Source organism: Taudactylus pleione, unplaced genomic scaffold, assembly GCF_031769625.1.
Source record: "Taudactylus pleione unplaced genomic scaffold, aTauple2 ptg000671l, whole genome shotgun sequence".
Lineage (NCBI taxonomy): Eukaryota > Metazoa > Chordata > Amphibia > Anura > Myobatrachidae > Taudactylus > Taudactylus pleione.
Genome location: NW_028285073.1, coordinates 6,508,199 through 6,580,287, shown reverse-complemented (window position 1 = coordinate 6,580,287; position 72,089 = coordinate 6,508,199). Strand labels below are relative to the sequence as shown.

Below are 72,089 nucleotides of genomic sequence, written 5' to 3'. Positions count from 1 at the left end.
CTGACTCGGATCTGAAATCGAGGCAAAACGTCATCATCCCACCTTCCGAGTCTCGCGGGTTTTGGATCCTATATAAGGTACCCGCGTCGGCGCCATTTTCTCACTCGGCTGTGGACAGTGAAGAGGGAGGGTGGGGTTAGGGCTGGCTGGGCTGTGTAGTGTAGTGTAGTGTAGTGCTGCTGTTGTCCACTACTTCAAAGTCCATAGGGGCTGGCTGTGTTGTGCTGTGCTGCTGTTGTTAATAGGGGCTGTGTCCACTACTTCAAAGGCCATAGGGGCTGGCTGGACTGTGTTGTGCAGTCAGTTCTCCATAGGGGCTGTGTCCACTCCAAAGTCCTGTGCAGTGTCCCAGTCCTAAAGGGGTGCTGTAGTGTTGTCCAGGGGGTGCTCTGTCCATCAGGGGTGCTCCCCCCAAGTGCTAAAAAAATAATATATTTTCTGTGTTTGTGAATTGTGTGCACAGTAGCCGCACGTGCATCAACAAAGTAGTGCCAAGCGTGCGCCTGTGTCATAAGTAAAGGGCCGGCTGGCTTGACCGTTAAAGGGTGCTGTAACCCCCAAAGTACACTCCAGTCCAAACCAAAAAAAAAATTATTTTCTGTGTTTGTGAATTGTGTGCGCAGTAGCCGCACGTGCATCAACAAAGTAGTGCCAAGCGTGCGCCTGTGTCATAAATAAAGGGCCGGCTGGCTTGACCGTTAAAGGGTGCTGTAACCCCCAAAGTACACTTCAGTCCAAACCAAAAAAAAAATTATTTTCTGTGTTTGTGAATTGTGTGCGCAGTAACCGCACGTGCATCAACAAAGTAGTGCCAAGCGTGCGCCTGTGTCATAAGTAAAGGGCCGGCTGGCTTGACCGTTAAAGGGTGCTGTAACCCCCAAAGTACACTCCAGTCCAAACAAAAAAAAAAAATTATTTTCTGTGTTTGTGAATTGTGTGCGCAGTAACCGCACGTGCATCAACAAAGTAGTGCCAAGAATGCGCCTGTGTCATAAGTAAAGGGCCGGCTGGCTTGACCATTAAAGGGTGCTGTAACCCCCAAAGTACACTCCAGTCCAAACCAAAAAAAAAATTATTTTCTGTGTTTGTGAATTGTGTGCGCAGTAGCCGCACATGCATCAACAAAGTAGTGCCAAGCGTGCGCCTGTGTCATAAGTAAAGGGCCGGCTGGCTTGACCGTTAAAGGGTGCTGTAACCCCCAAAGTACACTCTAGTCCAAACCAAAAAAATAATTATTTTCTGTGTTTGTGAATTGTGTGTGCAGTAGCCGCACGTGCATCAACAAAGTAGTGCCAAGCGTGCGCCTGTGTCATAAGTAAAGGGCCAGCTGGCTTGACCGCTAAATAGTGCTGTAACCCCCAAAGTACACTCCAGTCCAAACCAAAAAAAAAATTATTTTCTGTGTTTGTGAATTGTGTGCGCAGTAGCCGCACGTGCATCAACAAAGTAGTGCCAAGCGTGCGCCTGTGTCATAAGTAAAGGGCCGGCTGGCTTGACCGTTAAAGGGTGCTGTAACCCCCAAAGTACACTCCAGTCCAAACCAAAAAAAAAATTATTTTCTGTGTTTGTGAATTGTGTGCGCAGTAGCCGCACGTGCATCAACAAAGTAGTGCCAAGCGTGCGCCTGTGTCATAAGTAAAGGGCCGGCTGGCTTGACCATTAAAGGGTGCTGTAACCCCCAAAGTACACTCCAGTCCAAACCAAAAAAAAAATTATTTTCTGTGTTTGTGAATTGTGTGCGCAGTAGCCGCACATGCATCAACAAAGTAGTGCCAAGCGTGCGCCTGTGTCATAAGTAAAGGGCCGGCTGGCTTGACCGCTAAAGGGTGCTGTAACCCCCAAAGTACACTCCAGTCCAAACCAAAAAAAAAATTATTTTCTGTGTTTGTGATTTGTGTGCGCAGTAGCCGCACGTGCATCAACAAAGGAGCAGCGCCAAGCGTGCGCCTGTGTCCCATAAGTAAAGGGCCGGCTGGCTCATTTCTTAAAGGCTGGTGTAACCCACAAAGTGCACTACTCTCCAGCAAAAATAAAAAAATATTTTCTGTGTTTAGCCGCACGTATATATCAAATCGATATTACATAAATGGAGGACCATACTTTCTCCGATAAAAATAAATTAGAGAAAGATCAAGAACCACTTCCTCCTAGTGCTGAAGCTGCTGCCACTAGTCATGACATAGACGATAACATGCCATCAACGTCGTCTGCCAAGGCCAATGCCCAATGTCATAATAGAGGGCACATACAATCCCAAATGACAAAGTTCAGGAAAATGACCTTGAAAAAAACATTTAAATCAGCTGAAGAGAAACGTAAACTTGCCAATATGCCATTTACGACACGGAGTGGCAAGGAACGGCTAAGGTCGATCCCTAGTATGTTCATGACTAGTGGTTCAGCTTCACATGACGATGGAAGCCCTCCTCCCACTAAAAAAATCAAAAGAGTTAAGCTGGCAAAAGCACAGCGAAGAACTGTGCTTTCTAAGAAGATATCACAAATCCCCAAGGAGAGTCCAAGTGTGGTGGTGGTTGGCTCTTTCCACCATTTGCACGCCCCCTGCAAGTGCTGAAAGGAGCACCCACAGTCCACTTGCTGATATGCCAATTGAAGATGTCACTGTTGAAGTACAACAGGATGAGGATACTGGTGTAGCTGGCGCTGAGGAGGAAGTTGGCGAGGAGGATTCTGATGGTGATGTGGTTTGTTTAAATCAGGCTCCGGGGGAGACAGTTGTTGTCCGTGGGATGAAAAAGCCCATCACGGTCATGCCTGGGCAGAAGACCAAACATTCCACCTCTTTGGTCTGGCAATATTTCTATCCAAATCCGGACAACAACTGTCTTGCCATATGTATCATATGTAAAGGTGAAATAAGTAGGGGTAGGGACGTCAACCACCTAGGAACATCCTCCCTTATACGGCAGCTGCAGCGCGTTCATAAAAAGTTACTGTCAAGTTCAGAAACTTTGGCTAAGACCGTAAGCAGTCCAGGGACACCTAAATCCCGTTGTCCTGTTGTATCCAAGCGCCTGCAAACCACACCGTCAACTCCCTCCTCGTCAAATTCCTCCTTAGTCAGGATCGGAAGTAGTCCTGCAGGCCATGTCACTGGCATGACTGACTCTCCTATCCGGGATTCCTCTGGAGGATCCTGCATTGCTACGCCTACTGCTGCCGCTGCTGCTGTTGCTGCTGCTGGGAGTCGTTCATCATCCCAGAGAGGAAGTAGGAACACCACTACTTTTACTAAACAATTGACCCTCCAACAGTCCTTAGCGAGGAGGATGAAGTACGACAGCAGTCATCCTGAAGCAAAACGTATAACTGAGGCCTTGACTGCTATGTTGGTGTTAGATGTGCTTCCGGTATCCGCCATTAATGCAGTGGGATTTAGACAATTGATGGAGGTAGTGTGTCCCCGGTTCCAAATCCCGTCTAGATTCCACTTCACTAGGCAGGCAATACCGAGACTGTACAGAAACGTCAGAAAAAGTGTCCTCAGTGTCCTGAAAAATGCCGTTGTACACAATGTCCACTTAACCACGGACATGTGGACAAGTGGAACAGGGCAGACTAAGGACTATATGACTGTGACAGCCCACTGGGTAGATGTATCACCTTACGCAGCAACAGCAGCAGCGTCACCAGTAGCAGCATCTCAGAAACGCCAGCTCGTTCCAAGGCAGGCTACGCTGTGTATCACCAGTTTCAGTAAGAGGCACACTGCCGACAACCTCTTAGAGAAACTGAGGGAAATCATCGCCCAGTGGCTTACCCCACTTAGACTCTCCTGGGGATTTGTGATATCTGACAACGCCACCAATATTGTGCGGGCATTACATCTGGGCAAATTCCAGCACGTCCCATGTTTTGCTCACACAATAAACTTGGTGGTGCAGAATTTTCTGAAAAGTGACAGGGGCGTGCAGGAGACGCTTTGGGTGGCCCGAAAAATTTCTGGCCACTTTCGCCATTCAGCGACTGCGTGCCGAAGACTGGAGCGCCAGCAAACACTCTTGAACCTGCCCCGCCATCACCTGAAGCAAGAGGTTGTGACGCGGTGGAACTCAACCCTCTATATGCTTCAGAGGATGGAGGAGCAGCAAAAGGCCATACAAGCCTATACATCCACCTATGACATAGGCAAAGGAGGGGGTATGCACCTGACTCAAGAGCAGTGGAGAATGATTTCCGTGTTGTGCAAGGTTCTCCAGCCCTTCGAACTTGCCACACGTGAAGTCAGTTCAGACACTGCCAGCTTGAGTCAGGTCATTCCCCTCATCAGGCTTTTGCAGAAGCAGCTGGAGAAAGTGAAGGAGAAGCTAAGACGGAGCGATTCCACTCGGCATGTGGGACTTGTGGATGAAGCCCTTCATTCGCTTTGCCAGGATTCCAGGGTGGTCAATCTGTTGAAATCAGACCACTACATTTTGGCCACCGTGCTCAATCCTAGGTTTAAAGCCTATGTGGTGTCTCTCTTTCCGGCCGACACAAGCCTGCAGAGGTGCAAAGACCTGCTGGTGAACACACTGTCAGCTGAAGCGGAACGTGACACGTCAACAGCTCCTTCTTCATTTTCTCCCGCAACTGGGGCTGCCAGGAAAAAACTTAGGTATCCTAAGCAACCCGCTGGCAGTGATGCAGGGCAGGCAGGACCAAGTTTGGACATCTGGTCCGGACTGAAGGACCTGGCAACAATTTCTGACATGTCTACTGTCACTGCATATGATACTGTCACCATTGACAGAATGGTGGAGGATTACATCGGTGACAGCATCCAAGTAGGCATGTCAGACAGTCCATACCTGTACTGGCAGGAAAAAGAGGCAATTTGGAGGCCCCTGTACAAACTGGCTCTATTTTACCTGAGTTGCCCCCCCTCCAGTGTGTACTCGGAAAGAGTGTTTAGTGCAGCCGGGAACCTTGTCAGCGAAAGGCGTAGGAGGCTGCTTCCACAGAATGTGGAGAAGATGATGTTCATCAAAATGAATTATCAGCTCTTCCAGGGAGACCAGCCTCCAGAACGTACAGAGGGACCTGTGGTGGTTGATTCAACTGGGGACGAGTTAATACTCTGTGAGGATGAGGATGTACACACTGAAGAGGGTGAGGAATCGGTGGATAAGGAGGATGAGGATGACATCTTGCCTCCGTAGAGCCAGTTTGTGCAGGGACAGATTAATTGGCAGCTTGTTTTGTGGGGGCCCAAACGAACCAATCATTTCAGCCACAGTTGTGTGGCAGACCCTGGTGCTGAAATGATTGGTTTGTTAAAGTGTGCATGTCCTGTTTATACAACATAAGGGTGGGTGGGAGGGCCCAAGGACAGTTCCATCTTGCACCTCTTTTTTTTCTTTGCATTATGTACAGTTTGGGGCCTAGTTTTTCAAACTGCCATCCTGTCTGCCATTGCAGTATCACGCCTAGATGGGTCACGTGTTTGTGCCGCCCACTCGTGTCGCTTAGCATAGTCATCCAGCTACCTCGGTGCAACCTTTTGGACATAAAAACACTATTGTGAGGTGTGAGGTGTTCAGAATAGACTGGAAATGAGTGGAAATTAAGGTTATTGAGGTTAATAATAGCATAGGAGGAGAAAAACCAACAAATTCTGTGATTTTAGCTGTTTTTATGCTTTTTAAAAAAAAAATACAGATCCAAAACACAAAACCCAGAACCCAAAACACGGAAGGGTGGTTTTGGCAAAACCAATCCAGATCCAAAACACGAAGAAAGATCCAGATCCAAAACCAAAACACAAAACACGAAAAGTGGCCGGTGCACACCCCTAATATATATATATATATACAGTCAGGTCCATAAATATTGGGACATTGACAGAATTGTCAGATTTTGGCCTCTATTCACCACCACAATGGTTTTGAAATGAAACAAACAAGATGTGATTTAACTGCAGACTTTCAGATTTAATTTGAGGGTAATTACATCCAAATCGTGTGAACGGTGTAGGAATTACAACAGTTTCAATATGTGCCTCCCTCTTTTTAAGGGGCCAAAAGTAATGGGACAAACTAAAGAATCCTAAATCTAACTTTCACTTTTTAATACTTTGTTGCAAATCCTTTGCAGGCAATTACAGCCTGAAGTCTGGAATGCATAGACATCACCAGACGCTGGGTTTCATCTTTGGTGATGCTCTGCCAGGCCTCTACTGCAAATGTCTTCAGTTCCTGCTTGTTCTTGGGGCATTTTCCCTTCAGTTTTGTCTTCATCAAGTGAAATGCATGCTCAATCGGATTCAGGTCAGGGGATTGGCTTGGCCATTGCATAACATTCCACTTTTAGCCTTAAAAAACTCTTTGGTTGCTTTTGCAGTATGCTTCGGGTCATTGTCCATCTGCACTGTAAAGCGCTGTCCAATGAGTTCTGAAGCATTTGACTGAATATGAGCATATAATATTGCCTGAAACACTTCAGAATTCATTCTGCTGCTTTTGTCAGCAGTCACATCATCAATAAATACAAGGGAACCAGTTCCATTGGCAGCCATACATGCCCACGCCATGACACTACCACCACCATGCTTCACTGATGAGGTGGTATGTTTTGGATCATGAGCAGTTCCTTTCCTTCTCTTCTCTTCGCATCACTCTGGTACAAGTTGATCTTTGTCTCATCTGTCAATAGGATGTTGTTCCAGAACTGTAATGGCTTTTTTAGATGTTGTTTGGCAAACTCTAATCTGGTCTTCCTGTTTTTGTGGCTCACCAATGGTTTGCATCTTGTGGTGAACCCTCTATATTCACTCTTGTGAAGTCTTCTCTTGATTGTTGACTTTGACACATATACATCTACCTCCTGGAGAGTGTTCTTGATTTGGCCAACTGTTGTGAAGGGGTTTTTCTTCACCAGGGAAATAATTATTTTGTCATCCACCACAGTTGTTTTCTGTGGTCTTCCGGGTCTTTTGGTGTTGCTGAGCTCTCCGGTGCGTTCTTTCTTTTTAAGAATGTTCCAAACAGTTGATTTGGCCACACCTAATGTTTTTGCAATCTTTCTGATGGGTTTGTTTTCATTTTTCAGCCTAATGATGGCTTGCTTCACTGATAGTGACAGCTCTTTGGATCTCATATTGAGAGTTGACAGCAACTGATTCCAAATGCAAATGTCACACCTAGAATCAACTCCAGACCTTTTACCTGCTTAATTGATAATGAAATAACGAGGGAATAGCCCACACCTGTCCATGAAATAGCTTTTGAGTTGATAGTCCCATTACTTTTGGCCCCTTAAAAAGTGGGAGGCACATATTGAAACTGTTGTAATTCCTACACTGTTCTCCCGATTTGGATGAAATTACCCTCAAATTAAATCTGAAAGTCTGCAGTTAAAGCACATCTTGTTTGTTTCATTTCAAAACCATTGTGGTGGTGAATAGAGGACAAAATCTGAAAATTCTGTCAATGTCCCAATATTTATGGACCTGACTGTATATATATAGGGAATTCTCCAATTGATACCATCATGGTTTGGTTTATATTTAGCTATGTAAGTTGGTACACCTTGGCATACATACATACATAGGTGTACACATATGTGTATATGTGTTACATTAACTCTGTGCATGATATGTTTTGTTTCATCCCATTTTTGTGATGTATAGGGAGCGCCTACGATTAGTCCATATCCCTGCTTATAGACACAGGAAAAATCACCAATTTTATGGATACATAGCAATTTTGAGAGCCCCTATCACAGTTATTTTAATTACTGCGTGCATATATACTGTAGTTTTGTAGAGGATTATTACTAATATGTATCTAGGAGGATAAACTGAAAAGGGAAAACTACACATGTGTATATACTAGGGGTGAGTGGGTTCGGATTTCTGAAATCCGAACCCCCCCGAGCCCCCCCGATCCGAGGCCGATCCGAGTCAGGCTCGACTTTTCCCGCCTGACTCGGATCTGAAATCGAGGCAAAACGTCATCATCCCGCCTTCCGGGTCTCGCGGGTTTTGGATTCTATATAAGGTACCCGCGTCGGCGCCATTTTCTCACTCGGCTGTGGACAGTGAAGAGGGAGGGTGGGGGTTAGGGCTGGCTGGGCTGTGTAGTGTAGTGTAGTGCAGTGTAGTGTTGTGCTGTGCTGCGCTGTGCTGCTGTTGTCCATAGGGGCTGTGTCCACTCCTCCAAAGTCCATTGGGGCTGGCTGTGTTGTGCTGTGCTGCTATTGTCCATAGGGGCTGTGTCCACTCCTCCAAAGTACATAGGGGCTGGCTGGTCTGTGTTGTACAGTCAGTTGTCCATAGGGGCTGTGTCCACTCCAAAGTCCTGTGCAGTGTCCCAGTCCTAAAGGGGTGCTGTAGTGTTGTCCATGGGGTGCTCTGTCCATCAGGAGTGCAAAAAAAAATTATATTTTTTCTCTGTTTGTGAATTGTGTGCGCAGTAGCCGCATGTGCATCAACAAAGTAACGCCAAGCGTGCGCCTGTGTCATAAGTAAAGGGCCGGCTGGCTTGACCGTTAAAGGGTGCTGTAACTCCCAAAGTGCACTCCAAACCAAATAAAAAAATATTTTCTGTGTTTGTGAATTGAGTGCACTGTGGCTGCACGTACATCAACAAAGGAGCAGCGCCAAGCGTGCTTGTGTCCCATAAGTAAAGGTCTGGCTGGCTGGCTGGCTTGTCCGTTAAAGGGTGCTGTAACCCCCAAAGTGCACTCCAAAAAAACCTAAAAAATATATATTTTTGTGTTTGTGAATTGTGTGGGCAGTAGCCGCATGTGCATCAACAAAGTAGCACCAAGCGTGCGCCTGTGTCATAAGTAAAGGACGGCGGGCTTGTCCGTTAAAGGGTGCTGTAACCCCCAAAGTGCACCCCACAAAAAATAAAAAAATCTTTTTTTTCTGTCTTTGTGAAATGTGTGGACTGTAGCCGCACCTGCATCCTCAAAGCAGCAGCGACAAGCGTGCGTCTGTCTGTTAAAGAATTATATCGGTGACAGCATCCAAGTAGGCATGTCAGATAGTCCGTACCTGTACTGGCAGGAAAAAGAGGCAATTTGGAGGCCCCTGTACAAACTGGCTCTATTTTACCTGAGTTGCCCCCCCTCCAGTGTGTACTCCAAAAGAGTGTTTAGTGCAGCCGGGAACCTTGTCAGCGAAAGGCGTAGGAGGTTGCTTCCACAAAATGTGGAGAAGATGATGTTCATAAAAATGAATTATCAACTCTTCAAGGGAGACCAGCCTCCAGAACGTACAGAGGGACCTGTGGTGGTGGATTCCAGCGGGGATGAATTAATACTCTGTGAGGATGAGGATGTACACAACACTGAAGAGGGTGAGGAATCGGTGAATGAGGAGAATGAGGATGACATCTTGCCTCCGTAGAGCCAGTTTGTGCAGGGACAGATTAATTGCCAGCTTGTTTTGTGGGGGCCCAAACGAACCAATCATTTCAGCCACAGTCGTGTGGCAGACCCTGGCGCTGAAATGATTGGTTAAAATGTGCATGTCCTGTTTATACAACATAAGGGTGGATGGGAGGGCCCAAGGACAATTCCATCTTGCACCTCTTTTTTTTCTTTGCATTATGTACTGTTTGGGGCCTAGTTTTTCAAACTGCCATCCTGTCTGCCACTGCAGTGTCACTCCTAGATGGGCCACGTGTTTGTGCCGCCCACTCGTGTCGCTTAGCATAGTCATCCAGCTACCTCGGTGCAACCTTTTGGACATAAAAACACTATTGTGAGGTGTGAGTTGTTCAGAATAGACTGGAAATGAGTGGAAATTAAGGTTATTGACGTTAATAATAGCATAGGAGCAGAAAAACCAACACATTCTGTGATTTTAGCTGTTTTTATGCTTTTTTAAAAAAAATACAGATCCAAAACACAAAACCCAGAACCCAAAACACGGAAGGGTGGTTTTGGCAAAACCAATTCAGATCCAAAACATGAAGAAAGATCCAGATCCAAAACCAAAACACGAAAAGTGGCCGGTGCGCACCCCTAGTATATACACTTATCTTGCTGTTTGCACTCCTTTTTATTAGGTGACCCATATATATTGTTTTTGATGGAATTTGGGTGTATCCAAAATATCCAGATGAGCTATCTCTATCTGTATATACACTAGTCAAAAGTGCAAACAATCAGCGATAATTATCTTTAGTTATGTATACTATGAGCTTGAAATAGAGAATATTATTCACTAATGTTCATTGAATATGATATACATGCTAGATTCATGATCTTCTGATATGGTATCTGCATATGTTATTTAGATAATTTTTTCAGATTATTGGGAAACCTATAGAATGCTATATAATTGTCAGTTTGTTTAAAGATTATAGGTGCGTACACACAACAATTTTTGGAACTATTTAACTATAACAACGTCGTTATCGTTCAATCATTCAAAAAATCGTTCAGTGTAAAACGATAAACGATGAACGATTATTGTTCATGCGTATTTACGTTTGTCGATTGTAGTTTGTAGTTCAGTCAGACTGGCCAACTGAACGATTATCAATAGAAGTTGCGACATTTTTCTTTCAACACACAGAAAATCGTTTATTATGTAAAGTAAAACCAACTACTTTGTAAAACGATTTTCGTTCACTTTTTCAAGGGAAAAACTAAACGAAAATCGTTCAACGAAAATCGTATGCACCTTAAATATTTAGCTTGCTAATTTTCATCTGTATAGATACAACAATAAGCTGCACCTGTTTAACTTTGTTTCTAAAGCTGGCCACACACTAGACCAACTTACATCCAACCAGCCAACTAGTTGATTGGTTGGAATGGAAATCTGGTAATGGAAATCTAGAATGGAAACCGGTCGTCATTTACCGGTTCCGGCAGCACTGGCTTCCTGATGGACAGCGGGTGGGGAGATCACCGCGCCCGCTTCCGCTGACATCCTTCCTGGCTGCTGTCAGGTTCTCCGGTGAGCAGCAAGCAGGGAGATCCTGGCGTCCGCTGCCGCTGGCTCCTACTGTGGAATGTGTGCAGATGGCCGTGGCTCCCCTAGGGGCGCGCGTGCTGTACTGCAAGTAGAGTTAAAGGGACAGGTAGGATTAGGGAGTTGCTGATTGGGGCTGGGTTGAACCCTGACCTATATAAGGAAGTTCCTGGGAGCACTTCAGTGCCAGAGTATAGGCTCCATTACCATACTCCAGCGTTCCTCTGTATATCCTGATTATTGGTTCTGACCTTGGCTTGTTCCCTGTGACCCGTTTACGCCTGCTCCCTGGTACTGTCTCGTCTGTTTGGTTCTGACCCGACTTGTCGACTACACTAAAGTTCTTTGCACTTCAACTAGTACACCACACCTGTATAGGGGAACCTAACCTGAGGGCCATGACCTGTGTGTCGGACGCAGCAAAGTGCATACCTTCTTGCGAGGGTCCCTGGTGAATACCGCCGGCAATTAGACTCTGCGCCTCAGGAAAAGGTCTAGTCTATTCCCTGAATATGGGTTGCGTCCACTATCCGTCTGAAAGTTTGTGACATTTAATGATTAGATATTGCCCCTTTCGGTGATTAGATATTGCCAATTTCAGTGGTTAGACATTGCCTCTTTCAGTGATTAGACATTGCCCCTTTCAGTGATTAGACATTGCCACTTTCTGTGAATAGACATTGCCTCTTTCAGTGATTAGATATTACCCCTTTCAGTGACTAGACATTGCCACTTTCTGTGAATAGACATTGCCTCTTTCAGTGATTAGATATTACCCCTTTCAGTGACTAGACATTGCCTCTTTCAGTGATTAGACACTGCCACTTTCTGTGAATAGAGATTGCCTCTTTTAGTGATTAGATATTGCCCCTTTCAGTGATTAGACATTGCCTCTTTCAGTGATTAGACATTGCCCCTTTCAGTGATTACACATTGCCTCTTTCAGTGATTAGACATTGCCCCTTTCAGTGATTAGATATTGCCTCTTTCAGTGATTAGACATTGCCACTTTCTGTGATTAGATATTGCCCCTTTCAGTGATTAGACATTGCCTCCTTCAGTGAATAGAGACGGCCTCTTTCTGTGAATAGACATTGCCTCTTTTAGTGATTAGATATTGCCCCTTTCAGTGATTAGACATTGCCTCTTTCAGTGATTAGACATTGCCCCTTTCAGTGATTACACATTGCCTCTTTCAGTGATTAGACATTGCCCCTTTCAGTGATTACACATTGCCTCTTTCAGTGATTAGACATTGCCCCTTTCAGTGATTAGATATTGCCTCTTTCAGTGATTAGACATTGCCACTTTCTGTGATTAGATATTGCCCCTTTCAGTGATTAGACATTGCCTCCTTCAGTGAATAGAGACGGCCTCTTTCTGTGAATAGAGATTGCCTCTTTTAGTGATTAGATATTGCCCCTTTCAGTGATTAGACATTGCCTCTTTCAGTGATTAGACATTGCCCCTTTCAGTGATTACACATTGCCTCTTTCAGTGATTAGACATTGCCCCTTTCAGTGATTACACATTGCCTCTTTCAGTGATTAGACATTGCCACTTTCTGTGATTAGATATTGCCCCTTTCAGTGATTAGACATTGCCTCTTTTAGTGATTAGACATTGCCACTTTCTGTGAATAGACATTTCCTCTTTCACTGATTAGACATTGCCTCTTTCAGTGATTAGACATTGCCCCTTTCAGTGATTAGACATTGCCCCTTTCAGTGATTAGACATTGCCTCTTTCAGTGATTAGATATTGCCCCTTTCAGTGATTAGACATTGCCACTTTCTGTGAATAGAGATTGCCTCTTTTAGTGATTAGACATTGCCTCTTTCAGTTATTAGACATTGCCACTTTCTGTGATTAGATATTGCCCCTTTCAGTGATTAGACATTGCCTCCTTTAGTGATTAGACACTGCCTCTTTCAGTGATTAGACATTGCCACTTTCTGTGATTAGATATTGCCCCTTTCAGTGATTAGACATTGCCTCTTCCAGTGATTAGACATTGCCACTTTCTGTGATTAGATATTGCCCCTTTCAGTGATTAGACATTGCCTCTTTCAGTGATTAGACATTGCCCCTTTCAGTGATTAGACATTGCCCCTTTCAGTGATTAGACATTGCCTCTTTCAGTGATTAGACATTGCCACTTTCTGTGATTAGATATTGCCCCTTTCAGTGATTAGACATTGCCTCCTTCAGTGATTAGACACTGCCTCTTTCAATGATTAGACATTGCCTCTTTCAGTGATTAGACATTGCCTCTTTCAGTGATTAGACATTGCCCCTTTCAGTGATTAGACATTGCCCCTTTCAGTGATTAGACATTGCCTCTTTCAGTGATTAGACATTGCCCCTTTCAGTGATTAGACATTGCCTCTTTCAGTGATTAGACATTGCCCCTTTCAGTGATTAGACATTGCCCCTTTCAGTGATTAGACATTGCCACTTTCAGTGATTAGACATTGCCTCTTTCAGTGATTAGACATTGCCTCTTTCAGTGATTAGACATTGCCACTTTCTGTGATTAGATATTGCCCCTTTCAGTGATTAGACATTGCTCCATTCTATGAATAAAGATTGACCCTTTTAGTGATTAGACATTGCCCCTTTCAGTGATTAAACCAAGGGTTCCCAACCACGGTCCTCATGGCACACTAACAGTCCAGGTTTTAGGGATAGCCATACTTGAGCACAAGTGACTTAATTAGTACCTCAGTTATTTTGATTTAACCATCTGTGCACAATCATGGATATAACTAAAAGCAGGACTGTTAGTGTGCCTTGAGGACCGAGATTGAGAATCACTGGATTAGACATAGCCCCTTTCAGTGATTAAACATTGCCCCTTTCAGGGATAAGACATTGCCCCGTTCAGTGATTATACATTGCCTTATATTTATTTATTTTATAGTAAACCTCAATCTTGCACTTCATATTTATTTTGACTTTTTTCTTTTTTAGTTGTATTTTCAAATCTTTTAAATATCTAATAATCCTGGTATAGCTCATATATTTCTGTTTATATTTTTCTATTTTAGTCTTAAGTCTCCACCATTTAAATATATATATATATATATATATATATATATATAATTATATATATATATATAAAGCACTAATCCACGGCACTCACCATTCCTAGTTTTGGGGTGCAACATGGTATGTGACCACATTGTTTAAATAGAAATCACAGGGGCTCTGCACTCACCATAAAAACTAATAATAATAATAAACATTATAAACAGTGGGGTTTTGGTTAATGAATTGATCAATGCATTTAAGCTTGCAGCCCATCGTCACGGGACCCCAGTTATTATGGTGAGTGCAGAGCCCCTGTGATTTATATATATATATATATATATATATATTTAAAATCTATTTTGAAAGTTATTAAATGAACATGTTTGCCTTTTACAATATGGCTGTTTACTATGGGGCTGAAGAGCAGTTCAGGCAAAGACATCTGATGAGTACCGTTCCTAACCATAATCACCCTATCACTATTTCTAATCCATACCCCTAACCCTAAACTTCCCCATAGTGCCTAACCCTAGCCCCCTGCAGCCTAACCCTAACCTTCAACCTGCAGCTGCAGCCTAATCCTAACCTCCCCCCCACAGCCTAACCCTAACCTTCCTCAGTGCTTAACTCTCCCGTCCTGCAGCCTAACCCTAACCTCTCCTCCTGCAGCCTAGCCCTAACCTCTCCCAGTGCCTAAGCCTAACTCTCCCTCAGTGCGTAACCCTAACCGCGCCCCTGCAGCCTAATCCTAACCTCTCCCAGAGGCTAACCCTAACCTCTCCTCCTACAGCATAACCCTAACCTCCTCAACGCATCCTAACCCTAACCTCCCTCAGTGCCTAACCCTCCCATCCTGCAGCATCACCCTACCCCCCACAGCTTGACCCTAACCTCCCACGCAGTCTAACCCTAACCTTCCTCAGTGCCTAACCCTCCCATCCTGCAGTCTTACCCTAACCTCTCCTCTTGCAGCCTAACCCTAACCTCTCCCAGTGCCTAACCCTAACCCTCCCTCAGTGCCTAACCCTCCTATCCTGCAGCATAACCCCTAACCTCCCCCCCGCAGCTTAACCCTAACCTCCCTCATTGCCTAACCCTATCCTCCCATCCTGCAGCATAACCCTAACCTCCCTCAGTGCCTAACACTAGCAATCCCATCCTGCAGCCTAACCTTAACCTCCCCCAGTGCCTAACCCTAACCGCCCACTGCAGCCTAACCCTAACCTCTCCCAGTGCTTAACCCTAACCTCCACCTGCAGCCTAACCCTATCCCCCCCCGCAGCCTAACCCTGACCTCCCTCAGTGCCTAACCTTAACCCTCCCATTCTGCAGCCTAACCCTAATCTCTCCCAGTACCTAACCCTAACCCTCCCATCCTGCAGCCTAACCCTAGTGTCAACCTTCTGAGAATGTCGGGACTTCACATGTCGACATTTCAGATGTCCACATTATGAACATGTTGACATTCTGAGGGCATGTTGCCTGTGATGTCCGTCGGTATTTTGAATAATGGGATCCAATAGCCCAAAGATCCAATGCCAATAAGTTAAATTGAATATAACTAATTTAATGATATATGGCAATATACAATGAAATATCTTAAAAACAAGTAAATAAAATAATGGATGAAAACAAAGGAAAGTATCAAATAGAGATAAATAAGTAGGTGATACCAGTAAGTGGTCCTATGTCTGCTTCCTCAGGCTTCCTTGGCATTGTATTTTTGGACTATTGGATACTATTCATAGTAATTACAAGCATAGGGTTTTTAAATGAATGTCCAAAGCACTCTTCCATCCTATTGAGGGTGAGTATACTATATTAGATCTACAGCACAATATACACTGATCTGCACTATGCTGGCACTTTCCTTGGATCTCCTGCAGCATAGGTAGAACCAACAGCAACCCAGACAGCATCTACTTTGCTTATGCAACCACCATAGGATCACGGTGATAGTTTGTTCAACGCCTACCATTCTTTATTAAAAAAGGTGAGTTTGTATGTACTCTCTTGTGAACCAAAGTAACTAGTACGTTACACACATTATTGCACTTCTGTTATCCACATATTTCTGGGAATTTGAAAACACTATAGGAAAAATTAATCTGAGTAATCCGCTAACCATAGACAAAAGACCATTTCCCTTATTCGTATCACCATACTTACCAAGTTTTATAACCTCCTCTCCAGGAGAAGCCTGGAAAGGAGATGCAGGTGGCAGCTGATGTAGATGGGGATAGACTATTTGAATCATTAAGAAGAGGGGGCAGGGCCAAGTGACACAACTATCATAGAATCGAGTTAAATTGACCCCATCTCCTGGCATTCTTCTCCTCATCCGGCCCAATTCACTAGGCAGTGGATGGGATGTGAAAGGACCACCTGCCAGGGGATGACCTAAAAATTCTGGAGTCTCATCGTGGCTCTGGGAGAGTAGGCAAATATGCCTTATACAAGTCTCTTTAATACATAAAAATGTGAAAAAAAAGTACTGAGATTATTTTTCATTAAAAAATGTAAACAAAAATAAAATACCACTACTAATGCAAAAGACAGATGAAATATACTCTTGTTATTGGTGGTAAACAAGCTCACACAATCTCACACTAATAAACTCTCCCACTCAATGGAAACACCACTGACATGTGGCGTAGCTAGAGGTGAATAGCTCGCAGCTTGTGACTGATGCTTGAGCTTTTCATTTATCTAAATATCAATTGATTCCTCTAAATAATAATAATAATAATAGTTAATAATAATTTCAATAAAATGCACTGTTATACTGTATAAAATTACAGAAAGTCCAGTGAGGGACTTAGAATTCTTGGTAGCAATAGAGAAGAATAAATAAAAAAATATCATAGGTACTGCAATTTGATCACATAGCACAATTGTATGGAGTACACATTTTTTATTATTATTATCAGCCAGTTTGCTTATAACAATTGGGACTTGCTTGGAAAAGTTAACAATTTATATAAATAATGTCATTTTGCACACAAGATGCTCCATTGCCAGCAATTGGAAGCTAACAACAAATATTATAATAAAATTTGCTCATACTGAACATTTAATTTAAGGCACATAACTGGGAACCAACAACACCGCAGCCAGATGTCAGTAATAATAAGTTATGTACCACTGAGTTTAGTAACACTTTATAATAAATTTGATAAGAAAAAAATGGAAGCATGTAATATTTCCTTTAGCCTGCAGATGGCACTATTGAAATAGCTATTGAAAGGGTTTTCAACCTTAAACATGTATTTTGCTTAATCGCCTGCTTCCAAATAGTACATTGGTGTGGGACCCTCCTGTGACAACTAGAGATGAGCGATTTGGTTTTGCTGAAAAACAAACAGCCAAAATTTGTGGTTCCCATTCAAATTGAGTCCTGACTCGGATCACTTTGGGGTTCTGAGTAGAATCGAGTTCCAGCCTTGCTCTTCCTGTAAGTTCGGAACTCGGATCTAAAGAATGAATCTCAGGTTTTGGATTGCATGTAAACACGTCCAAATTATATGAGTTTTAGGGTTTTTTATGAATTTGTAAGAAATCTAAAACCGAAACTGATCCAAAACACTTGAGGGTGGATTTGCCAAACAGCGCACATCTGTAGTAGAAACCCCACCCACCTGTAGGTTCCCAGCACTGGCATATAGCAGGAGAAATACAGGTTGAGTCTCCCATATCCAAAATGCTTGGGACCAGGGGTATTTTGGATATCGGAATATTCCGTATTTTGGAATATTTGCATATCATTATCAAATATCTTGGGAATGGGACCCCAATATACACACAGAATGCATTTATGTGTTATATACACATTATACACACAGCCTGCAGGTCATTTTATACAATATTTTCAATAATTTTGTGGCTCAAGCAAAGTTTGTGTACATACATGAAATTAATTTATGTTTCATATACACCTTATACACACAGCCTGAAGGGACAATATTTTTAATAATTTGTGCCTTAGACAAAGTTTGTGTACATTGAACCATCAAAAATCAAAGGTTTCATTATCTCAGTAATGGCAAAATAATTCAGCATTTCGGAATATTTGGATATGGGAGACTCAACCTGTACAAGTATTTCAATATCTCCTGCTGTGCACTGAATGTGATGGGGTTGAAGGTGGGGATTTAATTAATTTTTTTAACAGACCAGAAAACTTAATATTTATTTTGCCAGCCCCGCCTGTCATTACTAATGTATGTCTGCCCCCTATCCACCTGTGGTGTAGGGCGTCACTGACATTGGTGCGCCATACAATGGGAACCTATATTGTCTGGGAATCTGAGTGTATGGAAGCTCACTAGGCTGACCAGTGTGGAAATGACCCATTTGGAACTTCTTCTGGTGTTGACTCCGGTATCTGACCATCTGAAGTTGATATTTACATAAAGTCGCAGAAGAAATACCGGCAAAAGGCGCACCAGTCAACCAGCTCCTAACTGTCATTTTTCAAACACAGCCTGTGGCATGGCAGTTAGGAGCTGATTGGCTGGTACGTTATCTCCGTTCACTTTATTTCCAGTCAAGGCTTAGTAAATAGACCCCTTGAGCTGTTAAGCAAATTGTGTCCAGCTCTGAGTAAGGTTCCCTTTTGGAGTGGAAGCATTTGTAAAAAGATAAGTCACAAAACATATCACTGCCACAGCCAGTTAAATGCCACACGTCAGGCAGTATACCATTAAATCTACCATTTTTCACACAAAAGAGTTGATTTTGCTTGTAAGACTGCGCTAGTCATGCAGACTGTATACCTGCAAATGCTTATACTGTACTCTGTAGATTATCTTTAATGCACTAATTACTATTTAGTCAGAGACTCGGCCATTTTTAGCATCTCCCCTTAGTCATAGTTGCCTACTTTTGGCTTTCCTCCCCGGGAGAAGCCTTGGTAGGAGAAGCAGGTGGGCTGTAATGGGGGTGGGGCCTGACAGGTCACATCATTAAGCCCCGCCCCCTTCATGGCAAATTGCCTTGATTGTCTAAAATTTAAATAGGGGACAGGGCTAAATGACTCGATTCACTGAGAATCACATAATTAAGTGCCACCTACTACACAAGAACCTGCGATCGCCGCGGAAATTCTCCCCATTCTGCCCACTTCACTAGGAAGTAGGCAGAATGCGGGGGAGTGCCTACCCTTCTGGGGGTGCGGGGGCAGGCTTGCCTACCCTCCCAATTTGGCCGGGAGCCTCCCGATTTTCGGGTGCCGCTCCCGGCCCCCCGGAAAAGCAGGCAAGCCTCCCGGAAGACTCACACCCTCCCCACCTCCCCCCTGAAAAAAACAGAAATCCCCGCAGCAGGGGGCCCGGTGACGTGATTCGCGCAGAATCGCGTCATCGTGGCCCCGCCCCCTGCTTCACAATGCCGAAAATCACGGCATTGTGAAGAGGGGGCGGAGTCACGATGATGCAATCGTGAGGCTCCGCCCCCGGCTCCACCCCAGTGTGACCCAAAATGACCACCCCGCCCCCGGCCCCGCCCCCAATGGCCGGCCCCGCCCCCCGCTATTAGTCCACAATCAGCTCCCTCCCAGAAGGCTGGAGCTGATTGTCGGCAAGTATGTGCGGGGGCTTACCTGAAAAATCGTGAGCCTCCCGCGAAAACCGGGAGGGTAGGCATGTATGCCCTTAGTTATCTTTTCCTGACGGGACTGTGGGCCTGATTCAGAGATGGGTCGCTAACGCTGATGTGACTGCGTCTTTGTACGCAACAGCTTTGTGAAAATAGGCAAATGTCACAGTCGCCGGGATTGGTGTTGAGTCGCCCACCAGCGGCTTCGCAGATTCGCTTGCGTACAAAGGAACAGTCATTGAATGCACGTCGGAAGATCATCGGACCTCTGAGTAAGCCGACGGTCGCGCAGGATGGCAGAGGGAACTAAGACGCCGGGAACCTTAACAATTGCGGATGGCGGTCGTAGTCACAGGCAGTGACTCGCCCCAAAACGGTCATCTCTGCATTTCAGTCACCACTCACCCATTACCTCTCCCAAATGGTCCCTGTCTGTCAATCACTTTGCAAATAAATCCTATCGGCGTCCGATCGCGGAGCATGCACAGCTGAAAAAAAAATAGGCCATTGCCTCCATCTCTCACTCAGGCCCTGTGGCATTGCTGCGCCTAGATATGGAAAGCAATATTATGGAGCATGTATGGCCTTATGTTATTTTCAGCGCACATTGGAACATCCGCAAGCACTGCCTTGAAAATATACAGAATAAACAATGGTTATCTATACAAATAATAGCAAAGTATCTTACTGTATATCAGGGAATACCAGACAAAAGGCCTGATTCATCGCGGATCGCAATTGCAACAGCGTACGCAGATCGGCCAATGGTGCGCATGCGTGTGCAGGTTAGGATTGTGATAGCACTGCAATCACGCACGCAGATAGAAAGCCATCGTAGATCAAGGAATTTGACATCAGCGTTTGGGGGTAATGACCTGGGAGTGGTCGGTGAAACACAGGCGTGCCTGTCCGTTGAAACGCCGTTACATGGGCATGTATAAATAGCCACTGCGACGGCATACGCAGCTTGTGTCCTCACTGCGTGCGACGAGACTTGCCATTTCTGAGACAGGTCAAACCTGCTGTAATTCTGCGTGAGGGTCCGATGTTACTGGATGTTACCGATGTATACGCAGGACTGCGAGGTCTTACGGATGTGAGAAAGCGGTAGTGGCCGTCTCTATGCTGGCTGAGCGGTTGCAAACATTAACATATTTTCGCAGCAGAACTTCGTGCGTAATCGCAGCTGTCATCGCAATAGCGATCCGTCATGAATCAGGCGCAAAGATCAGTCCTGCTTTGCATGTATCTGTGTTAGCTTTTCGGATTATATTTATTATAGTTTTACAGTAGTATTCAGCCAGAGAACCTTGGTGATAGAACTCTTCACCATCTATGGTGATATTTGTCCTCGTATGTCCATAGTGTTTCTGCTCTCAGTATTACACTCTCGATGTGTCCGTTTTGTCCGTCATTCACAGTCACAAACTCTTATACAGTATTTCTTCATAGAATAAAACATTGTCTGTTATGTTCACAGTGTTTGGTCTCAAGGTCTGCAGAAAAAAAGACAAGTATTAAAAGAAACCTAATATAGCTGTATAATTATTTGTGGCGAAAATAATTACATATATTTGCTGTGTTAAACCTAAAGTAGGGAGAAAATCCACCTCCTGTCAGAGGTGTGCGCTAGCTGCACGCAAGGCCGATAAGCACGACATTGGCCGATGTTGGAAATACTGCGCCTGTGTCCGAGTCCCAGTATGCAGTCCTCCGTATAATTTATGACGTCTCTCCCATCACCCGCTGTGGAGGGAGCCGGAAGACGGAGCTCATGAGTGAGCTCCAGCCGGCTCCCTCCGTGGACGACGCAGCAGCCAATGAGAGTCTGTCTGACTCTCACTGGCTGGCTGCTATAACAAACAGACAGCCGTCTCTGGCGGCTGTGTGTTTGTGACTGTATAGGGCGGACCGGTCTCACTGCGGTCTGCCTTACACTTGGGGCCCGGGGGACTAGCGGGGCTAATTCAAGCCCCTTGGGTAGTCCACCCATTGGCTGCTGGTGGCACTGCCGGACGGCGCCCCTGGCGAGTGCCATCCTGGCCAATGGGTAGATATGCCCCTGCTCTGTGCATCCACAATTTGTGTGCTTCATAAATTACTTTTTGTGTTTACAGTAAGGTAGATTCAAGGCAGACAGTGTATTGCAGAAAAATGTGGGTTCTTCACATATGTCCAAACAGGATACATATGTTGTCAGTGGTTATAATGTCCACATACATTATTACCCATTTAGGTCACTGACTCACTTATTCGCCCCTGGCTACCTTTGGGCAGTAGTCATGGGCACAGTGATTCAGTGTACTGAGTTAAGCCACATGGCAGAGTCTCGGGACACTGCTCTTTTAGATACAGTAGAGCAGTAGGAAGCAGGTGAGCCGCCCCCCAGCACTGCAGATCATACTTCTGAACTGACTCTCATTATGCCGTGTTAATAACCGGGTGCCTACAAACCTAATCAAACATTACAAGCAAAGGATATGGAATAAAACTGTTACGTTTATTTTTGAGAAATATAAACAACAACACTACACTGAACTCTAAATGTGATCTTGAGTTGTTAAAAATTGTACAGGAACACAGCGGCAGTGGTTATACGAACTAGAATGCATTTATTCAAAAGTAGCAAAACTCATACAGTTTCAATACTCAGAACGACCAGCAAGTGGCAGCATAGACGTAAATATATCACATCAAGTCATCACAGTAAACTATAAAAAACAAAATGCATCCATCATTTTTGTATAGAACATCATTGTCAATATGGAATAATGCATTATTTAGCCTCTGGTTTTATTGCCTAGAGATGCTGAATCTGGCAGATTACTGTATGAGTTTATCATCATTTATTCCATTTTAAACATGTTTTATAAATAAATCATTTTTTTTTATTTCACGTTCTGCTCCTCTTCCTTTAATAATACTTAGATTTTTGGTTACCATGCACATTCCCTAGTACATGAGTACACTTGCATGGTAGTTTAGATAGAGTACTATATTGTTGATTTGTTCTTATTATTAATGAACACTAAAGCTGGGTATACACTGGAGCAACGTGCATTTGTTCCGACATCGGAATGAATGCCATTGAATGGGGATTGCCCATAAACGCATTAATTAACGACGGAACGATCACTGTTGTGTCCTTCACTAACTTACTAAAGGTCACTAGCGATATTGCTAGGTTTGATGTGCACCACATGAAACTTAGCGACCGTACACACTAAGCGATGTAGACGATTCGTCGTTACAATACGGAAAATAACACTTACTGTATACTTACTTAACACTTACTGTATATGACCAGCGGCGGCTCCTTGCCTGTCTGGCCGGGGGGGTCTGCATTGCACATCGTCCTTCTCCTCCCTTGCCATCCCGGTGATTGACAGCTGATGTCATAGAGAGGTGGAGCTTAAGTCCTGCAGTCGTGGGGGCATGGCCTAAATCAGGGGGCAAGGCATAAGCCCGGACCTGCTGCTAGGCTAGCAGACAGGCTGGCTTTTAGGGGCTGCACTAGCTGCAGCCCCTATGAGTCATATAGGGCTGCCGTTATAGCAGGGGGAGCCCTCTCTCTGCTGTTGCAGTTCGGACTGACAGTCCCAGGGGGAGAAAACACCTCCCCTGGAACTGCCTGTCTGGCTGTGATCAGCAGGGTAGTGCTTCCAATGAGAAGTCATTACCACTGCTGCTAGCCTAGGCAGTGCCTGCAAGTGGTGGATTTTACTGGGGGGGCTGCTACACTTATGCTTTGCAGCCAGACAGCTTACTATTGAGCTATCTTCTGTTACAAGGGAAGCCTGTAAATTCTAACTATATCAAACTACTTTAGATTCTCCTTAATTTAAAATATATTAATAATAGATGGGATTTCAAGCTGTCTCTTCAAGCTTTGCAGGCAGTCACCTTATCAATTGAGCCACCTGCTACTATAGAGAAATCCTGTAAATTCTAACTATATTAAGCTACTACACATTCTTATTAATCTAAAATACAGTCAGGTAGCAGGTGGCAACGCCCATTTTTGACGCACGTGCCACAAACACAAACAGTCATAGTTGGGACTCGAACTTAGCATCTTCATGCTTTGCAATCAGCCAGCTTACCAATTGAGCCACCTCCTAGTACCGTAAAAGCCTGTGAATTCTAACTACAGATGTAGCCACGCTCATCTATGCTGCGATGCGAGCATGGATGGCGCAAGTAGCGTGCATGTGGCTATGGCGTGCACATGCATACGCACGCGCACACCATAGACTTCAATGGGGTAATCGCCGGCTGCCAGTGCTCGCAGCCTGGCGATTGCTGCGCTATACCGCGATGCGTGCGCACGTGCGGGCGATTCGTGGCAACGATGAGGCTGGCTACATCTGTATATCAAGCTACTACACACTCTTATTAATCTAAAATACAGTCATAGGTTGGAATAGAACTGAACACCTTCATGCTTTGCAGTCAGTCACCATATCAATTGCGCCACCTGCTAGTACAGTGAAATCCTGTGAATTCTAATTGTCTCAGGCTAATATACATTCTTATTAATCTAAAATACAGTCAGGTAGCAACGCCCATTTTTGATGCGCGCGCCAAAGGGGGGGCTCAATGTTTTCTTTTTGCCCTGGGTGCCAAATACTCTAGTTAACCCTCTAGTTGTTAACCACCAATGGTTGATGGAAATCCATATCTCAGTTTCTAATGGAGGCCATAACTGTGAATATGCGATGTGGCAACACTAACAGTAAGACAATAGCATTTTATTCTATAAATAAATTATTCTTCTTGTAAGCTTTACTCCATCTAAGTTTTACTGTATTGCAGGACAAGTACACATTGTTGGCGATTGCTTTACTTACGAATATCTTCCCATTTTTCTGACTATTAAGATGATGATCATAGCACTGACTCCCATCACAGACACAATGCCGGCTACTATTCCAATCAGTCTGCCCAAATCCAGGCCATCTGCCAAATAATAATAAATAAGATTTGTTATTGAGAATTCATGTAACAGGGTAATTAAACATTAGTACTTACATTTAGCATATTTAAGGAGGTTTGGGTAGAACAATAATTGTAAACTGATAGTCACCATCATTTTCAGCAATACACAGGAGGTTTTTTGTGGAAGAAATGACAGGTGCTTGCAGTTCCAACATTTAAAGATTAAAAAAACCCAAATCCCTGCAGTACTACTTGTAACCAACAGGTGGTGCAATGCAGAGACTTTCCACTTTCTACTCAAACTGTGGCCCTGATTCAGAGCCGGATGCTCTGACAGAGCGCTCGCTCTGAATCAGGGCCATCCCTACTTTTTGGAGCGGCTTCCTGGCCGCTCGCATAGCTGTGGGTGACCACCCACAGCTATAGCGAGCGGACAAAATGATGGTCGCGATGGTCAACATTATATAAGAGGCACAACATTATATAAGAGGGACATTATATAAGAGGCACTGCATAGGGGGGACCACTACTGGGGGCATTATAGAAGGGGCACTGAATAGGTGGAACCACTGCTGGGAGCATTATATAAGGGGCACTGCATAGGGGGGACCACTACTGGGGGCATTATATAAGGGGGGCCATTACTGGGGGCACTGCATAGGGGGGCCACTACTGGGGGGCACTGCATAGGGGGTAACTACTACTGGGGGCACTATATAAGGGGCACTACTGGGGCCACTGCATAGCGTGGATCACTACTGGGGGCACTGCATAGGGGGACTACTACTGCAGACATTGCATAGGGAGGACTACTACTGGGGGCACAATATAAGAGGCACTGCATAGGGAGGACTGGAGGCATAGGGAGGACTACTACTGAGGACACTATATAAAGGGCACTGCATTGGGTGTACCACCACTTGGGGAACTGCATAGGGGGGACTACAACTGGGGCACTGCATAGGGTGGACCACTACTGGGGGCAGGGGCACTACTGGGAGCACTGCATAAGGGGGAGCGCTGCTGGGGGCACTGTATATGGGGCACTACTGGGAGCACTACATAGGGGGACCACTACTGGGGGCACTGCATAGGAGGACCACTATTAGCGGCACTGTATAATGGGCATTATTTGGGGCACATTATAAGTGGTACTACTGAGGGCACTGTATAAGGGTCACTGTATAAGGGTGCATTACTGGGGGCACTGTATAAGGGTGCACTACTGGGGTTAGGGGCTCTTCTACAGGGGGCACTGCATAAAGGGCACTGCTACTGGGGACATTGCATAAGGAGCACTACTACAGTGGGCATTGCAAGAGGGGCACTACTACTTGGGCATTAAGGTGCATATGGAATGGAAAGGAATATTCCCAGATTGACGAGAAACGGTGGTGTGTCATGATGCCACGCCCCCTTTTTCAGCGCACGCACACCTTCTTGGAGGGGGGGGTTCCATTTTTTTACTTGCTCCAAATACCCTAGTTACACCACTGCTAGTCAAACATGGGCATGTTGCAAGAGTTTTATGGGCATGTCGCAACCAGCTGCGTCCTGTACATACTAACTGTCCCCGGCGGCTTACGTCCAACTGACATTCTGAGCATCCACAGGGCTACGGAGAAGTTCGATGGCATGACCAGTGGTGTGACTTGTTTGCCAGCGGCGGATTATAGCTGCAACTGGTGAGCGTCTCTGTATAAATTACAGAGGCTGCGGTATTAGCATACCTTCTCAATACCACTGCATAGAAAGGCGCAGCCGCGACGGGATTAGCGACCACCTCTAAATTCAAAATGCGGCTTGAAGCAATATACTTCACTCTGATTGTGGACTGCGCAGCCCCTGCATATTGTCAGCATCATCACAATTATTAGGTGCAAAAAGTAAACCGTGTCATACCCTCAGGGTCTTCTATAACTACTACATATGTTGAATTGTCTGCGGTTTGTGTAGCAGTTTCCACTGTAAATAATCCTTCTGTGCTGCTCTGATATAGAGTTGTCCCACTTACTTCTGCCACAGGGGTCTAAATAAAAGGTCATAAAAAAACAGTATTAGAATCGACCCTGGGAATAATCTACAATGTAAAAGGAAAATACAGTCTTTCTAGTTTTGAGACAGTTTACAAAAATAATTTACATTCTTTTCAGGCTTCATCAAATTTGGATTTTCCCTAACAGGTCATTAGATTACAATCAGGACTTGTCCGAATAGTGGGGGTCTTGCATGTAGACTGGTAGCAGACTGTCCGTGATTGACAGTCTCCTGCCGTTTGTGGGCAGGGAGGGGGCGGCGATGGCCTTTCGTTTCCCAAAACAGAGGCGTGTCACCGCCGTTGGGGGGGAGGGAAGAAGCCAGGATCTCTGTCACCTGGCGGATATTTCCTGGCTTCTCCCTCTCATCTGCGGCAGCTGGCTGTGTGACCCCATGGGTCACCTCAGCCGGCCGATGTTCTGCAGAGTATCCGATGCTGCGTTGGACAACGCAGCTCGTATTCGTAATGCAGCAGGAGGCATGATGCCACCTGCTGCATTACCATATCAGCACAGACGGAATTGCAAAGCTGCTTGCAAGCAGCTCTGCAATTCCGTCCGAAGCTGAATAAGGACCAGGGGGCCTGATTCAGAGCCGCTTGCTAAGATGCATACTTTCGAATAATTTGTATGCAAATTGCGTAGGCAGTGCAACCGCACAGCAATGCATTAGCACGCCCAGTATTTCTTAGAGACCATCACATAGTGTATGCAGACACCCAACAGCCTGTCTTAAGATGCTCACTTGTGCACGTCATGTCCAGGAAGTGTAAGCAACCATCGGATGCTATCACAGCGCTTGAGGTTGACCATACCCTGCCTCAAGCACTTCAATGTAAAAATAAGCCAGGTGACGTGTACTATGATGCTGTCTTATAATTACGCACACCTCTAAAACGCCGATGAGATGCTCAGGCACGCCTGCGTTTGCACCTCCACTCTCTCGTTTTTAATGGTCAGCCTTTTACCACCTACAAACGGCTTCCCGTGTCACTCACTCTGCTGGGCTGTCTATGTGCAGCGAGCGAACGCATTGTGAACTTTCGCTAAGGTATGCGCATGCGCACAATGCATATACACTGCACACCATCGGCAGCAGCAAGAGTATGCATCTTAGCGAGCGGGTCTGAATCAGTCCCAGTGTCCCTTGGTGATATCCAGTAGCGGCTCCAGAGGTGGGGCTGCAGCGCAGTTCAAAATTCAAATAGGGGAGTCACCCCAACTGTCATTTCACACGCTGCCAAACACTGCTGACAGGGACTCACTGGCAGTTGGTGTGACTCCCCTATTTCATTTTGAACTGTGCTGGAGCCTCCACTGGTGATACCTAAGTATAATAGTTGGCTTTCAATATATACGAGTCACCAGTGCAGAAAATCATATCTCCCAGCGTTATACTGTAAATGGGAAGGTTGTACCCGCTTTCAGCAAACCATGACCCAATCCTTCCAATCTACACATACATTCATCCAAACCATGCGCATTTTGGGCAAGATCATGTCTGTTTTTGTCAGGTCACACCCAATATGGCTACAGGAAATCTGGACTGTCCTTTGAATATTAGGACTGCCTGATTCAATCAGAAGCAATATGATTGCAGTGATGAAGAATATGTTTTTGTCCCACGTTCCCAAATTTCAATAGGGTTTAGTGGTCACTGCGCCTGATTCAGAGCTGTATGTCGCTAACCTGATGGTTTGCGCACATCTCCGATGGTGGGAGGACTGCGGATGTGCAGGAAGTGTACTAGTCATGTGCAGCCCCCCATCTGCTCGCAGATCCTCCCAGCCGCAGCCTGATTGACAGACTGCGGCATTTGGGAGGTGGAGTGGTGGCGTAACTTGGGCTGCGTTTTAGATGGGCGGAATTGCACATGCGCTTATGTGCGGCTCTGCAATTCCGTCCATCTCTGGATCAGGCCCTCAAATAAGAAATGTTGTCATTCCTTAATAAGAGACACTTCCACTCTTGGTATGTATGAAATAAAATACCTGAGTTTGTGGTTCAGATGAATTTTCAAAGGACCCTTCTGTCACATCCATGGTTTCTGCTTCAATATCCGGCAACACTGTAACTAGAAAGGCAAAAACAGCTTTGTAATAAAATATCTGTACAGGTATACTGGGAAATTTAATTCAGGATTGTCAAAGAGCAGGTGACTCTTCAGACTTGCTTAGTTCCATATAAAAACTGTACAGCCCAATACGCCATGCGGCGCAAGGCGCCTGGGGTGTGTGAGCTGCACTAAGCGTTATAGTGTAGCGACTTTTTAAAAAATTTGTGTCTTATTTATACCGCGGACATAACAAAACACCACTCAGTCTGCATCAGAGGCGCTGGGCTGCGACCTTAACCGCACAGGAATTAGGTCCTCATTCAGAGGCGGTCGCAAGAAGCGATCACTCGTTCTGAATGAGGGCGGCTGCTTCTATTTTTAAGTGCGGCATCCTGGTCGCTAGCTAAGCTGTGGGTTACCACTCACAGCTTAGCGACCAACCAGGGTGATGGTCGCGATGGTCAAGACCATCGCAACCATCGGGGCTTGCGACGAGACCCTAAGGTTGATCGAGCAGGAAGCTCCCCACTGACATCACTGCTGATGTCAGTGCGGCCGCCCACAAAACGGTAGGCGTTCCTTTTGTGAAACCACCCCCCCGCCCCGCCTACAAAACGGGCCGAGCTGTCGATCAACATCTACAGCCGGCCATTTTGTAGTGATCTCCGGAGCAGTGCGGCAGCTGCGCGTGCGCAGGGCCTAACCATCGACCCGGTTGCGAGCGCTAGGGGCACTGCTGGGTGGGGCTACTACTAGGGGCACTGCTGGGTGGACTACTACAGGGGGCACTACATAGGTGTGGTTACTGCTGGGGGCTCTGCTGGGGGTGCTACTACTAGGGGTACTGCTGGGGGGGACTGCTACTGGGGGCACTGCACTGGTGGGACCACTACTGGGGGCACTGTATAGGGAGGGATTACTGCTGGGGGGCTACTATTAGGGGCACTTCTGGGTGGACTTCTACTGGGGGCACTGCTGGGGGGACTAGTACTGGGGGCACTGCACTGGTGGGACCGCTACTGGGGGCACTGCATGGGGGGGATTACTGCTGGGGCACTGCTGGGGGGGGGAGTACTACTAGGGGCACTGCTGGGGGAGGGCTACTACTGTGGGGATTACTACTGGGGGCACTGCTGGGGGGAGACTACTACTGGGAGCACTGCATCAGGGGGATTACTACTGGGGGCACTGCATAGGGAAGGTTACTAATGGGGGACTGCACTGGTGGGACCACTACTGGGGGCACTGCATAGGGAGGGATTACTGCTGGGGCACTGCTGGGGGGGACTACTACTAGGGGCACTGCTGGGGGAGGGCTACTACTGTGGGGATTACTACTGGGGGCACTCCTGGGGGGAGACTACTACTGGGAGCACTGCATCAGGGGGACCACTACTGGGGGCACTGCATAGGGAAGGTTACTAATAGGGGCACTATATAAGGGGCACTGCATAGGTGGGGGACTACTACTGGGGGCACTGCATAGGGTGGCCACTACTGGGGGCACTATATAAGGGGCACTTCTGAGGGCACTTTATAAGGGGCACTATATTGGGGCACTGCATGGAGGGACCACTACTGGGGGCATTGCATAGGGGAGCCACTACTGTGGGCACTGTATAAGGACTTGTATAGCTATCGGGGGGGGGCGTAAGGCTGAAGAAATACTTAGGATGCCAAGAAATCTTGCACCGGCCCTGCCTGGATTTTCCATAAAGAGGGCCTTGTATGTGCTAACGTGTACCAGTATTGCTTTAAAACTTTATTTATATGACTAACAAAAGTTTAACATTGTCTCCTAGACTTCAACATGTGCTTTTAGTCGTTGAATTAGGGGTCTTTTTTTTTTTTTTTTTTTACTAAGCCTTGGATGGAGATTAAGGGCCTGATTCAGAGCCGCTCGCTCTGAATCAGGGCGGCCGCATGTTTTTTTAAATACGGCCTCCCACGGTCACCCACAGCTATGCGAGCGGCCAGGTGATGGTCGTGATGGTCGCAACCATCGCGACCATCGAGCTTGCGACGAGACCCTTGTGGTCGGGTTTCGTTCCCGCAAGCCCTAGTGAGCTTCCAGCTCTAATAGAGCCGGAAGCTCACCACTGACATTACTCGTGATGTCAGTGGGGCCGCCCCCAAACGGCAGGCGTTCCTTCGGGAACGTCTCCATTTGGCAAGCCGCCCCCCCCGACCCGCCTACCAAATGCGAGCGCCGGAGCGAGTGCTTTCTTGCTTGCCCCGGGGATCGAGCACGCGCAGTGCGCACGCCGCGAGTGCGCACTGCCTAACAATCAACCCACTTGCGAGCGCATAGAGCTTGCGAGCAGGTCTGAATCAGGCCATAAGTGAACAGAGATAAAGTACCAACCGATCAGCTCATAACTGTCATTTTTCAAACACATACTGTGACATGGCAGTTAGGAGCTAATTGGTTGGGACTTTGGCTCATTCTGAATGTGGGCGGCTGCTTGTATTTTGAAGTGTGGCCTCCTGGTTGCTAGCTAAGCTGTGAGTTACCACCCAAAGCTTTAGTGACCGACCAGGTTGATGGTCTCGATGGTCAAGACCATCGCAACCATCAGGGCTTGCGACGAGACCCTAAGGTTGGGTCTCGGCAACCGCAAGCCCCAGGGTGCTTCCTGCTCTGGCGAGCAGGAAGCTCCCCACTGATATCACTGCTGATGTCAGTGCGGCCACCCACAAAACGGCAGGCGTTCCTTAAGGAACGCCTCTGTTTGTGAAACCACCCCCACACCACGCCAACAAAACGGGGCTAGCTGTCGATCAACATCGACAGCTGCCCCTTTTGTAGTGAGCTCCGGAGCGAGAGAATTCCTCTCTCGCTCTGGGGCTTGCACACGCGCAGTGCGCCCACTGCGCGTGGCATGGCCTGAACATCGACCCGCTTGCGAGCGTTCAGCACTTGCGAGCGGGTCTGAATGAGGTCCTTTATCTCAGTTTACTTTCTCTCCATCCAAGGATTAGTAAATAGACCCCTAAATATTTAAGAATGCAAATCTTATTTAGATTGCACCACAATATGGTTGACGTTTATACAGTACATTGAGAAAGTAGAATATCGTACAACAAACTTATTACTAGTGAGACACAGAAACTCCTGAAATGGATGTGCCAGGCTTATTTGTACATAGTTTACCTGATTCAGCAGCGGGAGCAATTCAGGTATTTACGCAGATCAAGATATTTGCCATTGGACATGCGTGTAATTCGCACTGCGAACGCATTGCGATTGCTTTGCGATTACATACACACACAGCATCCATTCGCAAAGTGACAGTCATGTGGTCAGCGTTTGGGGGTGGTAATGGGGGGGTGGTTAGATAAACGCAGGCGTGTCTGAGCGTTTAAATGCCATTTTATGGGCGTCCATAAATTAGCCATTGCATTCACAGCATGAAAGCTCTCAGCGTGTGAGGAAAGCTGCAGTGTTTGTGGCTAGTCAGACTAGTTGTATTTGCTGTGTGACTGCTTGATGTGCGTCGATGGTACCGATGTTTTTGCAGGTGTGCGACATTGGAGTGATATTAGTGATATGAGAAGGCAACAGTGGGCGTCTTTATGTCGGCTGTGCTTTGGCAGGCATTAACACCGGGGCATATCTAATGGGTGCAGAGTGTGCGGTGTGTAGTCCCGCATCGGCGGTAGCATCGCTGTACAAATCACCTTGAAAATGGCCGCATCGGCCATTTGCTTAGCGTTTTGCACAGTTGGAGTATGAAAATCACTGGAAAAATGGTTGCTGTGCCATTTCCCCAGTGACCTGCACATGCACAGTAGACTCTGAGCCCAGAGTGCTGTAGAGAGGAGGGGGCCATAGTCAAATGCAGAGGGGTTTCCATCTACCTGGAAACCCCCCTCCACAGCACACACCATGACCACAATAAAAATAGTAATATAATAGAATGTTACAAGTGCTACATGTTATTCTCAGTATCACAAATGAAATAATTAGCACTACCTGTGGATCTTTTCACATGTATCAGCTATTAATAAATAACCTGTGCATCAACTAGAAACCATGCACTGCATACATGCCTACTCTCCTGGGAATCGCGGGACGCTCCCGATTTTTCGGGTAACCCCCCGCGATCCTGGAAGAGTAGGCATATCTCCCACATCCCGCCCACTTCCTAGTGAAGTGGGCAGGATGGGGAGATTTTACCTGAAATTATCGGGTCCGTCGGGAAGGGGCGGGGCTAAATTAGGCAAATCGCGTCATTTAGCCCCCCCCTCCTCACGGACCCGCGAATCACGGGGGTTTCCTGTAAAGGGGGCGGGGCCTAATGCCATCTATCGTCTGGCCCCGCCCCCCGAAGAGGAGAGCAGCAGGTCCCCTCCTGCTGCTCCTGGAAAGCTGCCCAGCAAAGTAGGTAAGTATGATGCACTGTTAGGGATGTGCTACTATAGAGCCCAATATGTACATATATGTCCAGGGCAGTGCTAGGTTCCTCTGCTGCTCCCGGACTTGCTCTAATACTCTGGAATGGTGCCCACATCTAAAATACAAACATTCAGCTCAGGCAGGATGGTCCTACTGCCACATTTAATGGCTTACTGTGATCGCTGGTCCTGTATATGCTGGAATTATGACACACAATACACTTTGTATGACGCATATAATGGCTTACTGACTGTGATCGCTGGTCCTGTATATGCTGAAATTATGACACACAATACACTTTTGTATGACGCATATAATGGCTTACTGTGATCGCTGGTCCTGTATATGCCGGAATTATGACACAATACCCTTTGTATGACGCATAGTAAAAGCTGGATAAGTGCTAATTATGTCCTCTTCATGGACTGGCCACACTCACTCTAAAATCAAGCATTTGGAAACCCCCCTCTAGAAATCCTGCGTTTGCCACTGGGGGCCCTGGATGGAGTTTGCACACAGGCTTCCTCCTGTCTTAATATGCCCGCCTGTAGTAACCTATATTCGCAGCTGCATTCCGTGCGAAATCACAGTTGTGATCGCATTAGCGTTCATTCCTGAATCAGGCCCAGTGATCTATTGTACACAGTGATCCATTGACCATGTTTACAGAGGGCCAGATTCAGAGCCGCTCGTAAGCGGCCGCTCGTTCGCTCCGAGCGATGTTCGCACAACTGCACATGCGTATGGGTTGTAATACGCATGCGCGAACCAGTCATTGCGGTCGGAAATTGTGTGCTCGCAAAATAGCGAATGCCTGCTAATTTGAGTGACAGAATGAGGCGTTTGTGGGTGGTAACAGGGAAAGGTGCTTGAAAACGGGGAGTGGTGATCCGAACGCAGGCGTGCCAAATGGTCAAAATGGGCGTTTTAAGGGTGTGCATAATTAACAAAGCAGCGTCATCAGCCACGTCACTTGGCTGTCTTTTAGCCTGAACTGCTCGCATGATTGCGGTAGGAAAATGCTACCACAAGCACTGCGAGCAGTTCATACACCTTTCGATGTACTCGATTAATCTAATAAATAGTGGAGATGACGTATGATGCGAGCGGCCAGGGGGCGTTTTTAAAAAAATAGCGAGCGCATGTTTCGTTTGCTCCTTCAGACATAGAGGCGTCAACAGACCGCAAAGAGCGAGCGCTCTAAATATCCGGCCCCTTTTTCTGAACGAGCGAGCACAAATAGCATCCGGCTCTGAATCAGGCCCACAGTTCAGCAAATTTGATAGTTTGATGTACATACAGTACCCATCTTTATATGAATAGGGCTTTTAGTAAACTTAATACTGATGTAGCCATCTCACCAGTCAATTTATATAATAATAATAATAATAATAATAATAATAATAAGCAACTGTTCACCAACATCTATATAAAACACAGAGAACAATTAGGCCAATTGTCAGCCAGTATGTACAAAACGTTTACACGCTGTTTGCCAAGGTGAAGTCAGGTATTATTATGTGAATGAGAACATATCATTTATGTGTGTGGCTCACTCTGTATGCCAGGGAAGGCTGGAAAAAAAACATTTTCAGTTACAAGAATCCTTAGTTCCAGCAAACAAGTTATCCATTGACTGTATGTGTATGGTCAGTAACCGGGTGGGACAGAAATGACTATAATAAAAACTGTTTATATGTAAGTATAGAAGAAACAGTGATACATGTATACGCCGGTTGGGCTGTCAGTTATATTCCTCTAAACTATAAGATTTCATGAGCAGAGCCCTCCCTGCCCCCTGTCTCACTGCTGTATCTCTATCCTCAACCTCGTGTGTTCTTGTTCTATATTTATGTGCGGTTCTATGTGTATGACTTCTCTGTCCAATGCAGCAGAGTTTTGTATTGCCTTACAACTAAATTATGATTATCTGTTCTCCTCCATATATGGATCTTAGGGGCCTATTTGTGATCACTCAGAGGTCTGTTACACATAGATTATGCATGTTTTTAAATAATGGACCATTATTAGGGGTGTGGCGGACCCATATTCATCAAAGTCCAATAACGTTGAATGTGGGTACTGACGCCTGCTTATTTCTATGGGTAGGGGGTCTAGGTTGTGAATAGTAATCCGATCAGAACCCTCCACCCCCTCCAGTCTTGTGTCACCGGCATGTGTGAACTGAGCACTAACACTGCCTGGTCAGCCCCGGTTGTGTTAATTCCATTGCTACTAATTAGTGGCAAAATCAGCCTTGGTAGGCTTCCTGTGGATGACAGTTTTTCGGAGCAGCCGTCCCTACACCGGAGCAATATTGAATTGATTGTATTTTAGTACCGACAGCAACTCATGGCCCCAAATAATGAATAGGCCCCTTAGTGTTTCCTAATCACATCCTTCATTTTATTTACAATAACACATTAAGTTATGTTAGCCATGAAATATGTTGTGCCTAAATATTCCTATTATCTTGTGTCCTGATTGCTGTGAAATGTTTCCATAAACAATTTAGAGATCTTACCCACCAATCAGCTTCGGCTCCCAGCCTACATAGTAACAAAGACACAGAGAGGAAAAGAGTGGAGATATAAGGAAAGGATGGAACACTCAAAGGGCCTGATTCAGAGCTGAACGCTCTGACTAGAGCGCTCGCTCTGAATCAGGGCCCTCCTACCTTTTTTTGGAGCGATCCTCATGGACGCTCGCATAGCTGTGGGTGACCCTGCAGTAGGGTCTCGCTGCCGCAAGCACTGGAGTGATTTTGGCTCTATCAGAGCCAAAGTCACTCCCACTGACATCACTAGTGATGTCAGTGGGGCCGGCTTGAGACGGTAGGCGTTTCCATGGGAACGCCTCCGTCTGGCAGGCACGCCCCCGGCACGCCCACCAAAGGGGGCGTGCTGTCAATCAACATCAACAGCACGCCCCCTTTGGTGCGAGACCCGGAGCGATGGAGAGCCCGTCGCTCGCCGGGTCTCGCGCATGTGCACAATGGAGCTCCCTCCGTCGTGCGCATGCGCAGTGGGGGAACATCGACCCGCTTGCGAGCGTACTCACGAGCGGGTCTGAATGACCCCCAAAGTCAGCTGACAGGACAAGGAGTATAAGTAGATAGTAATACTCTTAAGGTGTGTACACACGGACAGATATATCGTTACGATATGAACGATAACGATATCGTTCAACGATATATCGTTCATATCATTCATTTTTATTCAGTGAGCGACCAGCGATGTGCGTTCCCGCATGAACGATAACGATATCTATGATCATCCATACACGCAGGTCAATCTGGACAATATCGTAAACTTTGCATGTTCAGAGATGTGGCAGGATGACTCACTGAAAGATATCTTTCAAGTCGTTGGTGGTACAGATCGCACCGTGTGTATGCACCTTTAGATTTGACAGTAAAGACATCATTACTGACCTTAGGGCAGTTTCTGAGGAGGGAATGAAAACCAGATTAATGTGTGTTTGGTTGAGAGATAGACACCTTGGAGGCAGAGGGGATGTGAGAGATAGGGCATTAGGTAGAGAATTCAGTGGAATAACAACTGTAATAGAATAACAATTATGGCCATTGGGGGGAGTACTGTGTGTCACTATTGGAAGGCAGTAGTAATATCAGCCACCAATAATAGCGGCTGTTGATTACTTGCATTTCTTTTCAGCTACTGGTGGTGTGCTTGGAATGATGATAGATAGTCTAAGGTGAAGTCATGAAACATGAAGCTGTCACTGTAGAAATCTTTACCATCAGTCAAAACTGCCCTTCACCATTTATCTTTACTGAGCTTCCCTCCTTTTTTGGTTCTAGTGAAGACTTTGAACTAGAGATGAGCAGTTCGGTTCTGCTGAAAACCGCACACACCCGAATACTGGGGTTTTGAGTCGAACCGAGCCCCAGGCTCGGGTCACTTTGATGTTTTGAGTAGAACCGAGACACAGCTCAGGCCTTCCTGCAAGTTCAGATCTCGGATCGAAAAACTAGAGATGAGCAATTCGGTTTTGCTGGAAACAAAACTGACTTGAACTTTGGGGCTTCAAGTTGAACCGAGTCCTGGCTCCGAATACTTTTTGGGTTCCAAATAGAACCGAGTCCCGGCTCCAGTCTTGGATTGCATGTAAACAGGTCCAAATAACATGAATTTATGTGTTATCAATTTTAAAGAAATCCAGATCCAAAACCAAAAAACTTGAGGGTGGTTTTGCTGAAACCAAAACCAAAACACACTGATGATTTAGAACCAAAACCAAAACAGGGGGGGTCTGCTCACATCTCTACTTTGAACATGATCATGTAGAATGACTGTTTCTTTATGATTATGGCAAGTATTAGTATTGGGGCTATTTACATCTTACTTTAGCCAAATTACTGCTAAGTACCATTGTCTACATAATTTTCTATAGGGACGGCGATCTGCAGTAATCTACCGAGAAGCTTAGCTTCATCTCTTATGCCTATACTTGCACATGTATGGCTTAATGTAGGCAAGCCAGTCCAAGTAAAAGTTTGATCATAAATAACCTCTAAAATAATACTCTTGCTGTGACATACAGTGAAAAGCAGTGACACTTTTCTGGGTTAAATTGCAAAGGGTCTCGAGTAGACCCCAATAATTGATTGGGGGCTATTTTGGTACTGTACACCTGTATTCACTAATGCCCCTTTTTATCACAATTTACATTTTTCATGCAAATGTGATCAGATATATTCACTGCTATTAGTATTACGATATTGAAAAATATTACCTGCATTTATCAAAAATACAGGTGATGCGAAGGAGCTTGTGAAAAAGCTCTGTCCCGGCAAATGCCTAGCAGCAAAGTGATAGCTACCTCCTTGGAGACAGAAACAGTTTAAATTACAGCTGCCACTGTTTTCCATTCCTGCAGCACTGTAATATACAGTGGGATTGCCCTTAGTCTGAGTCAGATACTCCAAAGCTTAAAATACACACTACAGTGCCATATGCTTGTGTAAAGTACAGTATGTACCTAATGTCAATCTTGTAAATTGCATAAAAATACTCATTTTGGGTCCAATTCAGAGGGGAGCTCTGGGCCTGATTCAGAGCCGCTCGTAAGCGGCCGCTCGTTCGCTCCGAGCGATGTTCGCACAACTGCGCATGCGTATGGGTTGTAATACGCATGTGCGAACCAGTCATTGCGGTCAGAAATTGTATGCTCGCAAAATAGCGAATGCCTGCTAAATTGAGTGACAGGATGAGGCGTTTGTGGGTGGTAACAGGGGAAGGTGCTTGAAAACGGGGAGTGGAGATCCGAACACAGGCGTGCCAAATGGTCAAAACGGGCGTTTTAAGGGTGTGCATAATTAACAAAACAGCGTCATCGACCACGTCACTTGGTTGTCTTTTAGCCTGAACTGCTCGCATGATTGCGGTAGGAAAATCCTACCACAAGCACTGCGAGCAGTTCATACGCCTTTCGATGTACTCGATTAATCTAATAAATAGCGGAGATGACGTAGGATGCGAGCGGCCAGGGGGCGTTTTTAAAAAAATAGCGAGCGCATGTTTCGTTCGCTCGTTCAGACATAGAGGCATCAGCAGACCGCAAAGAGCGAGCGCTCTATTTAAATAGCCGGACCCTTTTTCTGAACGAGCGAGCGCAAATAGCGTCCGGCTCTGAATCAGGCCCTCTATTGCGGCAAGGGATGCAAATGGACAATGTTTTGTCTGGGCATGAGCCTGAACCGCGCTGATCAGTGGTCACCACCAAGGAGCGCAGAATTAATTTATATGCAGAGATAGGTAATTTCACCGGGCATTTCTGGGAGGTAACAGTGCGCTGGGGTGCCATGGTAACTTTGCAGCAGATTAGCACTGCAGCCTAGTAGCGCATGCAGGGGTGGTTTCTGAGTACCCAGAAACTACCCACCCCAACAGAATAGAGAGCAGGCACCATTCTCCTTAAGCCCTGCCCCCTAGTAGCAAAAATACTGTGATTTGCGGGTCAGTTGGGAGGAGGCGGAGCCATTGTGACACGATTCCATCAGTGTCAGAGGTAAATGAAGAGATAGACATAGTCATGAAGCATAGTCAATTCTGAATCATTCGCGGCGGGGCCCTGTCCTACAGTATGTACTTTTTATTCTTGCTAAGCCAAGGATGGTGGATGCCAACATGTAATTAAACCCGGATGGACTCCTGGACATAGGTGAGCTATACATTGAAGAAAATGGGTTGTGTAGTGTTTTTATTTATACCGTAATAAAGGAATTGTTAAAACACTACTTTTTTTTTACAATTTTTTATAACATATACATAATTTATCCTTGTCGCACAATAAGTCCCAGCATGCCCTGGAAACCAGGGCATGCTGACACTTGTGGTTCCTCAACTGCTAGAATGGCCTGGCATCCACGGGTATGCTGGAGCTTGTAGTACTACAAGTGCCATTGTGCCTAGCATGAACTAGTGTGCCAGGGATAAATTATGCTCTATTCTAATTTTCTTCACAACCCAGATTTAGGACTCCCCTTAGAAAATATAACCCATAGCTGTCTTACCTAGGGTTGACTGTCAATTAATATTTTTTTTAACAGGTAAAGCAAGGTGATCGTCATCATCAATAATCTTGCACCAGGAGGAAGCAGCTGCAACAGGAAATATCTCTCCTATGAGACGTATCTGCGGCTTCTCCAACTCTACATGGCACGTAAGGTGTGCTAACAGGCCTTATTACACTATGTCAGCCCACCCCTTCTCCCCCCCGAATCCACCTCTGTAAGCAGAGCTGGATTAACAATCGGGCAGGCTGGACAGGCTCCCAGGGGCTCCCACACACTGGGGGGCCCCCAAACATAGCTATATCACCAGCATGGGTGGTGCTGTGGTATATGTGAAAAAGGGGTTTCCGTATGGCATAATGTGAACTGTACGCACTACAGTGTGTATAGCACATTTGTGGCATTTGGATGTAGTTACACATTATTGGGCTAATGCTGGGTTGCCTGCAAAGTAGTTGTCGGCAGCCGTGAAATCTGTTTTACTACTTTACGCTAATGCACACAGGAATTAGTTATTAATCCGTTCAAGGAATCATCAGTTCAACTAAATGCCATCAGTAGTATCTGCACTCAGGGCCATCTCTTCCATTGGGCTTGTTGGGCAGTTGCCCAAGGACCCGAAGCTTGTAGGGACCCGCCAACATGCCCCCTGCAGCCACGGCCAGTTGGTAAATTTGTGATATTTTTATAAGCCGGCCGCCAATGCACTGTATTCTGATCTAACCACACCAAGAGGTTAGCGTACCGTCTTTTTCTTTCAAATTAGCATTTTATTTTCTTCGCAGGCACAACAAAACACCACTCTAAGTATATTAGAGATGCTGGACTGTGACTTTAACCACACAGGAATTAGTTATTAACTAGAGACGAGCAGTTTGATTCTGCTGACAACTGAACACACCCGCTCTCTGGGGTTTTGAGTAGAACCAAGTTCCGTCTCGGGTCACTTTGGTGTTTCCAGTAGAACAGAGTCTCGGCTCGGGTCTTCCCTTAAATTCCAATCTTGTGTGTTTTGGATTGCATGTAAGTCACTCCCTGTTAATTCAGATGGCAATATCGGTTAATATTGGCTGGAAATGAATGTTATCGATGTTAATAATACTATAGGAACAAACACAGGTCAGAGTTACATGATTTTAGCTGTTTTTATCAATTTTTAAAGAAATTCAATACCAAAACTAAAACACTCGTGGTGGTTTTGCCAAAACTAAAACAAGCTGATGATTTAGAACCAAAATCAAGACGCAGGGGTCTATACACATCTCTATTATAAACATGTATACATTTGCGGCAAAGCACAACGGAATTTGGCGTGAGAAGAAGCAGCGGCCGCAGCATTGTAGCACTTTGTATACAGAGCCAGACTCATTCGCACACAGATGTACAAATGTCACACATCAAATTGATCAGTGCAGTCTAACAAAGTAGTATTGTCTCTTCCAGTTGTTTTATTTATGCAAATAAGCCCATTTTGAATGAAAAAAATGCACAGCGTGGCGGAATGGCCTGGACATGGTGCGCTGAGAGGGGCTATTTGTCACGACTAGAGCCAGCTAGTGTATGAGGACACATCTGTAGGTGCATATTTTGATCCATAACATCTAATTAGCAATTAACTTTTATCTGTCTTCTGCATGTTTTTCAATGACAGCAGGTTGTTAAAACTTAGCCTAAAAAACATATACAAGGTAACCTATGTATATATCAGGCGCAAAGTGAACACAATTAAAATATGGTTAACAGCTGTAATGCAGCTCCAAGTTAAAGTGCTGGGAACACTTATATAGCTATACACAACTAGTAAAATACAGAACAAGGGAGCGCATATAGAATAAAACAAATTTTGTTTAATATAACATGAAAACAAATCACTAATAGATAATAAAACAATAAAAGCAATAGAAACAATGTCTATAGACAATAAATGCCGCTGATTGGTCTCAAGTTTCCGGCACAGAATTGACACTTAGATAGTGAGATGTTCCAATTAGTATTATATTGTGGCAAATGTGCCAAATAGTTCACGTGCTCACTCTCCAAGGACTTAATCTCACCACCAATGTTGATGCCCAGCAATGTTTATCACAAGTGTCTGATGAAGCCGTTGGATACATAATGGAGAAATGCATTAAGATCTGTTTTGGACATTAATACCGGTCATCTGACTGTCCCTCAGGTTACTCAGGATGACTGGAAAATTCAGACTGCTGAAGGCAAAGACGCAGCCAATGGCTTCAGCATAACTAGCAAACTGGACATACACCCCCATTTTCTGTAATGCTGCCTGTTGTTGCCCCATCGCAGCATGTCAATCATACTGCTGCGTTTGGGTCACTGATAGCGTAATCGCAGCCCCGGATCTGCACATGCGCAGGTTAGCTTCTGCTCATGTGCCTTTGGGGGGCGGGGCCGGGTTTCTATGTCATTAGGCCCTGCCCCCACCACTGCAAACTGCTGCGAATCGCAGGAGCGCAATGAGGGGGCGGGGCCAAATTATGCATTTTCACGTTATTTAGCACCGCCCCTCCCTACGGAGCCAAGATTCACAGCAATTATACTGCATTTCCCGGCAATCATTTGCCCATCTTGCCCACTTCACTGGAAAGTAGGTGGGAAGCTGGAGATCTGGATACTCTTCCAGGGTTGCAGGGGACTCCCAGAAAATTCAGGACCCTCTCACAACTTCCAGAAGAGTAGGTAAGTATGGTGTATCACTGACTCTGGATGATGATGCATTTTGATGCCGGTCAAGTATGGTCACAAGCAGAGCCGTTACAAGACCTTTTGGTGCCATGTGCCAGAGAGAGCATTGGCACCCCTCCATTTTTTAAATAGGGACATAAGATGCACCTCACAATATTGTTTTCACCCATATTGGCCAAAGGATGCAGCAGCACAAATATGGTAGTTTAAAAGAATACAGCACATCTATGAGACATAGTGGCACCTGAAAAAGGGCCATGGCCTCCTGGGGAAGGGCCAGGGAAGAGATAGGAGATGCTGGGGATAGAATAAGAGGAAGCTACAACTGAGAATGATAATAAACAGGAAAATTTTGCAGGCCCAAACAGCGCCCCCTGCCCTGTGGTGCCCTGTGCCATGGCGCTGGTCGCACCACCCTAGTTACAGCCCTGGCCACAAGAGATGCCTCCCCTGTAAGGAGGTAGCTAATCATTTTTCATTGATGCCCAACACATCAATGGTTGTATGATTAATTTATTCAGCTAGTCAGTATATGCTTTTGTAAACAGCAACACCAGCCCTTTAAAGCATTCACCTGAGATGTTCTTCTAACATTTGTCGTCATTCCATAATGGGTCAGGCTTTATAACAGCAGGGTATTATTTCTGAGGTATAAACATAAACATTATGGGACCTCCAGTCCTTTCTGACACACCTGGTCCATGACACTGTAGAACTAAGTTGGTCCATATTTCTTGCATAGAGCTTTGTTGAAGTAGTGTGTCTGCAGTAGAAGAAGCAAGTAGAATTCCAGCGTCCCCCCTATATCTGATATATGGCTTTATTTTTGGTGTGTTTAATATGTAATTTATTGCGACTGCATCTCCAACGTCTGCTCTATAAGATTACTTTCACTTGTCCGACCTTTGCCACTGGCAGTTTATTTTACAAACAGATGTATATTTTGTATAGTGTCACATGAATGCCTTTCATTGTTTTACACTTTATTTCACTATTTAAACTGGACTTACAAAAGTTCAGCAGTGCACGTCGCCAACACTTTTGCATGAATGGGAATTATTCAGAATACACAACATAAAGACATTTATTTAACCATTCCTGGCATTCTTTATTTAACTTTCTCTATTGCCACATAATACTTACCGCTGTTCTTTTTTCCCTCTCAAACCTAAAGAGTGGTGCAGTGAAACACAGATAGGTATTTACTATTGATGTCCCAGAGGAATGATTGCCCAATCCAATTTGAATTTCCACCTCAAAGTTATTTTCAAAATGTAAGTGAATGAAGAACCCTCTTTAAATAGGATACAGAGTGTCTGTCTTCATGGAAAATACTTTCCTATGAAGTAGAATGTGTGTGTGTGCAAAGTATACATACACATATACAGTATAAGGGGTGGATTCAATTAGAGGTGAAAAGTCGCGGCCGGCGAAATACATTTGCCGCTGCAATCTTTTCGACTCATTCGCCTGTTTGGACGCAACTAGCGAAAAGTATATCTTATTTTGGGGATATCAGTCTGCACCCCATAATAGGCCTAACTGACCCTGGAAATCAATATAGAAGTGTATTAATAGCCCTAATAAAAGTATTTAGGGTTCGTAAAGTGAGTCAAAGAGCTGTTATATACATATTTGCATAAGTGTGGAAAAATGTTCTATAGCAATTTCTTTTGTGAAAAATAATTGCTATAGTTAAATTGGGGGTACATTTAAATGGGTGCTAGTATATATTTGGATATCTAAAGTGTTTTTTTTTTTTTTTTCAATTAAAAAGAACACCTGCTGCAGCCCCCTGCAATCCTAAAAACAAGTGTCCCATCCATACAGCCCCCCAAAATACCAGACCCAGTACTTTATACCCACTTTTAAACACTTTTTACATTTTCACCCCAAAAATTGTATGACTTTTTTAGGGGGAATTAAGATATGTATATTTTTTGCCTAATTAGTCATTGGTGGTGGTGGTGGGGGGTAAGGGGGTGTCCAAAGGGTTCTGAACCAAATCCCCACATTGTTAGTCAAAAATATGGATTTTTCACATCTTTTCTGATTTTCTCCTGCCTTTGGGTGGTGAAACTCTTTTGCCTCTTTTTGCCTATGAAGTTGTCGGGCATGCAAAAAAGTCCTGGAACTGAACAGGGCATGACGCGGGAATATGGCGAACAGCTCACATTTGCGAACGCTTTTTCCCTGATCGCGGCTTTTCGCCTCTAATTGAATCTGCCCCTATATCAGAGATGTGTTTTTGGCTTTGCATTCGGATTCATCTTCGTGTCTTGATTTTGCAAAACCACCCTCACGTGATTTGGTTTTGGATCTGTTTTTTAAAAAAAAACAACTAAAATTACGTTATTTTGACCTGTTAGCATGCAATCCAAAACCCGAGCATTTTTTTAAAATCCAAGTTCCGAACCGTGGGATGACCCGAACCGGGATTCGGTTCGACTTGGTACCCCAAAGTGATTCCGAACTCATACTCGTTTAGACTCGGAACCCCTGAATTCATTTTTTTGTTGTTTCTCTGAGAAACGGACCCGCACCTCTCTAATATATATACATATATTTATAACGAACAAGATAGTACACAAGTTCATTTCAGTCTCTGCCTTCGTGGATATATTAGACTGAGGTCTCTATCATACAAACTACCAGTCTGTTGGTCAGAAAATAACTCATGGCCAAAGTACTGTGAGCCAGCAATTCTACCGTATAAGGGACATATATTTTATAGACATTGTTATAAATGTGAAGCATTTCAAAAATAGCGTACCTATATTTCTCCTTTTTAATGAATTCATCCACAATCTCTTTTATTGTGTCACCTATTATTGTGTCCTTTGAGAAGAATTAAAAAAATTCTTAAAATTCAAATATACTTGTAGGTATGTAAAATATATATTTTATATATAATTTAATAAATATTGTCAAATGAAATTTTTTTTTTTTTTCATACAGTAAAGCATTATTTCATTAATTATCTCCTATTATCGCCATCCTGAGAAGCAAACATTTTCCATCAGCAACAGAGCTATTTGTCTTTCATAAATATACCACTCTATAAAAACCAATACGCAGATGACTTTAAAAGAGATGCTTTGGTCACAGGAAATAATTAGACGTTGGCTTAGATTTTTCTAAACTGAAGCTAAAAACATCAGTCAGAATCTGGCTGTTTTGACTCTTTTATTGCACAGTGACGAGTGCACCAGTTTTCCTAAATTTCCCATAATTATTATTTTTACCCCTAAAAAAACCTCCGTCTGTTTTGTCGCCTATAAAAAAAATACTAAAATTAAAAGGAAAAAACGATCCCAAATGTTTTTCATATCAGAGTTACTTATTGTAAACTTATATGTATTAGAATTTTTTTTTTTTATAAAGCACATTATATACTGTATACAACTTTAGTATAATTTGTCCCAGGTTTGTCAAAGTAATACATGTTACATGGGATAAAAAAAAAAATTAAATCTAACTATCATTAACATAAAAAACAGTTTTGAAGAACTTTCTTACCTTCTGCAGCCACTGCACTCAGCGTAAGGCCAGTTATCAGACAAAGGAAGCTCTGTAAACTGGTCATTTTCCTGTAGTATATGCTATCTGCGTCAGTAAGGTATAGGCAGCAATCCTTCAATAAGCAGAGACGGTGTTTCATGCAGTTACTGCTATAGCCACATTACTAGCTGGAAGTACAGGGTGAATGATTTTGTTGAGACGTTTGCTACTGGGGGTTGTCTGAGGTGGTCTTAGAGGCAAATGATCCTCCCAGTGAATGCTGTTTGGTCAGCAGTAAAATATGATCTCACTCTGGGATTATGGATCCAGGGCTACAGCTGCCAATAAGTCTTAATAACATGCTGCACTTTATTGAGGTGGTCCTGGTCCTACAGTACATGCTTTCATAATGTCCTCTTCATATTACTGAGACTTCAAGAAAACAGCACGTGGTTATGTGTGGGTTATATGTAAATAATGCCACAATTTGCTAAGGCCAGACCAGACAGGTGCAGTACCATGGCGTATATAAATTTGAAATTAGCATGCTGTGCTATGGCAAATGGAAATGCCGAACGAGTTGTGCAGTCCAGTGTGGAGGGAAATGCTTTTAGCATATGTGACATGGAGGAAAACACATTTATTGTGCTGTACGTACTTACTATGAGTGCTATGGTTATAAACATGCAATCAGCTTCTGCATACAGTAGCGTGGCACATGATATGTCAAACAAGTGAATGGTCTTTTTAGCATGGAAAAAGGGTAAATACTGTGGAGACTGTAATCTGTTTATCACAGTATAATGCACATCCCCATTTTAGAGACCATAATATAATGCAAAACCTTATTCACTATAGTATAATGAAGAGCCTATATTGTAACCACAGCCAGGGACGGTCAGGGTCTCTAAATCGGCCCTGGCATTCCTTTCTGTGCACGCGCCGTAGGCACGCTCGCTCACATAAAAGGAGGAGTGGCCTCGCCTCATGGGGGCCTGGTTACATCTCACTGGGAAGTGCTTTGAGTCATGGGCGCCTGGTCTCACGGCATGCCCCCGTCTATCAGTATTCCGGCCGAGCAGAGCGTCGGGAGCTGGCGCTGCTCAGCTATGCTTGCAGACCGGACCGATTCATCAGGACATTTGCCAGAAGTGCCAGATGGCCAGTCCAGCACTGACCACAGGACTATATAATGCTAAGCTCTATGCTAGATTACTCAGGACAGTCTGGTATTCATTAAATATGTCTGGAGTACTGATGGTAACTAATCTGGGAATGTCACATCCGACCAACATCCGGCCTCTAGGCAGGGGTGTTTCAAGAGAAGAGGGGGCCTGTGTACAGTCTCACTGAGCACAGCGTGGCCAGCACCATACTGATAGACTCTGGGTACTAGAGTGTGCCCAGAGTCTATAGCGCATGAGCAGGTCACCGGGAAAATGGCCATGGAGACCATTTTCTCTGTACTGCACATTCCCATAATGACGGTGAAAATGGCCATGGCGGCCATTTTCCAGGTGTTTTTACAGCTCCGAAACCGGCTCCGACGTGGGACTCCAGAGAGGTAAGTATAATATGGGTGCAAGGTGTGCGATGCGGGCCCCCTCTGGACCCAGGGGCCCGTGTGCACCGCACACCCTGCACCCATTACAAATACGCCCCAGCCCCTAGGGCTTTTTGCTGTTGACAGGATATGATTGAGCAGCAGGTATGTATAATGTAAAGCAAGGGAGCTGAGTGCTTGATACTTTCTGATTAGAGAGATGTGCTTTATCCAATCATGACAAAGAGGGGAACAGAGGGTGGAGTAAGACTATGTTACCCAGTGTCAAGAACAGAGGTGTAACTAGGGTTGATGGCACCCAGGGCAAATAAAAAATGTTGCCTCTTCTCTCCCTGCTATCCAGAATCCCCACTCCACATACAGTACCGTCACATGGCCCAAAACATCCCTCTGGGATGCACACAAAGGACACAGAGCAGATGTCTGTTCTGTCAGAAGGACGCTGTTGATTGAAGCCATCAGAGGGAGCAGGCAAGAAACAGAATGGGAATTCCAGACTCCGAGCAGCAACCACATTGTGTAGGCCAAGGAGACAATGAAAATGTAGGTGCTGAGTGCAGTTGCGGGGTCCTGGTGAGATGTCCTCTGCACTGATGGCTGGGCGAAAGCCATTGTCAGCACTGAGACAGACATGAGGGAGAAACATGAGAGAGATACATGAGGGAGAGATATGAGAGAGAGACATGGGGGAGAGACATGTGAGAGAGACATGGGGAAAGACATGGGAGAGAGACATGGGGGAGAGACAGGGATAGAGACATGGGGGAGAGACAGAGAGAGAGACATGGGGGAGAGACATGAGAGAGAGACATGGGGGAGAGACATGAGACAGAGAGAGACATGGGGAGGGACATGAGAGGTGAATATATTTAGCTGTAATAACAATCACTTACTACCGGACAGTTACAAGCATATCAAATGTGACCCACTGGAACACACTGGGGTGGCCCAATGTTCTTCTGAAGCTTACTTTGTTCTGCCTACCTGCTCAAGTGGTGGCCACACAAAGTGCAGTGTCCCCGCCGGCTGATGCATCCACGACAGGGGTCTTCCACTGATGGTCTACAGCTGGTCAGCAAGTGATGCAGTTACAGGTGCCTCACGCCTTCCCCTCCATGCAGCTCGTGTCAGTCTGGCCACACACTTTACAGTCTGGTCAGCGTATACAGCCAGCAGCAGACAGACCCCTAGGAACCACTTTGCTTTCTGGGTAGTGCACCTCTGGTGTTAGAAGCCTTATAATGTAAATGCAGGGATAGGAAAGTGGTGGTACAATCAGGGGTGTATCTATAATGGGTGCTGGGTGTGCGGTACACACGGGGCCCTGAGTCCAGGGGGGGCCCACACGGCACACCATTTTCCTGGCATTTTGCACATGCGCAGTTATCACAGACTAATGCCCAGTGTCTACAGCTGCTGCGGTCAGCCGGCAGTCTGCTGCTGGCCACCTCAGAGAGAGAAGAGGGGGCCCCGGACATGGTATGCATGCCCCGAGTACAATAGTAATCTGGGAGAAAAGAAACGCTGCTAATTGGTGGATGGTCCTCGGGGTGGGACCAGTCACAAGAGCTCAGCAGGGCAGACTGAAACCTACTCACCTTTTTTTTTTGGAAAGAAGAACTGGGAGCATGCAGCATGGTGCCATGGACATTCTCTGTTGGGGCAATCAGCATGCTCACCAAGCCTTGGTACTGCGCCCCCACATGCCAGCACCTAGGGCGCAGGCCCTGTTCGCTCCACCCTCATTACGCCACTGGTCAAGAAGCAGCCAACATCACATTGCAACATCAAGTAGGCTTTAAGGCGTTCTTGCCGACTCTTCTTCAATGTCAGGGAGACTTCCTGAAATAGTGGTGATCTCCATGACTGCCTGGAGAGTCTAGCAATCGTCCTGAGGCCGGGCTGGGTGGGAGCTACAAAGCAATGATGTCATCATTGATTCAAAGCACAGCCTTCTATCACATTTGCATCTTACTCAAATTATTTATCTGTTATACAACTTGGAAAATAAAGACACTAGAGCAGTCTCTATTTAGTTTTATTTAGCAACATAAAATAAACAAAACATAAAAACAAATCCTAGCTTGTCCAGGTTGCTAATTAGCCAACTGTCTACCTGACTGAAGCTAGGAACCTGATGCATATATATCTCGCTTGACACTTTCCCTATTGTTTCTGTCAGATAATCCCCCTCCCCTGTTTTGCCCTGTGGGGCAGGACTCCTGTAGTTCCCAAACAAAAAACATGGGACAAAGCATCTGCATTGGCCAGTTGGCTTCTTCGCCTATGTGCCTGATTCATTACGGATCGCAACTGCAAAAGCGTACGCAGATCTGCTGATGGTACGCACTGCGCATGCATATGAACCGCAGTGCTCGTGCATGAGTTAGCATTGCAATCGCGTTGTAATTATTACTTTATACTGGACCTGCTGTGGATACTCGTTGATACCTGTTATTTAGCTGTGGTGCCCCGCTACATTGTACAGCTGGTTGCGCTGTTGTCAATAAGGTTGAGGCTGGTTTATATACGCGATCTACAGGACTGTATACATCTGAAAGGTAGCAGCTGCCTGTTATCTCTGGTTGGAGTATTGCCTCCCTTTGTGTCTCCCTGTCTCTATCTTGTGCATACTGCATGATATATGCACTAGAACCATCATCTTTTTTGTGGAAATCAACAGGACTATACAGAACCTATGATTGAGTTCTATTGAAAAAGTTACTGGACTCCAATTAAATCACTTCTAATACAGGTGTAAACTATAATCCTCGAGTATCACATACAATTATATTCCACTAGTATTAGCAGGTTTTTTAGGATCCACCTCCTTTAGGTTTAATATAGATATTTTAGTGTAACAAAATTGATTCATTTATCAAAGGGATTTTTTTCTGTGCAATATTGCTATACAGTATATGTGAGATGTTTAACTTTTTGACTGGTCTAATTGTTGTTTTATATTAAATGTATTATTTTTGTGATATACTTTGAGTATGTGATTTTTTTCAGTTAGGTCTCTTTCTTTTAAACTAGTGCAGAAATTAATATTAAAGATCTGTGTCTTACCTGTTTTACAGATACTTTTGTTGTGCTTCCACAAGCACATCTTTTTCTGCTGCTTTAATATATATATTTTTTAATTTATGTATGTTTTTTAATTTTTGTATATTATCATTATTATGATTAATGGTATTACTTTTTATTATATTGCTTAATATATGTTCACTAGCGCTTGGTTCTTTTTGTTACTAGTACTCAAGTGATTTAAAATTGCAGTTTTTAATTTGTTATAGTCCTTGACATCAGTAAGGCTCTAGTCAAAATATGCCTTTTGCAGTTCCCTTGACAGGAAGAGCACCAAAAGGACTGCCCAATGATTTTTATGTCAACTTTCACTCTCAACTGGTCTTCCAAAAGTGGTTAAATAGGCTTCAACATCATCACTCTTGGTTATCATTTGCAAAAAAAGACTAGCTCGTATGGAAATGGGGCTATTTCTGACATCTGTAGAAGCATATAGAGACAGTGCTGCTAAATGCTGCACCACCTCAAGGCTTTGCGGTCTCTGGCCCTGATTCAGAGCCGGACGGTCTGACAGAGCGCTGGCTCTGAATCTGGGCGTCTTTTTTCTGTTATGGAGCGGCCTCCTGGCCGCTCGCATTGCTGTGGGTTGCCACCCACAGCTAATGCAAGCGGCCAGGATGATGGTCACGATGGTCAAGACCATCGCAACCATCGGGCTTGTGATGAGACCCTTGTAGTAGGGTCTCATGGCCGCAAGCCCCAGAGAGCTTTCGGGCTCAAACAGAGCCGAAAGCCCTCCTACTGACATCACTTGTGATGTCAGTGGGGCCGCCCCCAGACGGTAGGCGTTCTCATGGGAACGCCTCCGTCTGGGCAGCCACCTCCCCCCGGCCTGCCCACCAAAGGGGGTGTGCTGTCACTCAACATCGACAGCACGCCCCCTTTGGTGCGAGACCCGGGTCTCAATCAGGCCCTCTGTGCTGCTGCCTACAGTTTTCCACAGCATCTATTTGTTGTTGCTGCCAGAGTTCATCAATGGCAATTGCCGATGCCTCCAGATCTCCTCAACATCCAACAAGATGTTTACCTTTGAGAGGACAGGTTGTGATTGACAACAATGAAGTTGGTGAGTCAGAGAAAATAGAATAATAAAGGATAAAGTTGGAGTTTATGTATTGTGAGGTGAGGTCTCTAAGAACTACTTGAATTGACCTTTAGCAAAATGTGGATTGCAGTAAGGAAAAATAATGTTTTGGTCAGGTGCACTGCCGCATGCCACCTGTAGTTGGTATTTTGCCAGATCTTCACATGTTGCAGTTGTTAGTTTTGATGGTGCACTGCAAGATATCATCTGTAGCTGGTATTGTGCTGTGTTCTAACAATGTCACATCATTACTATACAGTAGGTACACACACATACTTTTTGGCTATCCGGCTCTCATGTGTTGGATAGCCAATAAGAATAATTGGAACTTGAGCTAATTTGGGAAAAAGCACAGAGTCAAAGCTAAACCGCTTGTCTCTAATATTATATACCAGCTGTGATACCCGGCAATGTCCGGGTTGAAGAATGAACCTTGAAGTCCATCTGCAGACTCCATCTTTTACATTGTCCTCACCTACTGTATAACCCCATTCCATTGAATCTGAAAAGGACCACACTGTTGTTTGCTAACATGGTTTTGGCCCTGAAAAGGGCATATCTATCCATTTATAGAGTATTTAGACTCTGTTACCTCTACACTGAGGTATAAGCTATGTTGCTGCAATACCTGAGAAGGCAAGATTAGATTTAGGAGGAATGTTTTTCCTGTTCCCCCTGGAGCATCTAGCAAGACAATACCTCCAGTGTTTTTTGCTACCATATAACTAATTCTGTTATATGCAATGTTTTGATCTGCCACCAGCCTGGGCTCATTTTATGTCACAAATCTCTGCAACTGTGCAACATCATAGCTTGTTTCGTGTAACATGTCTTTGCTGACTGGAAGTGCTACTTCTGTCAGGAGTTGGAAGTCCTAGCTGATGCAGACTCTTGCCTACATTTTGGTGAATGTTGTCCTCCAAGCAGATGAGAGCTTGATTGAACATTGCATAAGTATATTGTAACCTCAGCTCAAGATTGGCATGTCTTGCTTCACACTGAATGTCTTCACTCATATTTTCTCAAATGTCAAACCTGGATTAACTGTTAGTGCAGGTGCAGTGTGACAGTTGATCCTCTGACTCACTGCTCTTCCATTGGAGCTCTGCCTGCCTCCCACTGGTACATATCAGCCTGTGCCTTCCGATCACTGCAGTTTTAAGCACTGGTTGATATCCTGAATGAACTTGCTTAAACAAAAATTTCAAATCGGAGACTCCACAGCCTACTTAGTGGGCACCATGTTGACCTCCATTGCCCTGATGAAGCGCAAACATAGTCAAAAACCTAATTCTGGGCAAAGTACACCACCATGCCAAAGTTGGTGGAGCTAGGTACAAAACTCTCTGGCCATGTGTGCTGCTCTGGGGTTTGTTTAGTGATGCACCACTATGACCAGGTTCAGGTGTGATTGTGACCGATCTCCCCGTCATTGAGGTAAGACACATCGTGACAGAGAGGCAAGCCTAAGGTTCCCCTTTTGCAGACACAGTGACCACTCAGGAAGGAAGGTACAATGCTATTTTATTATAGCAAAAAATAGGTACAGCAATCACTATCGAATGTATATAATAGATGGAATAGAATTTTGACAGATTACAATAGTAAGGTATTTACTTAACACCTCCGTGTCCTCTACCAGTGACCCCAGCTGGCAAGTAAGGTGCAACAAAAGAAACACAGTTTATGCAGAACTTTACTTTCACTAAGAAATGAGAAAGAACATGGAACAGGCAGGACAAGCTTGTATCAGTAGTGCACCAGCAGGTTATAGTAATGAAATACAGTCTGTGCTAATACTCCAACTTTTAATGGGAAATGTGAGAAAAGCATGCAGGCCAAGCTTGTATTAGTAGTGCACCAGCAGGTTATAGCAAGGAAATACAGTTTGTGCTAATACTCCACCTTTCACTGAGAAATGTGAGAAAAACATGCAGGCCAAGCTTGTATTAGTAGTGCACCAGCAGGTTATAACATTAAAAACACAGTCTTTGCTAACACTTGGGCCTTTGCTGAGAAAATGAAGAAACACATAGGCTATGCTGGAATCAGTAGTGCACCAGCAGGTTGTAGCAGTAAAATCACAATTACTAGAAATATTGCCAGCTGGGGTTACACAGGGTTATATGAGCATTACATATACATTGCATCACAGAAACCAACAAGGTCATCTTTTACAGTAGAAATACACAATGCTTGAGAAATGTCCGCATACCAATTAGGCACCGGCAAGGATGAATATACAGTACATAAAAATAAACTGACTCTGAAATAGATACTAGCAAACAAGCGGTGCTTTAAATACATTTGCATTTCCACCACTACCAACGAATACATATTCATTTCATGGCAAGAAAGGAAAAACAAAAAAAACCATACACAGTAATCACAATTGCATCAGACATGAGCTGACGCAATTAACCACGTCATGTCCCCTCCCAGCATGAGCTAGAGGTTCACCATAGATCACTACACAACGCATGCAGCATATTGAGGACAAATAGAGGGGCATCCTATCTCTACTTACCCCCTTGTTGCACAAACCAGCAGACTAAAGCAGACTAGGGACCTGTCCTGACCTCCAAAACAAATCCCTTGCTTCCCCTTTTACTCTACGGATCCTGGGGACCTAGACAGGGCATAGCAGCAGGCTAAGGGATACGACTAGTGGTGAGGGAGAACAGGAGAGGGGGCACAGGTAAGCTTAATAAGAGAGAGAGGTGCACGGTCTAACCACTAGCAGGGGCTCTTCCACCCAACACGATTCCCGGGATACAGTAATCGCAGGCCGTGGATGCAGAGCACCGCACCAGGCTGTGCTTAGGGGAACTAGGATCCGGATGCTCCACTGCGCTCTCTTCCCTCCAGGACAGTTGCTGCACAATCCTATGCTTTTAAGCTCCGGCACTCTCTATTCTCTGGTGTCCGGCAGTGTTGCTCCCTTCAGGGCTCCGTCCGGCAGGCACAGGTGCACACTCCTTCCGCCGGTGGGGCAGTCCTCAGTGGGTCCTCTCCAAAAGCTGTGGCATTCTCTTCAGCGGTGGGCTGTCTTCACTGGTGCTGGCAGCTTCAACAGGCTCCTCTACTCTGCAGCAACCATCCAGTGGCAGCCTCTCCACAGCAGGCCCCTCCAATCTGCGGGATCAATTATTAATGTGCAGGATCCTTGGTGGCCGGAAGTACAGTCGGCAGGCAATCCCCGAGGCAGCCATCCACCCCCGGCGTCCTCACATCAGTGGAATGATGCACAGCTGACCTCCGGTTCCTGCTCTCATAGCGGCTTCAGCACTTACAGTGATAAGTCTTGGAGGGTCCGATTACTTAAGGGGCAGTCTTCTCCGGCCGCACTGTGACGGTGGGTTTTCTTCAGCGGCAGTCTTGTTCCCATCAGCAGAGGCAGGGCAATACACTGCTATAGCGATCCGGCAGGAATCCTTTCAGCAGGACAGGAGGTGGATGACAGTGCTCTTATGTGTGGGGGGAATCCGGCAGCACCCTGGTCCCCAAGCTCCATTGCCAGGTAAATCATCCGGACACCCCCTCTGCAATCCGGCAGCAGCCACTCTGTTTGTGACAGCAGCGCTGTTCACATACAGGACCTCATTCAGAGTCAGTCGTTGCGGCCGCACAGTCGTAAGGTAAAAGGGGCCAGATATGCAAATGAAGCGCTCGCAAGTTGTGTCGTTAAGATGGGATCGTTAGCTGGACGAGCGAGGGGAGGATGCGGCCATAAGACTAAAAATACACCCCCTTCTTGTTCCCATTACACGTCATCTCCAGGCATATAAGGATTAATCGAGACCATCGGAGCTGCTCGTAGACCTTAAGGTTGACCATACCCTCTCTTAAGCACTACGATCAAGTCAGTGTAAAAACCTCCCATGTCACATGTGCCATGACACTACTTAGTTAATTATGCACTCCCATAAAACGCTGTTTGCATAGTCAGGCATGCCTGCGTTCAGGTCCCCACTCCCCCGTTCACAAGCACCTTCCCCTGTTACCACCCACAAACGCCTTATCCTGTCACTCAAACTAACGACCTGGCCAAGTTGAAGAAGAGAGCAATTTCTGATCGTAATAGCTAGTTTGCGCACGCGCATTGCGAATTTTACGCATGCGCAGTGTAGCGAACATTGGTGGCCTACGACCGTGCGGCCGCAACGACCGACTCTGAATGAGTCCACAGCTCCCCAGACCAGCAGCAGCCAGGCAAGCTCTCCCTCTCCTTCAGGGAACTGTTCTTTTTAAAAACTCAGTCCCACCTCCTGGGGTAGGTCAGGCATTAATTATTGGACGAGGTCCCAATGTAAACCCGCCCCTTGGGCCCTCTGCCCCACAACCTAGGGCAACCTATCAATGGGGGCCTTTTTAGCGGGCTCCCTAAGTTGTCAGGCTGGCTGACAGATCTTCTCCCTGGGCTGCACATGCTCAGAAGCAGCCAGGGCTGTGAGGTCACCTAAAGTTCAGCAGCCTTCTATTACAGGCTAAGGGCTGTGTTATCCATATATACAACATTAAAAAAAACTGGGGGACCCCTATTTGGACACAAATATGGGGGTACCACAAACAGACAGACACACTTCCTTGCTTATATATATATATATATATTTATATATATATATATATATATATATATATATATATAGATCCAGGAAGGCGGCACTCAGAGACTTGAAATGTAGAAAAACTCCAGTTTTATTGATCGACCCGTTAGCCGGAAGCACGTGCGGCGTCCTCAATCATTGACTGGTGTTTCAACGATGTTGGTCAGGTATATAAATGTGTTTGTGTTTTATGTTTGTCTATGTCAGTGTCTTGAGAAAGGAGGTACGTCCTCCGAAACGTCGATCAATAAAATTGGAGTTTTTCTACATTTCAAGTCTCTGAGTGCCGCCTTCCTGGATCTGTATTTGGGACACGCTGTTGTTACCGTATAGGAGGGCACCAGAGCTAGTTATGAGTATGTATAGCCTGTGGAGTGCCGGTCTGTGGACTATATTATATATATATATATATATATATATTAAGGATGAGCGGGTTCGGTTCTCAAAGAACCAAACCCACCCAAATTTCGGGGATCCAGGGTGATCCGAGCCAACCTTGGATCTCCCTGCCTGCCCCGGATCATTCACCTGAGGCAAAACCTCGCAATCCTGCTGTCAAGTCGTGAGGTTTTGTATTGAGCGGGCTTAATGCTGATTGGCTGAGAGAGCTGTCTGTCACGGCTCTCAGCCAATTAGCGTTAAGCCCATTTAATATGCCCACAGGAAGCAAAAGAAGATGGCACCCGCCATCCCCGGCTGCCTGACACTGCTGGCAAACCCCTGCTGCCAACACCGCCGACACCCTCCGCTGCTGACACTGCCGGCACCCTCACTGGCAGCATCCGCCGCTGCTGACACCACCACTGCCGACATGCCAGCACCCCTGCACTGCTGCCCCATGTGCTGAGGACACCGACAGCGACCCCCACACTGCCGGCACTCCCACACTGAGGACATCACCATCACCCCTGCACTGCCGACACTGTCAGCACACATGCACTGAGGACACCGCTGGCACCCCTGCTCTGCCGACACCGCTGGCACCCTGCATTGAGAACACCTCTGCATTGCCGACACAGTCAGCAAACCTGCACTTTAGAAACCACTGGCACTGCCGACATCGCCGGTACCCTTCACTGAGGACACTGCCAGCACCGCAGCACTGCCATTCCATGTACTGAGGACACCATCAGCAACCCCTGCACTGCTGACACAGACAGCAATCCTGCACTGAAGACACCACTGGGACCCCTGCTCTGCTGACACCACTGATACCCTGCACTGAGGACACTGCCAGCACCGCAACACTGCCATTCCATACTGAGGACACCGTCAGCAACACCGCTCTGCTGACACTGCTGTCACAGTAAGTGCACTATTGGTGTCTCCAACCCACATTGTATAACACACTGTATCCGTGTTGGAAATTGGAAGCTGAACTGCCACATGTTAGTGCTGCCCACGGTGTCACTTAGCTTAGTCAGCCAGCTAGCTGGATGCAACTTTTTGGCCTTAACTAGATAAAAAAAATTATATTGTGAGGTGGTCAACATTGATTGTAAATGGCTGGAAATAAATGTTATTGAGGTTAATAATACTGTAGGAACAAAAACAGGCCCATTTTATGTGATTTTAGCTGTTTTTATGATTTTTTTAAGAAAAATTCCAGATCCAAAACCAAAACCGAAAAACAAAACACATAGGAGAGGTTTTGGCAAAACCAATCCAGATCCAATACCAGGGGAGATCCAGATCCAAAACCAAAACACGAGGGTCGGCACACATCTCTAATATATATATATATATATATATATATATATATATATATATAGTGATAGGAGCACTGGAGAAGTTAGGGATGGTGTATATGTGTGTCCCAGATTCCTGTCATATGTATTTTAAACCCCCAGGAAAAGTCTGTTTCACCAAGCCGATTTGAGTGTCTGCTTTTGGTAAAAGCCGGATAATGGGTCCTGGGGGTGTGGGTGTGAGAGAGAAGGGAGGGCTCCATCCACAGGGCCGCTTCAGGTCTTGGGCTTTTCAATCTGAGACCAGGCTAATTAATGATTACAGCTGGATGTGGCTCATAAGAGCTGTGTAGAGGTTTGATGCAGTGTCTCACACACCGTGGGGAGAACAGATATTGAGGTTTTGTTCTGAGACACTGTGACATTGGTATGTACTATGTTTGTGGTAAGGCAGTAGGCCCTGCCACATGTAGAGAGGGAGTTACCTGTCTAGTTAGAACCCAGACAGGCTAGGGTTTATTTTTATGTTTTGTTTGTTTGATAATTGGTGTCACACATTAAAAACTGGTGCTGACCAGCTTGCACGAAAACCTACAACTACTGCTGTTTCCTGGCTGCTGTGTGTAAGGAGGCATCTGTCTACCCCAGGAGAGGGACCCCTACCCCGATCATATCACAATTGCTGGAGAATGCGGGCATTGCACACTGGAAATTGTAGCAAGAGGGAATATTCTAAATTTAAAATTAAAAGTGACAGACACCAATTTGTTGTGTTGGATATCAACTCATGTTCTGTGAAGTCCATGCAGGTGGCGTTGGCAGATGCTTAGAGAAGCCAGGTTTTTTCTACAAACCTACACCTAAAGACAGCATGGAGGACATTGTTAAGGTCTTGCTCTAATCTAACAAAACTCTGCAAGAAGCTATCAAAGCTCAGCAGGAAACAAACAAGACTCAGCAAGTCGCCATAGAGGAAACCCGCCAGGCCTTAAAAGATGTGGTACAACAGCTAGTAGTCCAGTCTAGAGATGCTTCCGCTGGACTTCCAAACAACACTTGCTCCATATGGGCCAGTCACTTTCTGCAAAAGATGACCGAGAGTGATGATGTGGAAGCATATCTTACGGCCTTTGAGAGAACCGCAGAAAGGGAGAGTTGGCCCAAGAACAGTGGGCAAGTCTTGTGGCAACCTTCCTGTCTGGAGAACTACAAAAGGCCTACTATGATTTGTGCCTGGCTGATGCCAAGTACTATGCAAAGCTAAAACGGGAGATCCTAACTCACATGGGAGTCACCTCATTTGTTCGGGCCCAACGAGTCCACCGCTGGGAGTTCGAAATGGAAAAGCCTCCACGCTCACAGATGCATGACTTCGTCCATCTAACCACAAAATGGCTACAGCCCAAGACGCTGACAGGACCGCAGATCATGGAAAGAGTCGTGATGGACCAGTATCTGCGATCTTTACCTGCATCTCTGCGCAAGAGGGTGAGCCATGCAGACCGGATGTACCGGGCAAAACCACAGTCATTAAACATGACATAATCACTAACCCAGGGGTTAAGATTAATCAAAAACCCAATAGGTTACCAGAAGCCTAAAAAGAATCAGTGTCTAAAGAGATTTAAAAAATGTTGGAACTGGGTGTAATTGAAAAATCACATAGTGAGTGGTCAAGTCCCATTGTGCTTATTCCAAAGCCTGACGAGAGTGTATGCTTCGGCACCGATTTCCAAAAAATTAACAGTGTGTCAAAGTTCAATGCCTACCCAATGCCAAGGGTGGATGAACTAATTGAAAGGCTAGGGACAGCCAGATATTTAATCACTCTAGACTTAGTCAAAGAGTATTGGCAAATACCGTTAACTGAGAATGCCAAAGAAAAGACAGCTTTTTCGACACCAGAAGGGTTGTTCCAATACAAGATGTTGCCCTTTGGGTTACATGGGGCACCAGCTACCTTCCAAAGGATGATGGACAAAATTCTAAGACCCCATAGTCGGTATGCTGCTGCTTGTCTAGGTGATGTAGTCATTCATAGCCCTGATTGGTAGTCTCATTTGCCAAGAGTTCAAGTAGTATTGGACTCCATCTATAGGGCAGGATTGACAGCCAACCCAAAGAAATGTTCCCTAGGGATGGAACAAGTAAAGTATCTTGGTTACACCATTGGCAGAGGTTTAATAAAGCCACAGCTTAATAACAAGGTGGTTCTTGGCATTACAAAATTTCAAGTTCACAGTAGAACACAGGCCAGGAAGCCAGCTGGCCAATACAGATGCTTTGTCACATGTCCATTGTTTGGGGGCTGCAGTTGTTCCGCCCATAAGTCAAAACAAAAGGAGGGGGGATATGTGATAGGAGCACTGGAGAGGTTAGGGATGGTGTATATGTGTGTCCCAGATCCCTGTCATATTTATTTTAAACCCCCAGGAAAAGTCTGTTTCACCAAGCAGATTTAAGTGTCGGCTTTTGGTAAAAGCCGGATAATGGGTCCTGGGGGTGTGGGTGTGAAATAGAAGGGAGGGCTCCATCCACAGGGCCGCTTCAGGTGTTGGGCTTTTTAGCCTGAGACCAGGCTAATCAATGATTACAGCTGGAAGTGGCTCATAAGAGCTGTGTAGAGTTTTGATGCAGTGTCTCACACACCCTGGGGAGAACAGACATTGAAGTTTTGTTCTGAGACACTGTGACATTGGTATGTACTATGTTTGTGGTAAGGCAGTAGGCCCTGCCACATGTAGAGAGGGAGTTACCTGTCTAGTTAGAGCCCAGATGGGCTAGGGTTTATCTTTATGTTTTGTTTGTTTGATTATTGGTGTCACACAATAAAAACCAGCTTGTACGAAAACCCACGACTACTGCTGTATACTGGCTGCTGTGTTTAAGGAGGCATCTGTCTACCCCAGGAGACGGACCCCTACCCCAATCATATCACAAAATATATATACACACACACACACTGTATGTATATAAAAGAGTCCTCCAGTATAAATAAATAGCAAACAACGTACAAAGATAATTAGCATTAATAAAACCTTAATTTTCAAAGATTTAACATGCATACAGTATGTGACAATATTGAATAATTACAAAATTTAAATACACAGTTTTTATAAAATGCAGGTACCAGCAGATCACAAAAGAGGGGATCTTTCATAAGTTTCATTATGACCATCGGGGGATAGAGTATTTAGCTGAAAAATGTTAAACAATTCCCTTCTGGATAATTTATTCTGGAGGATTCTCCAGTTTGTTTTTAATTGCCCTAACATGTTCCTGGATACGTAATTTTAATGAGCATTTTTGTCTAGCCCACATATTTCAATCCGCAAGGACATCCTAATGAATATGTCACATACGTGGTATTGCAAATCATGAACTCATATTCCCTCAAATATTATGAGTTGCACTGGTTTGGATTGGAGCACACTGGGTGCTAAGCTATCTTTCAAACTTCTACTCTTCCTAAAGATGACTTGAGGTTTGTCCAACAACACTTTACAGAGCAAAGGATCAGTTTTCAAAATATCCAAATGTCTTGCCAGGGATTTTCTTATACGTTTTACTTGATTATTAAAAGTCGTAATGAAACTATAATTAGCTTCTTTCATCTCCTTTGTTTTATATTTCATTAGCTCACTCCTATTGCCACCTCTAGTTTTCTGCAGGGCCTGTTCAATCAGTACTTGAGGATATTCTCTAACTCTAAATTGATTAAAGTATACTTCTAATTGTTCCTCGCATATTATCATTTCAATTAATTTCCTTTTATTGTGACAAAAGCAGGAATATGGCATATTATTTTTCCAATTAACTGCATGCGCACTATTATAATGAAGTTAACTTTTTGTATCTACTTTCCTAATAAAATTGCTTGTCTGGATGTTTGTACCTAATATAATTGCTTATCTTGATGTTTGTAACTTCATATAATAATATCAAGTCCAAATAATCAATCTTTACTTTATCACATTTAAGTGGCAAAAATAAAATATAAACATTGAAATTAGTATAATTTCTTACAAGTATCCCTTCCAAATAATTAAAATATCATCTATATATCTCATGTACTTAAAAATAATCTCTTTGAAGGGATTATTATTAAAAATACATGCTTCTTCCCAAGTACCCATATGCAAATTCTCAAAGCTTGGTGCAAAAATAGTGCCCATTGCTGTGCAACATATTTGAAAATAAAATGAAACCCCCAAAATTTAAATAATTAAATTCTTTGGTGGAACTAATCTAATTTCCATGTATAATGAATGTATATAAAGTTTGAACATCTATAATGTAGGAACAAAAAATAATGCAAATCGACACTGAGGTAATCTAAACCTTGGCCACCCTTAAAGACCATAATAGATCAATGATGTGAATATAATAGTTGAACAGAATCTCTGGCGCTTAGGGAATAATGTGAACAAATAATAAAAAGAGATAGTAAGTACTTCCCTACTGTCACAGGTTGTCTCACAACAAGTTAATATTCAATTGTGGACATAAAAAGCGAAAGAAGATACAAATGGAAAATAATAGTGTAATCCTGTTTGTCAATATAGTTTATTAATTTATTAAAAAAAGTAAGACATACAATATAAGCAGCAATCACATGTAGATCAATTGTATTTAACTTAGCTCATAATCGTGCAAATATTAAAAATGCATTACAAAAACTTTAAGAATAAGGTGCTAAAAATAAATACAAGAAATTTTAGCTTCCGCACCAGCGGCCCAGAAATGATGGGCTTGGGATGGGTGTAGGCGCTGCTGCATGCTCACTACATCTCGGGGGACACTCCTCTGTTGGACACGAGGGGTGGCATCCGGACTCACCCCACGCCCATAATTTATTCTTTTTTTACTTAATAATCTTATTTGTTCCAAAGCATACAAAATAAAAATACAGTACCATCCGACATATTTTTATAATGGAAATAAGGATTGAGAGTGATAAACTTTGAAAGGTATAATACCAAATAAGTATTGCATTACAGCAAATCACAAAAAATCATGTAAATGAACAGTGCAAAGCACTAGAGAAAAAAAAAATAACTATATATAAGAGGAGTACACTTCATAAAGTCACCTTTTCTCAATTCTCCACCTAGGTAATCTAAATCTCTGCACCCAGAAATTACTGGGGCAGAGTGAAAAATGTAACTATCATAACACCTAAATTAACCCTAAGCATGCGAAAAACAAATACACAGCAAAGCCTCTCTCACAATTTTAAGACAATAATAGTTATGATAACCATATGAACGTTAGATAATAGAACATAGTGCTGTTTCTTGTCTTAGCCAATGAGCTAATATAGACCACCAGGGATAAAAGTGCTGACTCAGGGTAATAAATACAGCACAAACTGTGAGTAGTAGTAAGAGTAGGGAAGCAATTGCCAAGTGTTCGTGTGGAGAGCCGTGCTGGGATCAAGTTGGTGATCCCAGCATCGGCACAGGCAGAGGGGATGTGTCCTCTGCGGGAAACATCTGTTGCCGATGCTGGGACAGTGATGGTGCAGACGCCGCGGGCACCGGATGAAGGGACCGCCTGGTCACTTTCATCAGTGCCGGTGGTACAGTGGCGCCGGGAGAAGCTTGGCTCCAGGCACCCGGCAGCCAAGAAGTGGTGGGTAGCCGGCGCTGGGACAGAGTACCTGTTCCCAGCACCGGTCAAGCATCAGGTGTGGCGCTCCGTACTTGGCTCCGGGTGCAGGCTTACTGTAGCCCACCGCTCAGCAGCCTGGTTACAGTGGCGGGTGTTTGGCTCTAGCCGCGAGCCAAACCCAGATCGCGGGCCAGCAGCCAATAGGAGGCAGACGCGATAAGTGAGGATTCGATCTGCATCAGAACTGTACATTGTTGTAAGACAAATGTAAGATGGTGGCACAGGAGTAAATAATGCACCCTCAAATATGTGTATGGGCACAGATACAACAGGCAGAGTTTCAGGGCTAATATGAGTATCATCACCAGTCTCCAAATCTTTCTGTATCTGTAACCTGTATGTACTTTTGTCTGTGGAGTACTTTTGTCTGTGGAAATTAAGTTAAGTCTGGTCTTGTGACTTAAGTTTGTCTATATGGACTAAGAGAAATAATAGCCCGTCTAACAATAGGTGTTACGATGATTTGTGGGTCTTAGTGCAGAATAACATAGGGCACTGTGTATTCACTGTGACTAATCTTCAACAAAATGGAGTCCATGATTCCCACGAGAGGTCGGGGAAGTCATGAGAAATGAATATAACTGAAGCGTTTTACCGCCGACAAGATGGCGTGGACCATTGAACACAATGGACTCCGGAAACATGGCTGCAACCATTACATGAGATTCCAGTAAGCTGCACATATGACACAGGACTGATGGCACCGTGTCCATTCAATAGACCGGCGCACTGGTGGTAGTTTGAAACCGGAAGTATACGGCCTAATTGTAATCCAGAGTTCAGGTTGCTATGGGTATACATGTCAACAGGAAGTGAATCTACTTCCTGTTCCTGGCCGGAATTACAGTTTTTGGCGGTACACACAGCCCCATTAAGATTAATTAGAACTGGTATATAAAGGTACTACCTGAACATTTATTCTTTATCCTCCTGAAGAAGTCCAACTCACTGCAAAACGACGAAACACGTTAAGGTTAATGCTGCAATCCCTCTGATATTGGGACTATAGAGAACTTTGGACAAGTTCTCCTATAGATAAGCTCTATTTGTTTTTATTTATGGTACAAGCATTTACTTGTTTTAGTGTGTAATAAATGTTGTTTGACTTTATTACGATATGGTATATGCTCTCTCTTTTTCTCCTGTATACCGTGTGATATTTTATGGAATAATCCCGTAAAAAACATCCCTTGTTGTCATTCTCCGTGGATGAAAATGTGCTAGAGACAGAATCTTGCCTAAAGTGTTTAATCTTGTTGTTTATTATACCACCAGAAGAGGTACACCTCTTTTATTTGGGTGATATCTCTGGTGATGGGATCACTAATTATTGTTGATATTGCCCTAGGAGGCGCTTTTATCTCTAATCTTTTTTACAGAAATTACCCTGTACTGTCTGGACAAACAGTTAATTGGAGAACAGCAGCCACCCCATCAAATAGGAGAGTGCGACCCATTTGGATTTAATTTATATTTTTCCAAAACTGAAATTTAACCGTGTCAAAAGGACAAGACTATATATCCTGGAACTGAAGGAATAGAGCCATACACCACATTTTTGTTATATATATATATATATATATATATATATGTATATAGGTGCAGAAAAATAAAAGGTGTGCGCCTAATAGTGCAGTATTTAAAGTAAAGCAATTTGTGCTCAAATTAAGTAATGTGCGTACCAAAACATTAATTTCAAAAAAGCTTATCTGATGTCCAGGTCACGCTCCTATGGTCCGAAAGCAAGTAGTGCCAATAAATTCCGGATATCAATCCAAGGAAAGGTACCCTCTTAAATGGACTTGAAAAAGAGGGCTCCAACCAAGCCCATAAACACAATATAGTGTAGTATTTCCTTATATAATTATAGTGGATAGAAAACGTAAATAATTCTGCGTACCAGATAATGCAATATAAAGTGCATATAAAGATATTACTCTTTCCTGTATCACGTGTTTCAAAGCATCTCTTTCAACTTCAAGAACCAGGTGTACCAGGCCTCAAACCATGAAAAGGAGAATGATCTCCGTAAATAATATTTTATTAACCAAAAACATGTACACGGACAGACAAACTGATAACAGGAATCAAATAAATAAAATTGCTTATCTTAGGTAAGGTTAAGCAGAAAAGAGTCCACTATATGCACTTTATATTGCTTTATCTGGTACGCACATTACTTAATTTTAGCACAAATTGCTTTACTTTAAATACTGCACTATTAGGTGCACGTCTTTTATTTTTCAGCACCCATTTTTTCCCGTTGCCACACGGACCATTAGAAGATTGCAGCCACCTGTTATCATCAGGAGTGTGTTTTTCCCCCCGTTCACGAGTGTCATAAAGAAACAATTTATGACAATCTGTCATAAGACTATTCACAGAAGGAACCCAAAATTTGTGCGCCAGTATTCTTATATATATATATATATATATATATATATATAAAAATAAATATAAGGAGGGTGAGAACAAGCGCCTTATAGTGTAATATGATCAGCAAGCTTGGCACACTTTACAATAAATAGATGCATACCGTATTGTCCCAGAATAATAGGCATGTACTGTAGTTGTATATCTTTATAGTGACATCCTGTGTTCATACCAGTACAACATCCACTGCAGTAGGTATAAAGCCTTTTAGCTCCTGCTGTCGGAGTTGGACCCAGCAGGATAAAACTTCCCTCTCGCTTTACAGGTAGTAGCAGCCTTTAATCTTGGGAAGGCATGGGAGGTTAATGTTTTACTATAGCAGTGATACATTACTATAGAGGTAAAGGATTAATGTATTACTGGAGTGGTGAGATGGAAATGGAAACAGTAAATATCTAAGGTCTACCTCCGTGAAACCATGTACATCATCTAGAATATATATTTATACAGAAAGTAAACTTGGTGCCTGTATACCAAACAAATTCTACATATAACAATTATAAAGATAGTAAAATAAATGTGCTCTTTCCCAATAATATGGATGGCAGCTGAAAAACAATGATATGTAGTGGTAAGCTACACATATAAAGCAATAAGTGGCTATGAAAAGGGAGAACATGTTATGCTTTCCAACTGCTTACCAGAATGCTCCAGAACTGGATGTCCGTAGTGAATTCCACCTACAGAAAACACTTTTTAACCTTGTTTATGGATTTTATGTATTTATGGTTATATGTATATTTAATGCACTAGAGGCTATGATGAATGATGGATATTACATATTACAGCACTTTTATCCCTCTAAAATGTATTGTGTGTGTGTGTAGCACCACAGGAAATTGTATTAGGTCAATTTCCTGTTTTGACTGATAAATAGCCCTATAAATATTGAATCACTGTCAGTACTAAACATCCCCTTGATGAAGTCTGAACCTAGATGAAACGCGTTGGGTTACCACTTCAATCCTGATTCCATGTACAGTATTTGGAACGCTAAGTGCTATATCGTACTTTAGCTACTTACAATGATATGCGGTTTCTACTTTTGTGTGCAATAAATATTTTCTAATTTAAACTTAGAAGTAGCTATGCAATTAATCTTGTAATATTGTTCTGTAAACACTATATATATATTTATTTATTTGCTTAGCAAGATAAAGGTTTTAAAGAAGTACGCACAATGGTTTGATATTTTCTCTGCTTTTCTATCATCCTTTTATAATATCTTGGGCCAGTGAGTGATGTGAAGACAAGAAAACCATAAGTTAAGCAATATATTTATACATCCAAAAAAAAAAAAAAAAAAAATTATATATATATATATTTATATTTATGTTTTTTTTAATTTTTAGATAGCACTTTGCATATGGTCAATATTTTGACAACAACATATATTTATGCTTTAAAAAGGATAGGTGGTTGGTAGATCTGAAGAATATTAGAACATGACCTTTTGGAATCTTCGCTCAATATTACTTGATTCATAAAGTTCTGAAGACAATTCATTGAAGCACACAATGATCCAAAGGACTTCTGAAAATAAACCCTTGCACCAGAATAACACATCCAAAGAAACACAGACAGACTGGCCAAATGTTAAATACTACTCAAAAATTACTTATTTGACATAAAACCAGCCAATCAGGGTATGCTTACATCCATTTGTTTGACAAGATGCTGATTTTTTTGTCTGAAAATTAGCAGATGGCACCTAACCTCTGTCGCACCCAAAAGGGTGTGAGCTCGTGACAGTGGACCCAATTAAACAGCCATAAAACATGCTCCTTCACCCAACGCATTTCGTCCTTCAGCAGGACTTCATCAGGGGAAATTCTTATTGTAATCAAAAGCGTAATAATAATGTATAATGTGGTAACAAGCAAAATTGTTTCATACAAGTTCAGAAGAAAATACTCTGTGCACAACCAGCTCTGTCAGTGAAGTGAAGATTTTAATCGCAGGATAAAGGCATTTACATTGGGTGTATATATATATATATATATATATATGTATACTGTCTATGCAATCAAAATGACCGGCACCCCGCTATCACATCAATATATGCCAGGGTGCCCTCCAATTAAAATATCCAATCCAAAAATATATGTTGCAACATGGGCAACACTCACAGGACAGCAGGAACCCCTACATCCTTAGATCAATGTTTCTTTTCTCCTTATGAAATTTTGTCAGGATCACAAAGTATACAAAAATCATCTTACCTTTATAGAAGATATCACCATTGTGAACTGAACGCGTCCGCAGCTTGCCGAAGCCTGATGACATCACAATCCTGAAACGCATACCCTCTAGCGTTCCCAGGCAGTTGCTGGCCATACAAGGAGATGCATTCAGATATGCCATGTTTTGGTCTGCTCCACTACACATGTGTTTTACTTCATTTGCTGTCCTTGTGGGTTTTATATGTGGAAAAGACCACAAGGCAGTTCAAGGTTCATAGGTCCTCTATTAATTTAGTTATTAGTTATTATTCTGTATAAAATGTCTAAGTGACCCATCATAGCTCATTGGCAGAGTGATATCACATCTCATGTCCCTCTATAGGTTTAAACTATGAGGAAGTGACAATATGTAGATGCTGAGTTGCTACATTTTTTGGATGTGTGATAAATGATTATACTGTGTATCAAATGATGATAATACAGGTTGAGTCTCCCATATCCAAATATTCCAAAATATTCAATATTCCGTAATACGGGTTTTTTGTGGCATGACTGAGATAATGAAACCTTTGATTTTTGATGGTTCAATGTACACAAACTTTGTCTAAGGCACAAATTATTAAAAATATTGTATAAAATTACCTTCAGGCTGTGTGTATAAGGTGTATATATCACATAAATGCCCTCTGTGTGTATATTTGGGTCCTATTCCCAAGATATTTAGTTATAGTATGTAATTATTCCAAAATACGGAATATTCCATTATCCAAAATACCCCTGGTCCCAAGCATTTTGGATATGGGAGACTCAACCTGTAATACAAGAAAGAGACTACAGCTTTTTTTTTTATTTCACTCCAACACTTAGGCGTCTACTGTATGTACTAAGCCTTGGAGAGAGATAAAGTGGATGGAGATAAAGTACCAACCAATCAGCTCCTAACTGCGATTTTTCAAACACAGCCTGTAAAGTGATAGTTTGGAGCTGTTTGGTTGGTACTTTATCTCTGCTACCTTTCTTCATCTCCAAGGCTTAGTACATTGACCTCTTAATCACTATTTGCACAATTTTTTCACGTGCCTCATATTGGAATACTTTCTTTCTGTGAGTGCCTAATATTGGAATACTTTTTTTTCTGTGAGTGCCTAGTATCGGAATACTTTCTTTCTGCTCTGTTGCATGTTATATTTATTCCAGTTGCACCTCCCTAAGGGCTCTATTTACTACAATCCGCATTTAGAATGCAGATTGTAGTGTGATATTACCTACTGAATTTGCATTGTGAATTCAGCCAATATCACAGGGATTTACTAAAAATCCCTTGCAGGGACAGAGTTTGTGATAAAGCTCTGTCACTGCGAATCCCCTCCGCACACTTGTCACAGTATTTTTTGCGAAAATACTGTGATAAGTGCCTGCGCATGCGCAGACCGGCCGCCACTAAGCCAGACCCAGCCACTTTGCAGTCGCGACCCCCCATGACCCTTCCCCTCCCCTCTGTGACCCCTCCTCCCTTTATTACACTTACCTCCGATGATCGGTGCTCCAGTAATGTCCTCCGTGGCTCCAGTCAGCTGACATCCCATCCTGCACTGGGACCCAGTCAGCTGATGACTGGGTCATAGTGCAGGATGGGAGACTAGCTGACCAGAGGGAGGACCTCACTGAAGCCCCGATCTCCGGTCCCTGGACTCTGGTGAGTTTTTTTTTTTACAGTGTATTAGCGTATCTGTTTAGACCACACAGCTGATCACTGGCGCCGGCTCCGGGCTCTGCTCTGCTCTGCCTGTTAGAGCAAAGCAGGCGTCCGGTAACCGGGGGAGACCCTGGATAATGCCACCTCCAGGTGGCGTTATTATCACAGGGCTTTCCCCGATGTTTTTTCACAATTTATTTTTAGTAACTTTGGCCATATCACATTTCCCATTACAATTATGGGAAATGTGATCTGCTTACTAAAAATAAGTGATAATTAGGGGTTGGAGTAGAATATTACGAATTCTACTCCAAATGCCCTTTTGTAACTTTAGGTGATACTAAAAAAATGTGAAAAGGGTGTGAAAACACCCTTTTTCACTTTATTTTTAGTAAAAATAATGTTAATAAATAGAGCCCTAAGAGGCATATCTGTACATACACATTTTTTAGGATATCGTTTTAGGGAAAGAAGATTTGAGAACAATTAGGTGTTTGCATGGACATTTTCCTGTCTGTCCTCCCTATTAAATGAAAACAGTAAGATTGAAATTGGGAAATGCATTAATAATTTCTGTGTTTTGATTCACATCAGAAACATTTCACTTATATAGCTATATGGTATAATATTGCAGCGAATATAAATGCAAAAAAAGTGTGCTTAAAATCCTGTGGGAAGTGTCGCTCTAAGATAATATACACACATACTCCTCCAGTCACAGCAGTGTAACTTTAGAAAAACATTAGCATCATGTATGGGGGATATGTACTAAGCCTTGAAAAGAGATAAAGTACCAAACAGCTTCTAATGGTGCATTCACACGGTCAGATTTGTTGTCAGATATGAACAATAACAATTTAAAAAATCATTAAATCGTTCATATCTGAAAGAAAATCTGACATGTGGGCCTGCAACGATGAGCGATGCATGTTCCAGCTTGTCAGATAACGAAATCTGACATCTGATGTGTTTGCAGTCAGATTTTAATGATTTCATTAATTTTAATACTGTCTGAAATCGTTCAGTCGTTCAAATCGTTGGTAAAAATCGTTCAATCGTTCATCTGACAGATCTGACCGTGTGTATGCACCATAACTGTCATTTTACAGGCTGTTTAAAAAAATGACAGTTAGGAGCTAATTGGTTCGCACTTAATCTCTCTCCACTCCATCTCTTTCCAAGATTTAGTAAATCTCCCCCATATTGAACAATTTGAAATGAAGATCAACAATCATTTCACAGTACAGAAAAAAATAGCATCCTCTTTTCTCAGAGACATATAAATAAATCACAATGAATTTTGAATGATCTTATGTAAACCACATGACATACATGAACACAAATGGAAGTGCAAGCAAGCTTTCTATAGTCATCCAGTGTACAGACAAAATTAAAACACTCAATATAGCTGATCAATAGCATAGAAAGTCTGTCCCCATTACACGAGTCGTAGGATTATAAAACATAACCATGTCAACCATCTCTGCTATTATAGTTCTCAAATTCACTGCTCAAGTCTGATAAGTGCACATTTAGATTCTGATATTATTAATATTGTAGTTCTCCCCTATATGCATTAAATGTCATACTATTAAGGACTGAATTAGCCTGACATTGAGAAAAGCAGAAAATAGACCAGTAAGGGCTCCAGTGCCTGACTGATTTTCCTACCTCTGCTGTTCATCATTGTGCCAGAGGCATAGAACGGTGAATGAGAGAGCAGGGAGCTGACTGGGATGAAAACAGGTAAGTGGTAGGTATCATGCTAATGAGGGTTGTGGCTATCTTCCCTGATGCTCTAGACAGTGCAGGAGGTATGCGCCACTTACCTGATGAGCGATGCAGTCCCGAGGAGAAGTGAAGCAGAGAGGTGAAAGAATTCCCGCATGGCTTGTTAGTGACGGAGACCCGGCTGGCTGCGTCACATATATGCATCACATGACCCAAACTGTCAAACGGATGTGCGTTTCGCAAAGCTTGGTCACAGTTCAGCCTGATCTTATCTTAGAAGGATACCTCCCAAAGGGTGCTTGACACATTTTTTTGCATTTATATTTGCTGCAATATTATAACATATAGCTATATGATTGATGTGGATCAATAAACAGAAATTATGCATTTATTCTCCACTTGCCACTTACTGTTTTCATTTAATATATGCATGAGGTTGGACTGAATATATAGCCGGCATTTCTACAACAGCCGTACGCTGTCAAATTTTCCTTATTTATAAAATATATTTGCTTTTGGTTTTATCACTTTGATATTGAGTCAGCTGAACTACAATATGCATTGTTATTGGTTGATTTTTTGCTCTTACTTCTTTAAGTATACTAATAAAA

The 72,089-nt window shown here is 44.1% G+C and overlaps 1 protein-coding gene across 1 annotated transcript; it reads right to left on the bottom strand.

The window, feature by feature from the left end:
• Nucleotides 1-19,492: 19,492 nt before the first annotated feature.
• LOC148478213 (uncharacterized) lies at nt 19,493-46,045 on the bottom strand. Its single transcript, XM_088455783.1, has 5 exons — nt 45,751-46,045; nt 28,527-28,609; nt 26,402-26,528; nt 24,412-24,520; nt 19,493-21,057 (listed from the first exon to the last, which is right to left on the bottom strand). The coding sequence occupies exons 1-5, from the start codon at nt 45,890-45,892 to the stop codon at nt 21,051-21,053; spliced, it is 468 nt and encodes a 155-aa protein (XP_088311909.1). The 5' UTR covers nt 45,893-46,045; the 3' UTR covers nt 19,493-21,050.
• Nucleotides 46,046-72,089: the final 26,044 nt, after the last annotated feature.

Bases quoted from the DNA above. Each gene is read 5' to 3' on its own strand.
- LOC148478213 (XM_088455783.1), bottom strand. From the start codon at position 45,892: ATGAAACACCGTCTCTGCTTATTGAAGGATTGCTGCCTATACCTTACT. The intron at 26,529-28,526 runs GTATTTTATTTC...CCTTTTATTTAG, and splicing joins CATCTGAACCACAAACTCAG to ACCCCTGTGGCAGAAGTAAG. The intron at 24,521-26,401 runs GTATGACACGGT...ATTATTTGGCAG, and splicing joins AGTTATAGAAGACCCTGAGG to ATGGCCTGGATTTGGGCAGA.